The 71,879-nt window shown below is 43.8% G+C and overlaps 1 protein-coding gene and 1 long non-coding RNA gene across 25 annotated transcripts; one reads left to right on the top strand and one right to left on the bottom strand.

Moving 5' to 3' along the window:
- Nucleotides 1-18,197: 18,197 nt before the first annotated feature.
- Nucleotides 18,198-42,654, bottom strand: RNF19B (ring finger protein 19B). 5 transcript variants are annotated; one of them, XM_072974842.1, is made up of 10 exons: nt 41,885-42,654; nt 31,859-32,064; nt 30,521-30,665; nt 28,834-28,996; nt 28,267-28,381; nt 27,186-27,326; nt 26,061-26,268; nt 23,419-23,550; nt 22,120-22,621; nt 18,198-20,813 (listed from the first exon to the last, which is right to left on the bottom strand). In XM_072974842.1, the coding sequence occupies exons 1-9, from the start codon at nt 42,514-42,516 to the stop codon at nt 22,156-22,158; spliced, it is 2,208 nt and encodes a 735-aa protein (XP_072830943.1). In that variant the 5' UTR covers nt 42,517-42,654; the 3' UTR covers nt 18,198-20,813; nt 22,120-22,155. The 5 variants fall into 5 exon arrangements, with proteins under 5 accessions (XP_072830943.1, XP_072830945.1, XP_072830947.1 ...); XM_072974844.1 differs by having other exon boundaries at nt 22,561-22,621; XM_072974846.1 differs by lacking the exon at nt 18,198-20,813 and having other exon boundaries at nt 21,804-22,671; nt 30,521-30,662.
- A 61-nt stretch (nt 42,655-42,715) lies between these two features.
- On the top strand, nt 42,716-71,593 carry LOC116282966 (uncharacterized). 20 transcript variants are annotated; one of them, XR_012079314.1, is made up of 12 exons: nt 42,716-42,990; nt 49,910-50,071; nt 51,323-51,390; nt 52,083-52,158; nt 53,028-53,117; nt 60,952-61,045; nt 64,182-64,341; nt 64,667-66,486; nt 67,002-67,075; nt 68,750-68,829; nt 68,919-69,167; nt 70,243-71,593. It is a non-coding gene; the product is annotated as an uncharacterized lncRNA (long non-coding RNA). The 20 variants fall into 20 exon arrangements; XR_012079319.1 differs by having other exon boundaries at nt 51,302-51,390; XR_012079320.1 differs by lacking the exon at nt 51,323-51,390.
- The last annotated feature ends 286 nt before the right edge of the window (nt 71,594-71,879 follow it).

Genomic DNA, 71,879 nt, shown 5'->3' with positions numbered 1-71,879 from the left:
CCCTGCCCTGGCCTGGAGGTCATCTGTCCCCCACACTGAGCAAGGCATGTGTGCCCGCATGGGTGTGTGTGTCAGGGTAGGAGTGGGGTGGCTTTGGGGGTTAGGAGGTCTCTGTTCCTTTATCAGGAAACCAAGGGTAATAATTCCTGTCTCCTAAGGTCGTGGTGAGACAAAATGAGATATAAAAATCAGATAAGAAAAAGCATTGAAAACCCTCTAGAGAATCTTTAAAGACAAAGAGCACATAATAGGAACCTTACTACTCCTGGCTGTTGGTTACCGTGGCCCTTTAAGTGCCAGGATGACCCGAGTCCTACTTTGTCTCATCCTCAGCATCTAGAAAAAGACTCACCCAAGAGCGTCCAGACAGAAGTGGTGGAGTAAGTGGGTCTTGGTGGCCACGTTCTCCAGTGTGGCTAGGCTGTGGCTGCCTGCCCGGGCTCTCTTGGCCCCCAGAGCAGTCCTTTAGGGGGCACTTATGTGATATCTGGGCATCATTAGTTCACAGTCTGCATCCCCTACCTCATTGGTCAGTGGCTTTGAGGGCAGGGGCTGGCTTGACACAGCTAACATGAGATGTCCACTGAATGCGTGTGCCTTGTATATTAGGCATACACAGTTTACTAATGACCAAGTCCATCTCCCAGGGGCTGCCCTGGAGAGCATGTCTGGCCACTGCAAAGCCAATGTCAAACCTCCCATGTGTGTGTACATGAAGCTTCTCTATCAGTCAGTGTTAGGCAGTCCCCTTGATACTGAGCCCATCTGGGGCCATCTGGAATTAGGCTGGGGACCCAGACCTTCTAAATGACTTTGCTTTCAGATGCATAAATGAGGGTTCTTTTTATATCCTTGGAACAAGACTGAGAGTTAAAGATTATTGCTCCATTTTACAGAGGAGGAAATTGAGGCCCAGAAGGATGAAGGGGCTTTTCAAAGAGCACACAGCATATCCCAATGGTTGAGCTGAAACTTGAAATCAGATCTATTTAACTGGGAAGGCTGCTCCTGAGTGTGGGAGGTGGACAGGGAAGACATACCTTCCAGGGAGTGGGCCTGCTCTCTGGGGGCTCTGAGGAGGGAGCTGCCCACTTGTTTCCTGGCCATGGTCCAGCCTTGGTGGCCTGAAATTATTGCTATTTCCCTTCCTTATTGTCAAGCAGCCAAAGTCCATTAGTTGAGCCGCCAAGTGTCCCCTGCCTCCGCCCCACCCGTCTGCACACTGGCTTTGGGTTCTGGGGTTCTGGGCAGAACCCCAGGCCAGAGCACTAGTCCCTTGTCCTCCACCAACTCACTGTGACACCCTGACAGCTCACTACTGTTCCCCGGGGCCTCAGTTTCCCCATATGTCGAATGGAAATAGTGATTGCCTCCCCAGATTTCTGAGGGATAAAAAGACTTGAGAGATAACAGAGTGGGTTGAAACCTAGCCAGAGAAATACAAATAGTAATTCTCTCTCTTCCTGGAGCACTTAACAATCAGGTGTGGTCCAGTACACTTAAACTGGAGGCTGGGCTGCTCAGCTGGGAAGGGGGTTCAGGCTTCTAATCCCTGTGCAAGTCCTCCTTGTCTTATAAAGGCTTTTTCCTCCCTGATTGTTAGAACAGTTCCTCCCTGTAAGTCGAACAATCACACACAAACTCTACCAGATTCTATTTTGTATATGTATATACATGTATATAAAATGAAAAGCCAAGCGATCATGCTTGTCTGAGAAGAGAAGGTGGTTAAATGGGACTTATGCATGTTTACAGTGACAAATTCTACATGATATGAATGGGGGCTTTTGTTATTCTTTGTATTTTTAGTTTCTTTCTTTCTTTCTTTTTATTTTTTAAAGCTTATTGTAGAAAACTTGGAGGACAAAACAAGAAAGTGTAAGGAAGAAATCAGAATTACTTGTAATCCTCCCCACCCCCACGGACAACCATCATTCACATTTTGGAGGGTCTTTTTCCTATGTACATATGTAATTTTCTCCTTCTCTGAGACTCCTAAAACCTGGCTTTACTCTGCCCTTTCTCATCACTTTGCTCTGTTGCCGTCCCTGTCACCCTCTTCATCTATCAAGGAGTTGAGTTTCCAGACCTTAGTTAGGCTGGTCCTAATGTCCGGCTCATCCATGTGACAGACCTTCCAATGCCCTTCCTGGATCTTTTCAGTGGCCTTCATCATGGCCTCAGCCATCTTCTCTGGGTTCACACCTTGAACCGCCTCTTCTGAAATCCCCCACCCTTGAGCATCCCACACAGGCCTCTCTTGCCCTCTGCCCATCTTCTGAGTTCCCCAAGGCCGCTGGCCTGGGCTACTTTCTTGTGTTCAGTTAGCCCCATCCTGGCCTCTTCACCACCGAGCCTACATCCCAATGTTGAGCATCTCAAGTTCAGCTCAGGTGTTCAGAGGGAGAAATGAGACATGCAGGGGACTTGGACTTGGACCAGGATGGTGGCTGGGAAGATGGAGAGAGGAGGGGAGACGTGAGATACGGGGTTTGTATGCAGGTTAAAATTTGAGAAGCGCTGTTCTGAATCCACTCACCTCCTTGCTCCTTCTCTCAGTGGCTCCTCCAGCTCCACATGGACCACACTCTATTCCTCATCCTCCCCCTTTCTGCCAAGTCCTTCCAATCAGCCTATAAACATACCCAAGTCTCTTCTATCCTAAAAAAGCACAGCCTCCCCTTGACTCCCTTTACATTTTTGTTACTGCTTTTTCACTTCCTTTCCCTTCTCCTCCAAACTTCTAGAGTGAATTATCTTTACATGCCGTCCCCATCTTCTCAGCTACCGCCTCCTCCTCAATCCACAGCAATAAGGTTCAGCCCTCCACTGGGAGAGCCCTGGTCTAGGTCTCCAGTGAATTTTTTTTATTTTTTTTATTTTTTGTTGAAGTGTAGTTGATTACAAGAATTCAAAAAAATTTTTTGAACACACTTTATTTTTTAGAGCAGTTTTAGGATTACAGGTTCTTATTTTTCATACAGTCTCCTGCTAGCTTCTCTTCTCTTCTTTCCCTCTCAACTGAGCATTAGAAAGGAATTTTTATTCTGTCCTATTATCTGAATGCAGCTTCATACTCCTGTTCTGAAGTTTGGATTTCTTTAAGTTATTATAAACAGTGGTCCCTTGCTACTAAGCGTTTTAACTCTGTAGCTGACTTTTAAATGTTGGATATTGCTGCTACAGGGGAAAATGGGCCATGAGAGGATGGTCATGTCTCAGGTCCCAGGCGAGTCCCTGGGATGTGCCCCATCAAGTGAAGGTCCTTGGCTTCGTGCAGGAAAGAATTCAAGGGTGAGCCATAGTTAAGTAAAAGTAGATTTATTCAGAGAGATGCACCCTCCATAGACTGAATGTAGGTTGTCTCAGAAGGCCAGAGAGGCCATGAGGCATATGTGTGTGCGTGTGTGTGTGTGTTTGTGTGTATATGTAGAAGGGGTGGAGGGGTGGGGGTGGGATGGTTAAAGTAAAAGTAGATATACACTCCATAGACAGAGTACGGGCCCACTCGGAAGGTGAGGGAGTGAGAGGCCATGAGGAGCAGTGTTGCTAGTTTTTATGGGCTCAGTTATTTCATATTCTAACAAGTGGGAGGATCATTCCAACTACTCTGGGGAAGGGGCAGGGAGTCCCCAGAATTGGGCCACAATTGGTCACCAGTGACTTCTAACTGCACTGAATCCAATGGAAGCATTTCAGCCCTTAACTTATTATTACTGGCCACTCTCTCTGTATTCCTATAGCTCTTCCTTCCTGATTTTTCCTTCTACTTCTCTGGTAGTTCCTTCTCAGTCTCCTTTGTGGAATTTTTGTCATCAGCTCAGCCTTTAAATATTGGTATTCCTTTATGGATCCCATTGGTTAATTCATGTCATCTCATGTCTCCCCTGTTATATGATGATTCTCCCAGACTAGACAGTTCCCCTGAGGATCAGACAAGTATTCAGTTATCTTATCTCTCCTCTTAGGGGTGCAGTAACCTCAAGCTCAACATGTACCGACTGATCATTTCGTCTTTCCCCCTGAAACTGCTTCTTGAGTATTTTCTCCCTCAGTTGGTGGCATTACGATGCACCCAAGCCAAAAACCTGGGAGTCGTTCCTTACTCTTCCCTCCGTTTCTACATAAAGTCAGTCATCAAGTCCTGCTGATTTACATCATACTATTTCTGTAACTAGCACTTTCCTCTTTGTCTCTGCTGCTGTTGCCCTTGTTCAAGCAGCATCCCTTTTCCTCCAATTGTTTTTTCATTCTACTGAGTAATCTTCTTAAAGTATAAATTAGATCACATAACTCGTCTGCTTAAAATCAGTAACACAAAAGAAATTAAAGAAGACATAAATAAATTGGACGCCATCCCGGGCTTGTGGATTGTAAGCTTTAATATTGTTAGGATGGCAATTCTCCCCAAACTGATTGATGGATTCACTGTAGTCCCTATCAAAATCCAAGCTGCCTTTAAAATAAAAAAAAGAAATTGACAACCTGACCCCAAAATTCATATGGAAGTGCAGAAGGTCCAGAATAAGCCAAAACAATCTTGAAAAAGAAACAAATTGGAGGAATCACACGTTCTAAATTCAAAATCTACTACAAAGCTACAGTAATGTAGTGCTGGCATTAAACATAATAGTTCAACGGAATAGAATTGACAGTCCAAAAATAAAGAAACCAGAAATAAACCAGAAATAAAAATACACACATGGTCAGTTGATTTTTGACAAGGGCACCAAGATGATTCAAGGGAGAAAAAAAAATTGTTTCCAACAAATGCATCTGCAACCACTGGTATCCACATGTAAAAGGATGTAATTGGACTCCTACCTTGTACCACATATAACAATTAACTCAAAATGGATCAAAGATCTATGTATAAGCACTAAAACTATAAAATTCTTAGAAGAAAACATAGGTGTAAGTCTTTGTGACCATGGAATAGGCAATGGTTTCTTAGACATGACACCAAAGGCACAAAGAAAAGATGGTAAGTTTGGCTTCATCAAAATTTAAAACTTTTGAATTTCAAAGACATTATCAAGAAGGTGAAAAGACAACACACTGACTGAGGGAAAATATTTGCAAAGCATATATCTGATGAGGATCTAGCATCCAGAATACAAAAAGAACTATTACAACTCAATGGTAAAAATAGGCAGCCAAAAAGTAGGTAAGGGATTTGAATAGACATTTCTCCAAAGTTATACAGATGGCCAATAAGCATATGAAGATGCTGAACATCATTAGTCAGAAGGCGAATGCAAATAAAAGCTACAATAAGATACCAGTTCATCCCCACTAGGATGGCTATAACCAAAAGACAGATGATAAGCGTCGAGGATGTGGAGAAATTGGAACCCTCACACACTGCTGGTGGGAATGTAAAATGGTGCAGCTATTTTGGAAAACAGTTTGGCAGTTCCTCTGAAAGTTAAACATAAAGTTACTATATGATCCAGTAATTCCAATCCTAGGTATGTACCCAAGACAACTGAAGACATAAATTCACACAGAAATTTGTAGTTGAATGTTTGGGGCAGCTTTTCTCATAGTTATATCACCACATCCAGAATAGGAACCCATGGACCTAGAGATTATCATACTAAATGAAGTAAGCCTGAAAGAGAAAGACTAATACCACATGATTATAAGTGGAATCTAAAAAACATGACACAAATGAACTTATTTACAAAACAGAAACAGACTCACAGACATAGAAAATAAACTTATAGTTACCAGAGGGGAAGTGGGGAGATGGAGGGATCAATTGGGTGTTCAGGATTTGCAGATACTAATTACTATATATAAAACAGATAAACAACAGGTCCTACTTTATAGCACAGGGAACTATATTCATTATCTTGTAATAACTTATATTGAAAAAGAATATGAAAAAGAATATATATGTATAAATATATATACATAAAACTGAATCACTATGCTGTACACCAGAGACTAACACAACATTATACATCGACTAAACTTCAATTAAAAAAAATAGGAACCCACACTTTCTGCCTTCTTCCCTATTACCATAAATGAAGTGCTTTCACTCCTTTCTAAGGCTAAACTCCCTCATCAAGGGCGTTTTGCTTCTGCAAATATTATCCTTTCTCTTCTGCAACATAGAGGGCTTCCTCTCCAATTGATCATTCCAATCGGCAAAACAAAACTTCCCTGGACTCCACCTGCCCTCTAGTAGGTGGCACCCTTTCCCACTTTTTCAAATCTCACTCTTCAACCCACTCGCTCTCTTTTGGGCTTGTGGCCTCACCACTCCACAAAAACTGCTCTTGCCAGGGACACCAACATCTTCCATGTTGCCAAATCCAGTGGTCACATTTCTGTTGTTACCGTAAACCTCTCAGCAATAGTCAGTCAAGGTCACTACTCCATCCTGCTTAAAGCATGCTTCTCTTGTTTCTGTGACCCTGCACCCTTCAGATTTCCATCCTACCTCTTGTAAGTGCTCATTTTTGGTCTCCTTAGTTGATTTCCCCCTCCTGGACTCAGACTTCTAAGTTTAGTCCTTAACTCCCCATTCTAAGGTCAAATCTCTGACTTTGCCATCTTTAATAGCTATACCACCTCTAAGACTATGTTTCAGACCAGGATTTCTAAGACCCTACTCCTTTACACCCACCTCCTGTCTTTCCAGTCTACTTACTCTATTACCTCCTCAGCAATTCTTCACCTTTAGACCCTCCACTCTCTTGATCCTTCATGATGGCATGCCTGAAAATTTGGGCAAAAGCCTTTTCTTTTCTCCATATGCACTCTCTTTTTCTGTAATCTTATCCAGTCTCTTGGCTTTCATACTATCAACATGTCAATGACTGCTATATCTCCAGCTCTGACCTCTCACTAACAGCCAAACCTGTGTACCCCAATGCTTACTTGTCATCTAACGGCCATCTAAATTGAATATACCTCCAAAAAGCTCTTAGTTGCACTTGCCTGAATTTATTCTTCCTCCAGTCTTTGCCATCTCATCATATGGCACTGTTGTCTACCTAGTTGCTCAAGCCAAAAATGTAAATCCCATTCCTGATTCCTCCCTTTTTCTCATTCTGCGTATTCTATCCATCTACAAGTCCTGTCGTCCTGTCTCCAAAATACATCTTCAACAGCCTCTCTCCATCTCCGCAGTCACTACCTTTATCTACTCGTCTCCTAACTGGACCTCTACTTCCTTAAAATCCATTTTCTACACAGCAACCAGTGTGATCTTTCCAAAACATAAATCAGGTCATATCAACACCTGCCTTTAATGGCCTACGTAAGGCTTCACCAGGCTTACAAAGTCCAACATGCTGTGGCTCCCACCCACCTCTCTGGCACCACATCCTACGATCCATCTATCCCTGCACTTCAGCCACCTGTTTTTCTTTCTTTCCTTTCAAGGCACCAAAGCAGTTTCTATCTTAGGATGTTTGCTCTTTCTGGTCCCTCTGCCTTCTATACTCTGTCCTCAAATCTGGGAGTTTTCTGTCACACTGTCTAAATCAGTGCTGTCTGATAGAGCTTTCTGTAATCATGGAAATGTTCTATATCTATACTGTCCAATATGGTAGCCACTAGCCACATGTATTTACTGACACTTAAAATGTGGTTAGTGTGACTGAGAAACTGAATTATTTAATTTAAGTAATTTGAATTTAAATAAGTAGGGGGAGGGTATAGCACTGTGCTAGAGTGGGCGATTAGCATGCGTGAGGTCCTGGGTTCAAGCTCCAGTATCTCCATTAAAAAGAATAAACAAACAAACAAACAAACAAACAAACCTAATTGCCTCCCCACCCCCTCCAAAAAAAGATTAAAAAAATTTTTAAATAGGCACAGGAGGTTTAGTGGATATTGAACCACGAAGGTAAATTATCTCCAAGCTTCTCCCTATATTTTTTTTCTGTTTAAGCTTCTCCCTATTAAATTATCCTGTTTTCTTTTCCTTTCTTCCCCTACTTTTATTGAGAAATAACTGACATCCATCACTGTACAAGGTTTAAGGAGCACAGAGGTTCCTTTTCTCCAAGGCACTGTTCTCTAGGTGAAATAACCTTGTTCATATATTTATTAACTTTCTGCTCTATCTACAGGAATGCTGGCCCTATGAGAGCAGAGGACTTGAGTATCTCATATAAAGCACACCACTCAAAACTCAGGGCCTGGAATGGCGTCAGGGACAAGGAAGGTGAGTGACACATTTGTTAACTGACGAGTAAAGCATTAAATAAGTGGTTCTCAAAATGTGGTCTGCAAACCTCTGAGGGTCCCCCAGAACTTTTCAGAGGTCTGTGAAGTCAAAACTATTTTCATAATAATACTAAGATGTTATCTCGTCTTTTTGATGGTGGAAAGGCATTGGCGGGTCAAACAGCTGGTGCCTTAGCACGAAGCAAGGCAGTGGCTGCAGCTCCGCTTGTAGTTCCTGTATCTGTCAGTGCCGTGCCTATACAGCAAGAGAAATACATACACCAGGTTCACTTCAGAATGACTGATGAAACAGTGAATATTAACTTTATTAACTCTCTACCCTTGAGTATACTTCTTTTAAATATTTTGACAGAATGGGAAGAATCCTGCTGTCTACCTGAGTACCATGGTTGTCTCCAGGAAAAGCTTGTGCGATTGTTTGAGTTGCAAGCTGAACTAGCTGCTTTTTTTTTTTCATGAACACCATTTCCACTTGAAAGCAGGATTGAAAGACATATTATGGTTACACAAATGTCGTTTTTTTGCAGACATTTTCTCTAAAATGAAAGAAGTGAGCCTGTCAATTCACGTGGAAAAAATTGACAATATTTGCTGCCAAAGATAAAATTTGAGCTTTTGAGTGAAAATTAGAGTTTTGGAAAATTTGTATCCACTGCTGTGAGCTTAGCAGCTTCCCAGTACTTAAAGACTTTCTGATAAGATTAGTAGTGAAATTAATGTAGATATTTTTTATATTGTAAAATGAAATGTATCAACATTTGGAAGATCTGTGTTTAGCTCAGTGAACCAATACTTTCCAAGTGACCAATACATGATGTTACAAAATCATCACAGGTAGAGGATAAATTCAAAGTGCAAGATAGACTAATGAGTCTGTTTTGTAAATAAATTTATTTGTGTCATTTTTTTTTAGATTCCACATGTAAGTGATATCATGTGGTATCTGTCTTTCTCTTTTGGGCTTACTTCACTTAGGATCATAATCTTTATGCCCATCCATGTTGCTGCAAAAATATATATATAATATATATAAAATCTGTAGATTGCTTTGGGTAGTATGGCCTTTTTTTTGGCAGGGGAGGTAATTAGTTTCACTTATTTATTTATTTTTTCAATAGCGGTTCTGGGGATTGAACCCAGGACATGTGCATGCTAAGCATGAGTTCTACCACTGACCTATAACCCTCCCCCGACTATGGCCATTTTAACAATATTAATTCTTCCAATCCAAGAGCATGAGATACCTTTCCATTTGTTTAAATTACCTTTAATTTCCTTAATCAATGTTTTATAGTTTTCCACGTATAAATCTTTCACCTCCTTGGTCAGGTTTATTCCTAAGAATTTTATTTTTCTCATGTGATTTTAAAAGGGTTTTTTCTTTTTTCACTTTTCTTTTCTGATATTTCATTGTTACTGTAAAGAAATGCAAGAGATTTCTGTATGTTAATCTTGTATCCTGCTACTTTGCTGAATTCGTTTATCAGCTCCAGTAGTTTTTATGTGGAGTCTAGGGTTTTCTATATATAGTATCATGTAATCTGCATATAGTGACAATTTTACCTCTTCTCTTCCAATTTGGATCCTTTTTATTTCTTTTTCTTGTCTGATTGCTGTGGCTAGGACTTCTAATACTACTTTGAGTAGAAATGGTGAAAGTAGGCATCCTTAGAAAGATTTTGAGGATTTCCTATTGGTATTGTTTGGAGCCAAGACATTGCCTCAGAGATTGATCAGTTGCAGGCTTCTGTGTGCAAGGATTGGGGTTTCTTTTGCAAAACCACTCCCTTAAAAGATGTGTAAGTTTTCTGGCTAGTCACATTTGGGTAACTCCGTGGGTTAATAAGCAAATCAGAAGAACGATGAATTATGGTCCTTGAAAGTAGACCTTGTTAGTGGTATGCAGGGTCTTAGCAACAGGATCTTCCAGTCCTCAGCTCAAGGCTTCCATCTTCACCTCTGCCTTGGAGCAACTGTGAACACCAGGCACGAGGGGAAGGCACAGCTGGCTGCCCCTGACCACTAGGCTGCATCCCAGTGGAAGGCTCTTTACATAGGGTAACTGTCCTGTTAGTTGGGGACAAGTAGGAAGGACTTGGTAGGGGCTGTTTCCTGCCTCTCTGCCTTTGTTCCCACTCACTTTAGCTTTGACATGAATAGATGAGCCTTTTCAGTTCTGCAAAGCATGTGACCATCAGACTCTGCATCAGCTTGGACTGCTGGTGACATCCTGTCTCTCTTAGCAAAGCTGTAGGCACATAAACTCAGGGACCAGGCTGCCTGGATTCAAGTTATAGCTCTGGGCCTGTCTGGCTTTGTGGTCTTGAGCAAATTATTCTGTCTCAATTCCTCCAGTATAAAATGGGGAATAACAATGGTACCCATTTCTTTGTGTTACTGTGAAGATTAAATGAATTAATATGTGCAAAGCACTTAGAGCCTGGCACAAGACAAATGCCTCAGAAGTATTAGCTTTTATTCTTCATTATTCTTTCTGCAAAATTTATCTTTTTGATTTTGAACTGAGGGCTTCGGAAAATAGCCAACATACACACAACCTCCTGACGTATTTTTACCAAGTCCCCTAAAGCTCCCACCTAGGTTAGGTACTTGGTCTGAGCTTCAGGAGACCCTGGTCTTGCAGCTGCACTGCAGGGAATGCCAACTTCCCAGCCTCCTGGGAATGGAAAATCCTCACCATTCAGTACTCCACCTCAACTCAGCCAATTCCACGTGTTAAGGACATCACCAACAATACCCCACTTTCCATATTAGTCAGAATTTCTTCAGTTGCAGGTGGCAGAATCCAAACAGAAATGGGCTTTGGGGAGTGGGAAGGTATTTGTTGGATTATGTTCTGGGAAAGTTCAGGGAATTTAGGTGTGGTAGTTCCTGGCATTAAAACAAGGTCAGCTGGTGTGCGCAAATGTGCCTTTGTCTCTTGCCCTCTGTCCATTTCTCAGCTCTGCCCTCCTCTGTATTGGTTTCTGTATCAGGCAGTCTCTGTCCACGTATTGGAAGTCTTACAACTTCTCAGCTTTGGAACCTCAGGAGAAAGCAGCCTCCACTCCCCTGGAATTCCAGAAAAGCTTGGGATGCCTTTCATTTCTCCGGCTCTAGCTGTGTTCCGTACGTAGCCTTGTAACATCCCAGAGTGACGTCACATGCGGCCTCAGAGGACTGAAACTGCACAGCCAGGAAAGGAAGGAAAGGACTGATATTTATCAACCATCTGTTCTGTTGAGGCATTTTATATCTTCTCATGGTGAAGATTATCCTTTTTGGGGAAGGCAACTAACTCGCGGTGGTCTCTGCCTTGCTCCAAGCTGAGAACAGAGGGGCCCCTTCTTGTGTCCACAGCCAACCTCTCTGCCTGTGACCTTGGTCCCATCCCTCTATCTTCCTAAAGACAAAACACCATCAGATAGCTTCCTCTCTTATATTGTCACTCTCACCATTTCCACCCCATTACCTCCTGAGCCTCCAAACATGCTTGAGTCTCTTCTACCTAAAAAAACAAAACAAAACTCCTCTCCTTTTTAAGAGAGAGTTGTCTACCATCTCGACCTCACCTTTCACTCACATCTAGACTAAATGAAACCGCTTTTCTTTGCTGCCATCTTCTGAAGTTGCTCTCTCCAAAGTTACCAGTTACTTCCCAAATGACAAATCCAGCCCTCGGCCAGCTTGACCTGTCTCAACACATCAGCTGACCCTGCTTTCCTTCCTGAAATCCTCACCTGACTTGGCTTCCATTATTTTCTCCATTCCTAGCTCTCCTCCCTTTTTTTCTGGTTGCTCCTTTCCTTGCACTCAGTGGTTAAAAGTTTATGGGTAGAGAAAGCCAATTCCCCTTTCATTCACATCCATGATTTCATGGGCCGTTTTTTCACTGGTGATTTCCCATCTCCAGGGCCTGGGTCTGTCTCTGGGTGTCAACTTCTGTGCTCCAGCAAAGAGTCTGAACAGAGCAGCTGTCTACAGATAGTGAGCAATGGATGGATGTCCTCAAAAGCCGGTGCCTAAGGAATGACAAAGCAATATCCAGAGCTGGAGCTCTATCCCAAGACACTCAAAAGGCAGACACACAAAAGTGAAGTCAAGCAACGCTGGTTAAGAGGAGGGGTGGTTATCTTGCCCTTGCTGGATCCTTCTGATGACAACGCAGACCTCAGAATTCAGCCACACAGCACCAGCAGTCTTTTCTCCTTGTCTCCCTCCACACACGAAGCCCTCTCCCTCGTGTTTGCACGTGGGACAGCCATGTCAGAGTGGGAAGAGCACAAGATCTGAATTTCCAGACCTGGGTCTGTGGCCTGCTTCTTTTCCGATCTGGCTGTGAGCTCCAAAAATCAGTGGTTGTGGTTGGATACATTCCTGAGCTTCTTCAGGGGCTCAGATAACTTTCAGGACTGGGTTGCCATGGTAAAGACTCAGAGAAAGTGGGGTATTAGAGGAAGCTGTCTCACAGCCCCAAGCAGGTCCCTGGAGAATGGAAGCAATGCTCTGGGACATGCTCTGGGTGTGCCCTAGCATTTATATCTCCCACAGCAGTTTCACACAGGCGCGTGGCCTCCGTCACATCCATGTTGTTCACAGCAGCACTTGGCTTGGGCTCAAATCCTGTGTCCAGTCAGCTGCAGTAAGGTTGGCAGGACTGGCCTCATTGGATTTACATGACCTAGATCACAGTGATTTCATGAAGTGAGATCAGCTCAGGTCTGCTGGCCTTGGGAGGCGGTGGAGGGAGTTGTGGGCCCTCAGCTTCATGGTTTTTGTGTCTTCCTCATTATATCTCTATTCCCTTCCTTCATTTGACAAATGTAGGGATTGGACCAGTTGATCTTCAAAGATGCTTCCAAATTTGACATTCCAGGAATTTATTATTATTATAGTTTGGCTGCATATCAGCTCTAGAAAAATGACACCTCACATTCCTGCTCAGAGGTTTTAAGTTGTGCTATTTATTAGTCAGGGATCAGCTGCAGGAAACACAAACCACTCTAATTATTTTAAGCAGGAAAGGATTTAATACAGTGAATCAGATGTTTAAAAAAATAATTGGAAGGGCTGGAGGAGTGGGCTCCAGGAATGACTCCCAGGACAAGACCCCAGAATAGCTGCAAACTTGGCATAATCATGAAGGGGATGAGTCAGGAGGTCGATACTACAATTCTTGCATTTAAGAGCACACCAAGTGAAAAGACATCTCACAGAATGAGAGGAAGTATTTGCAAATATTACATCTGTTAAGGGACTTATAACCGGAATATATAGAGAAGTCTTATAACTCAACAATAAAAAAGACAACCCAATTTAAAAATAAGCAAAGGATTTGAATAGATCTTTTTCCAAAGAAGACACACAAATAGCCAAAGAGTACATGAAAAGATGCTCGACATCATTAATCATTAGGGAAATGTAAATCAAAACCACAATGAGGTACCACTTTCATGCCCTGTAGGATGGCTATAAGGCAAAAAACAGACAATAACAAGTGTTGACAAGGATGTGGAGAAATTGGTACCCTTGTGTATTGCTGGTGAGTAAAATGGTATAGCCTTTGTGGAAACAGGATGGTGGTTCCTCAAAAAATTAAACATAGAATTTCCATATGCTCTAGTAATTCCACTTCTGGGGGATATATCCAAAAGAACTGAAAGCGGGGACTTGAACAGATATCTGTATGCCAATATTCATACCATACTTAGTCACAGTAGCCCAAAAGTGGAAACAACCTAAATGTCTATCAGTTGATAAGTGGATAAATAAAATGTAGTATATATTCATACAAAATCCATACAATATCCAATGGACTGTTATTAGCCAAAAAAAGGAATGAAGTACTGATACATGCTACAATATAGATGAACCTTGAAAATCTTACACCAGGTGAAAGAAGTCAGACACAGAAGGCTACGTGTTGTATGATTCCACTTATACAAAATGTCCAGAATAGGGAAATTCATAGCAACAGAAAGTAGATTAGTGGTTGCCAGGGCTGGGGGGAGGAGGGAAGTGGGAAAGACTGATAATAGGTTTCTTTGGGGGTGGTGGCAATGATCTGGAATTAGATAGTGGTGATAGTTGCACAACTTTGTGAATATATTTTAAATCTACTGAGTTGCACAGTTTAAAATGGTGTATTTTATATTATGTGAGTTATAGCTCCATAAAGAAATTGGATGGTTAACACACACACACACACACACACACACACACACCAGTGTGGCTGCAATCTAAGGATCAAAAAGCTGCCTCTGCTGCTGCCACCACTGCTTTTCAACCTCGTGAAGCTAGTGCTTGGACACCGGAATGCTGCTGGAGTAACTCAAGGTTGCCACAATCATGAAGCAAAAGCCACGCTGCTGGGAGATGGCCTTCGCCTTACTTTCTCCTCCCAATTCTTACATAAGTAGATGCAATTTATAGAACCTAATTTGCATGCAGAATGATAACAGAAGAGGATTCTGGGAAGTGCAGCGTTTAACTCTGTGGCCTTGGCAGTATGAGAAAGAGATTGGAATGGAGGCGGACAGCCAATTCCCCATCTCTACACCAATTCACCCTTTGGCCTTTTAGGGGTCTAAGCACCCTCCCTAAAAGGAGAGGTCCAAAATCCCGTTAGCCATGTATCCAGCAGTGGGTGATATTTGTTCCAGTTCAGTCACAATCCTCCGACAACAACCTGTAAGCTAAGGACCAGCTGATCAAATTTCCAAAACACCCTATGACACTGGGGAAAATTTAAGGGGGTGGGGGAAGAAATGGGTTGACATGTATAAATATATACACACCAGACCAAGGGAAAAAATGAAACGCTAATGTAGTTCTCATTTCTCAACCTTTCATGAATTATTTATACTCATAAATATCTTTCTCCACTACTTTTTATGTTCCTTTTCCCACAGCCAGTACCTCAGCTGGATGAGGCTCTTTATCTGATGTGGTGACCTAAATCCTCATTCCTAAAGGAATTAAGCCCTTACTGGAATAGCCTTTTAACCTTGACTTCTAAACAGGGCAGTACCAGAAGTAACCCTGTGGGTCCTTTAGGCTTCAGACCTACCCCTTCCTGTCCCCACTGAACAATGACAAACGTATCTTCCTGGATAATCAGGATCAATCACTTCACCTAACACAATTGCCCCCTTTTTAGGCTATTGGTTCAATGGATGAGGAGCCCAAATGGTCCAGAATATTTCCAGTTCAATGGACTCACTGTTGAGTGCCCTGGTGGACGTGTTTCTCCTCTGGGTATTGAGACTTCTAAACTAACAAAGACCAAAGTCACAGGGGCAAGAAACAAATTGTTTGTGAGTGGGTTATATATAAGTCACTGTTCTAGAACATATACCTCATCCTATAGGACAGAACTTCCACTTCACAAGATGTTGTCTTCCAGTAGCGCCATAAACGAGTCTTTAGTAAACCATTTGACTGTTGTGTGAGGCCAGCTGCTTTGGGATGAGCCCATGGATCTTGGCCCACGGCCTCAATTGATGAGAGGCAGTGCTGCATGGAATATCACATGGCGAAGAGGCATTCAGCAAGTTCGTGGAGAGGAATAATGACGATGACGATGAGCCTGATAAAAATTAATGAAAATGATGATACTGACTGATACCTACAGCATTTACTACAGGCCAGGCACTGTCACATGTTCAAATTTAAACCTCACAGTCCTAAATGAAGAAACGAAGATAGGTTAAATCATTTGCCCACAGTCACAAGCTACTTAAATAAAGGGTGAGGTTACAGATTCCTACCCAGGCATTCTGGCTCTGGAGTCTATCCTCTCAACCACTATGCTTCTCAAAATGAACAGATAAATTTAGAATAATTTGGATGGGGGAGGGGATGTCTTTGGTTTTATAATAATTGGCATTTTTCTCATTTAAAATTTATTCTTTATGAATATTTTAGGCTTGGCATACATGGAAATAATTCATACCTTGAGTGTCTTTTCCAGTGAGGAAAAATCCCTGCCTTCTCTCTGATGGGAGGGATCTGATCTGATATTAAGTGCCCAGCTGGTCCCTCCAGAGTGTGGATCAGGGCTCAGTTGTAAGCCAACAGCAGCTTCTCAAAAGGAGAATAGCCATTGCCGAAAATAGCCTGGCTTGACTCCAAAATCTGAAGGCCCTGTGTTGTTTTTCTCTTGTGGATGTTTGCCACAGTGTAGATACAGTAGCCTCATTTGCCAAGGGACTTTGCATACCACTGGATCTGCTAGGTCATAAAATTCAAACCGCTTACATTGCAGGCCGTACCAACTGATGACCATTCTCTCTGAGCCCATCGAAGCTAATAGCCCTTACGGGTAGCTCAGAAAACAGGTTAGTGCAGCATAACCAAACATGGTATATTACTTCCAAAATTAAGAGATCCACCAAATGCCTGAGATTTTTCTTAGTGGTGGGGGGTGTACAGTGCAACAGCTCATCTTTCACTTTAGATAAACTGCCATGTTCCAGACTCTACTCTGGATCCCTACAAACTTCATGGAGGTGGAAGTCCCCTTAAATTTCCACAGGGATGATCTCCAGTACACATGTGTTTTACCACGGCATTTAGATACCTGCTACTTCTTGCTTATTAGATCCAATAACATGATGTTATCATATGTAGAATGATGTTCTAGGAAACGTGAGATGACTCAATGGCCTGCACATTAGATTTCAAAGCTGGAGCCGGAGAGCTGATACAACCCAGATCTAAGACCCCAACAGGTAAAAGTAATCTGCTTTTCATGTTTTCCTCAATTTGGGCTGGAGGAAAAAGCATATTTCAGGTCGGTAGTTGCATGGCTGCAGGTGTTGATATGCTTCAAAAAGACTACACTGAAAGAGCAGCTACAAGTCAAGTCCCGTACAGGGCAAATAATTTAAATGCAGATGAGACAGGGATATCACTTTGGAATTTCTCAGTCTTTGATGGTGGTGGCAGTATTTATCATGCCCTCAGGGATGCACTATTTCTTTTGGCTTATGATTCTGGTGGAGGACACTTCCAGGGGTTTTTCTTTGCTCTTCTTACCGTAATAGCTTTCACTCTACTGGTCAATATGAAGATTCTGCCAGTTGCCAAATATGTCTATTATAACTATGCTTACAGGAACTGGGAAATAACCACAGGTGAATATGTAAGATAGATCCAGGACAAGATTACTTTTAGGGGGAGGGGATAGCTCAAGCTTAGCATGCATGAGATCCTGAGTTCAGTTCCAAGTACCTCCCTCCAAATATAAAGAAATAAACCCAATTACCTCTCCCATAAAAAAAAAAATGAAAAAAAAGAGAAGAAAAGATTCCTTTAAATTACATGATCCCTGTGTTTGCTAGGTATGCCATAACAAAGTCCCACAAACTGGGTGGCTTAAGCAATACAAATTTATCGTCTTACAGTCCTGGAGGTTTGAAGTCCAAGATCAAGGTGTTGACAGGGTTGGTTCCTTCCCAGGCTGTAAGGGAATATCTGTTCCATGCCCCCCCGCCCCGCCAGCTTCTGGTGGTCTGCTGGCTATCTTTGGCATTCATTGGCTGCATGATCCCGATCTCTGCCTTCATCTTCATATGGTGTTCCCCTTGTATGAGTGACTCTGTCCAAAATTCCCCCCTTTATATGGCACCAATCATATTGGATCGGAGCCTACCCTATTTCAAGATAACCACATCTTAATTACATCTGCAGCAACTCAATTTCTAAATAAGGTAACATTCTGAGGTATTGGGGTTTAAGACTCCCAACGTATGAATTTTCAACTCATAGCACCCCATAAACTTCTATTTTTAACTAGTTGTGCACAAAGACCTTTTAGGTCCCTTGAGATTAGTACTGGTTTGGGGTCAGTTTCCAAGTATTCCCTAAAGTCCTGGGTTTTTCCATTTCCCTAAGCACAGGAACGTAGTTAATTGACTCAAGATTCCTTTGGGGAAGAGTAGATGATTTACAATTCATTTATAGTAATATTGCTGGGAGCTTCCTTCAGGGTACAACATTCCTTTATTCAAGGGCTTTGGGTCTTAGAATTCAGTGAGTGTCCATAACTTGCCATTCTGGTGACTTAAAATAGGCCTCTTTTTGCCAGACCTGGAGTTTTGCTTTGTGTTTTACAAACCAAGTAGGGCCTTAGTAGGTTATATTTCATCATTCCTGCTCTGTTGCCTTGGTACTGCCCCTTGGTCCCTGCCAGCCCAGGATCCCACCATCTCTACTGATATCAGGGGTTCCATTTCAATGGCCGCATCTCTCAGCTTCACTCCCAGTCAATGGAAGATATACACTACAGAACTTTCAAGATAAGGTGTTCTTTTAAATTCTTTTGTGAAAGGAATGTTCTCTGAGCAGTTTTGTAGGGCAAAGTTAGGAGATGAGTAGATCGCGCATATGATAAATCTATACCAACATTTCTATCTTCACATGTTTTTGGATTCATCTTCTAATGCTATACTAAGGAATTTTTAGCATTTCAGTTTAAATGTAGACTGCTACTAAGCCCAGGTTTCACCCAACCAACCAGCTGAGAGCCACTCAACCCAACCACTCAACAGCACAACTGAGAGCCACTCTTAGCTACTAAAGCCAATATACTGAATCTGGAATCTCTAGAATGCACGTATTAATAAGTTCAACTAAATGAAAATACAATTATGTTCTTTTCTTCCTGATCTAATACGTTTAGAATCCAGTCCACACACATTCCCCAGGTTTCTGCTGATTCAAATTAGCAAAATCTTACAATTCTTCTGTAAGCCTTCTCTCAGGTCAGATTTTATGATTGCCATCTGAAGCATATTGGGATCTGACTCTAGTCATAGATCTGGTAGCAATAAGGGGTAGTGGATGGGACATCAGAAGTACTGGCATTCCATTTCAAGGCAACTACCCCAGGATCTCCAAGTAAGATAAGAAGTCATTCAACATCCACACAACTATTGATGGATACTGGAATACCACTGGAGGGAAACCTAAGGGCTCCATCCATATCCTTGCAGGAGAAACAAAGTTGCTGAGAATGACCCCTTAATCACTTCTTCCTTCCACGTCCTTGTTTGTGCATCTAATTGGCAAAACTTAAATTACATTCAGAACTGTGGTTTCAAGGAAGTGTATGCAGTTTTAACTTTCCAGCCTCGGGACTACAAGAAAGCACATTAGAAAGAGGTCGGAATGAAAATAAATACCCATTTACCATACCCACAAATTTCTTTCCATTGGCCCAAGTACGTCTGATGACCAGACAAGCCCTCTCCCAGTTTTAGCCCCTTTGACAGTTGACCACAAGTACATCATCTGTCTGGCTTTGAAGATTACCTCTCTTCCTGATCTCAGAGGAACCTAAAATGTCCTTCTCTTCAGAGTTGTTTTGATAATTACACAATCTTGTCCTCAGCCACCTCTTCAACCTAATCTACTACTCTTCTCTTTGGTCCACTCTGTTCCAGCTGTTCGTTCGTTTTAAACAGACTAAGGATGTTCCACCAAAAGGCCTTTGTACTTTATTCTTCATGTCTGGTAAGTTCTTCCCCTAGACATCCACATGGTTCTTTCTCACTCCATTCAGGACTCTGATAAATTAATGTACCTTTATCAAAGAGGCTTACAATACCCATCTACAGCAGCAACATCTACCACTCTTTTTACTTTCCCTGCTTTGTTTTCTTCATCACACTTATCCTCATCCAGAGTATATATCTGATCATCTTTTCCCACTAGAGTGTGAGTTCCATAAGGACAGGAATTTTGTGTTTTCCTTATTACTGCACCCTATATGTTGTAGTAGGTACTTCAGAATGTAGAGATTTGTTGTAGTAAGTATTTCAGAATGAATGGATGCTGTACAAAGAGGAAATTAAACTTTCCCCATTTTCCTAGCTGATAATCAACTTTCCCCATCAATTACTCATATTCTCCTCCAGGTGGTGCTGATGGACCTTTTCAACTGCTAATGTCTAGGAGATACAACAGTAAGTAGTGTTGTAAAGGATTAGAATAAGCTGTTTTTCATAGCCTCTGGTCTGGAGTTCTGGGCTTTTTTTAGATGACACCTATAATCTCCCTTAACTTATTTCTTACTACTGCAGGAGAAAAAAAACATGGGCCTTTACCAAAAGCATTTCAGTACGCCATCTCAATCTTTACAACTCCATAATTAGGATTACCCCCATTTCGGCTATGTGAAAACAAGTTCAGAGTAAGCAGCCCAAGTCTCACAGCAGTAAAAAGTGGAGACTCGATGAGAATACAGGTTTGGCTGTAAACTCCCGCCCCTCCTACAGACTTCTTTTGATTTTATCCACGTTAACTGCTCTCTTGATGAGGCTTCAAGAGAACCACAAGTCTTCCTGAGTTGATAATTTATATTTCAGAGATTTCCATACTTTCTGCCCCTTTAGCAACAGGTTCCCTTTTTCACTCTAGGGCACTTTCTTCCAGAGACTCAAAGTCCACTAACAGCATTTCCTGTCCCAGGTGCAGGGCAATGTGCTAAGTCTGGCTGCAGTGCCCAAGAGATAAGAATCTTCCAAGTTGGCTGTTGTCCAGACTCATCATCCTCAGTGTAGTAAAGCACAGGCCAGGAAGACAAAGAGCAGGTGCATCTGTGAAAGGAAACAGAAAGCCATCTGGTCCTCAGGGAAAGGATGTTTTCAATTCTTCCTCTGGGCCCAGAGCTAAGGTGATACGGAAGTTTGGCACTGGAAGTTCCTTACATACTGTCTGAGAGCTGGAGAAATTAGGGGCATGAGAGAATAACTGACTCACACAGCCACAAAGAAAATTACTGCCAGATTTGGAATCTCACATCAGGTCTCATGAATCTTTTAATTTTTCTGCTATACTATGTATGAGCTTTCATTTCTAAGGCCATTATTCTAGATGGAGCCAAAACCTCAAGTAGTACTAACTTAGCTCAGTTCTGACAAATTTATGAGATCAGATAAAATTAAATATGTTGTGATTCTGATGGAATGTCTCCTCTCTCCTTTCATTACAAATTCTCATCAGATTCTTAGTCCCTCTTTCTTAAACAAGATTGGTACAACTAGAAAGCTTTTTGGAATTGGGAATGTGTATCTGAGAGCATAAGAAACACCTAGGTTATTGCTTGGTGATTATGCAGAATAGGTACACTTCTTCCTCCAGTAATACTCTGTTCCCCAACTTACAACCCTGCGACATTCACTGGGATTTCTGAAGAACCACTGGAACTGCCCCCTCCTCCCCACTTCCCTCCTGTGAAGCACACTTCTACTAGTGACTGAAATGCAGAAAAGGGTAAATGAAGCTTTAACAGGAAAATTGCACAGCTGCCTATAGAGGGCAAACAAGGCTCATTTTAATCTACAGCTTCTCTATCTGGCTGACTCAGCTAATTCTTCAGTCTGACTACACAGTTCAAACAAGCCTGGCTTTGCTTCCTGTCATGCTAGGAGTCATTGGTTTATGGATGACTCCAGCGCCGTCTGGTTAAAATACCATTCTTCTCTGGGATTAAGAAAACTCAGATCTAGAGACTGTTAAAGGCGTAGTTCTCTTTCAATCAAACACTTGGCTCTGGAGGACTATCCAAGCCAAGGAAAATGAGATGATTTGAATTATGACAGAAATCTTTATTAAAATGTGTCCTTCAATAATATGTTAGCATACATACAATATACACACATACATCTGTACAGTCTTTGACACACCTCACAGATTGCCACCTCAGTTTAACCAATAAATTAAAACTAAAAAGGGGTGAGGGAGGAAATGGGGGTAAGATTAAGGGCAAAGTTTCCATGTTTCATCTCGTAAGAAACTGCAAATTTCTCAGAATTTCCCTGGGGAAAACCTGACCAGAAAATCTTTGAAATGAAATACATAAATCCCTGTCCCCCCAAAAAAGATTCTAAAAGATGCAGTTACAAGTGTGCTTCTCAGAACAGGAGCATTCTTTCCACTTCATACTCTGGCTTCTGCATCTTCTGGCTTCAAGACAGTCTTCCCCTCAGCTGGGGCAGAGAGGTTCCTATGGGCACTTGGGCTCGGTGCACCTTGGGCTCTGGGTGTTGAGGGGCAGGCTGCGGCCTGGGACTGAGGGGAGCCACACTCATCTGAGGTGATGTCTGGCACATCGTCTGACTGTGTATCAGAGCTCTCCAGGTCACTGCGGATGCTTTCCGGCTGGGCCAGGCTGATGTCCCAAGGTTTGCTGGCCAGACAGTCCCTCTGTTCACAGCTTTGGTGTTTGCAGGGGGGATCCTCTTCATTGCTCCCACCACCACCACCACTGCCACCACCTTCTTCTTCATTTTCCGCCATTTGAGCGTGAACATGGAGTGAGTCCTCCGTGCTGCTTCCACTCACCAGCTGATAGTGGCTTGGTTTGGCTTCAATGTCCACTTGGATTTCCATATTGTTGCATTCTCTGTGGAAACAAAATCCACTTTGCTGAGTCATGCAAGGGTCATGCTACACCTGTTGGTAAAAGCAGTTTGTGGGTTCAGGATTAGAAAGTCCAAAATGTAGGTAAATAGTAGCTCACTTATAGAGAAAATAAAATTTAACCTAACACTCAAATAAGATGGAGAAGAACAATTAGATTTTTTTTGTTGATTTAAAACACATACACATACTTCTGCCAATTTCTTTGAACAACTAAAAATGAGCTTCTAAAATTCAGCTAAGGGTTAGAGCCTCACACTATCTTACTCAAAACATGGAAGTGAATGGAGAGTCACAGCTTTTCACTTCTGTGCCACAATTAGAAGAAACCAGAGTCTCTCCAGTAGGGAGTGCTGCAATCACACCATACCAGACACACTAGCTTCTCAAAAATAAAGAGAAGTAGGCTGCAGGAGCCACATCAAGCAAAAAGCAACATGAGAGCAGAAACCATAATCCCACAGACATCAATGAATACCAATCCAGCTCATTAAGGATCATGTGAATAATTACACTGTTGCAATAGCCAAAGGTGGAGAGGAGAAAGAAAGAAAAGGGAGAAAGAAATAAACCTCTAAAAATCAAGTGCTAACAAGAAGAATCAATCAAGAGATGCCAGACACTCCCATACCAAGAGCTTGCTCGATGAATTCACAGGGTACACACACTATGTATCCTGCTAGATGGTATACAGGGCCCTAACATGAGGCATTGAGCTTTCGAAAGCCAAAGCCAAACCAAAAAATGCAATCTCTCCTAGGCATCTGACTGTTCACATACCTGTCCTGTGGGTTGTAGGAACTGATTATGGAACCGGCCATAGCACGAGTGCTTGCGTTGTCACTAATTGCACCAAGACTGGCTGTGTCTTTGGGGAAAATTTCCTTTTGGACATCGGCTTGGACTTCTAACCTGTGTAAAGAGGGGACGTTTAAGTTAATATGAGACCTGGGTATTCCAAGACAGTCTGCTTCCTGGCACATACCTCTTCCATTATTCTCTTGCATACTGAGTTGATCTGATCTTCTCCAATTGTCAAATAGTTCAAATAGATGCCCATACATATCTCTCTTTCTCTTAAACAACTATTGAAATCGTCCCCTCCTTTCTAACCCCACTGCTACTGCTTAACTTCAGGCCCTCAACATCTCCTGCCTGTGTAATTGCAATTGTGCTCCCTTTTCAGTAGCCCTAAGTCCAAGTCAAACAACTTTCAGATCAGTGGCAACGTGGACAAAGACCTGATTGCTCAAACAGCCCTCTCTTGGCTCTCTTGCTAACTGGCATTTAATGTCTGCCTGACCTGCCTCCAAGCTCTCTCCAGTTCCATCTCTCACCATAGGTCCTACATCATAATCACACTGAATTTTTTCTTTCTTTTCACACTTATACACGTTTATACCTCCATGACTTTACACATGCTAGTCCCTCTCTCTGGAAGTTTTCTTTCTCTACATGACAAACTCATACTCAGTCCTTAACAACAAAGGAAGTATCAACTCCCCTCACTCTCCCAACAAACCCTTACTTCCTGCTAAGTGCTCCCACAACATCTACCTATTTATAAAATCAGTTTACGCATCTCCCTTCCACTCATCTGTGAGCTCCAAAAAAGGAGAGACCACATCTCATTCACACTTTACCCTCCATGTCTTACACATACTAGGTACTTAAATTTTAGCAATCAAATTACCCCCAGGCTATGAGACTGAAGGACATACAGGAGCCAATCTCCTACAAGAGTAGCAAACTTTCCCAATGGTGTCTCAGAGCTGAGAACCCATCGCTTTTCCTTTCTTGGCTCTAACACCATTTGGTTGCATGCTTAAGTGTTTCCTCATAATGGGTTTCACAGTCAAACCCATCTGACTGATTCACTTCCTATAAAAGGCTTTCACAGAACTGGAACAGCTGGACTGGTGGCTAAGTTGCAGTTTCAGCAAGCCAGTCTCCAATTATGTCTGTCTGCTTATTTACAGGGGTGTTGGTTTTAAGAGAGCACAGCAGTGAATTCTCCAGCATGTGGGGGTGGGATCTCCTAACAAGAGACAACCAGAGTCATGAGACGCAGACAGGTCAGCAGTTGCCTGCAGCTACACATTCAGTCAACCTCCATCCTGCTGCCTGTGTCTTTGCTCTGCTAATCCAGCCTCAAATGCCCTTCAACTATGTGCCATGGCCCAGGAAAATGAGGCAGTGCAACGGAAAGGGCATTCAGCTCTGTCACAGAATCACTCTCAGTTGGAAGAGGCCTTTCACAAAGGCCATCTCCTTAGGTGGTTCCCAGAGGCTAGTCCGTGCAACGGCTATGTTAGAATCATCTGGGGAGCCTTTTCAAGAAAACAGACCTCTAGGTGCCACTCTGGGAGATTCTAATTTATTAATTCTGGGATAGGGCAGTAAAATCTATTTTTAAAAGGCTCCCAGGTGATTGACAGGTAGTCAGGTGTAGGATCTAGTCCATCTGCCATCTGTTGCTTGACTCCTTCTAAGAGCCAAATGGCCATCTGTTCTCACTTTAAACACTTCCAGGGATATGCAGCTCAGCATCTACTAAGGCATTCTATTTCTTCTTTGGACTTTTACATAGATTTTTCCTGTATTCTCTATAATGAAACAAAATTAGTTTCCCTCTAGCTTCTGCCAAATTGTCTTAATCTATCTCTTAGCATGAGGCAGAAGTCTAATCCTTTTTTCCAGTTCAACACCCTTGAGATATCTGAAGCAAGCATCTCCTCTCCTTCTCCTACTTTGTTTTACACCACCTTTACCCCTCCCCAGGCCTCTGTTCTCCAGTGCATTCAGATAACCACTTCTCATGTAACATCTGTTATGCACCTCTGAATATGTCCTGGTTTATCTAACTGGTGGAATGACCAAGCAAGTCACAACCTTTTTAGTCTTAAAGCTTTACATATACTCAACACAAGTTCATTGAATTGATTTCCCTTATGTATCAAATGGGCATCAGAATTGGAAGGTTATAAGTATCACAGCACCAATAAGCCAAAAAGATACAGCATAAATGCTGTTCAACTGAAAGCCAGTGAGGAGCCTAATGGAGAGCACAACCTTGGGAATTCTACCAAAATGCATGCTTTCCCTTCCTGCTGGAGGTAGCCGAATCTAGTAGAGGGAGGATCTGAAGTCAAGATTATTCTTTATATGGAGCTGCTATGGTGCAGTGGGAAGAAACACTGAAACTTACGTTAAGTCACTCAACCTTTCCAGCCTGTCTTCTATTTGTAAAAGTTAAAAAAACAAAACAAAACAAAAACCCACAAAAAAAAACACACCATTGATGATTAAGTGACAAAATGAGATGATATATGGGGCATGCCTTACACAGAGAAATGGCTCAATACGGTATGTTACTTCTTATAATTACAGCTGGTTCTGTCAGAAATTATCTATTTGCTTACCTGCTGTATTTTCCCTTGCCACTGGAAAGAATGCCACCACTCAGTGTGCCTCCTGAGAGGGCTGCAAAGCTGGCTGTTTCGCTGTATGGACCCTGCACAACACTGAGTCCATCTGTAGGGCTTCCACTGGTGCTCAGTACACTAGTTAGACCTTCAATGCTACTTTCCCCAATGCTGGGATTCTTGAGGGCTCGCCAGGCATCTGCCACTGGGGATGGAACCAAACATCTCAACTGAAGATAGCATAGCATCAAAACAGAGTCTGGCACTTCCAGCAGTGACTCTTCAGAGTGGAGAATATTCATGTAGAAAAATACTCATTTATTCACTTAATGAATGATAAACTACAAGCAACCACCACATATCAAGTGTTTTAACATATGTTCACATTTAATCTTCCCAGTAACTAGGGACTGATAGCCCCAATTTTAGATGAGGAAATAAAAGCTTATAACTAAATGATTAGTCACACAAAACTACAATCTGATTCCAAGTCCACTATTCTTTTCATTACACCATAGATGCCATCCAAACAAACATGAAGATTTCAAAATATATTTTGGTCATGTGCTGATTCTAGTAGGAAGCTTCAAAAACCTTTGGGGATCTCTGTGCCCCAGGTGAGTTAATGGTAAAGTGGAAACAACATCAAAGTATAAGTCAGAAGACTTGCTATAGTTTCAGCTCTGCAGAAGCTCTTAAACCCATTTAACAGATGTTGACACAAAGGCTTGAAGAAGTTCCCATTAAACGAGGATAATAACAGCCCTGGTCCTCACTCTTTAGAGCTGTTGTAAAAACCAAGTGAGATAATAACTATGTAAAGTCCTCTGAAAATTATAAAGTACTGTGAAGATATAAGACTTTATTATAATCACTACTATTACCAGCATACTTGGAGTTACTTGGAATCCTACTAGTTTGTACCTGCCACACAGAGGCAAGTACCAGATGAATTAACCTAATAACTCTGGAACAAAGAAATGAACAAGCTAAAAATACTTTACCCCTTATAAAGCTCATTATCCAAAGTAATCCAGTGACTCTCTGCACAAAGTGCTAAATTTTACCGATTTTTATCTTCGGTCTTATAAATTCAAAGGGAAACTAAGGTTGCCCTTTTACCTGTGATTGGACCATCATCTTCATCAAACTCTATTTTCACTCCCTTTCCATTGGCTGTGCTAACTCCACAGCCACCTCCACGACAGAGAGAAATGGGCACAACCCCATAGACGTAAGCCAGCATAATAGGGACACCAATACCTGTGAAGGGAAAGAAACATGTTAGCAGTCCATCAGGTTGCAGCTGCCCTGAATTCTCCTTTCCAGCCCAAGATAGACAAACTTTACGAAGGGCCAAGGAAAGACAGAAGATGGGTATGCTAAAAAGGTGGCTAGCCATATGACCTTGGTCATACCTTTCTAGGGTTGCCAACAATCAATGTATATATAGTGCCCAGTAAAGTTTATGTTGCCTTTATTTTCCCCCTTACATTCACTGCTGAAATGCTCATCCAAGAACCAATCAATAATAAAACATTAAATAAGTCACTCCTAGGGTTTAGGATCCCCCCAGAGTATTAATTCCAAAATCTTACTGCTGTGGAAGGCAGAATGGCTTAGTTGTGAAGAGACCAGACTCTGAAGTTAGACTGCCCTGATTCATGTCCCAGCTAAGTGACCTCAGGCAAATTACTGCATCTTTCTGTTACAACTGTGCTGCTGTGAGGATTAAGTGAATTAATACAGGTAAAACATCAGACCTGGTCCTGGCGAGTCTCAATAAATGTTAAGTTATACTAAAATTATCTTAAAACAAACCCTCATGCCTCCCAAAATACTGTGAAGCATTAAGCAAGTCAAAAGTAATTTTCTTTTGTGGGTTCCATGGCAGGTGGAGAAGGAAAAGGAAAGGTAAAAAACAAGGCCTTAAAGTAATATTCTTTAATTCAACCCTTTTTATATGCCAGATGGAATTCTAGGCACTAACTTAAGAATGAAATATCCCAAACTCTGATAATTTAGTTTGGCTGATAATTACAATAATAGTGCCTAATAAAGTTAACTCCCAAGGTGTGTTTGACATAAAATGTAGGAGCTTCCAGGGTGAAACATCTGGCCAGTTGGCTAAACTGTGACTTCAGAAAGCGAATGGGAATGGGGTGGGATTGGGGAGGAGTCATGGTCCTGGCTAGCCTCTTACCAACACTAACTGCAGCAATAACTGGGGATGCAATGACTGACAAAGTCACTCCTCCCGTGATAGCCAAATTCCTCTTGTGCTTGGAGGTTTTCCTACCTTCATATCTGCTATGAATCTAAGAATAAGAAAGAAAATCCAGGTCAGCTGGTTAGGACACCAATCTTTTTGCTGAAGAGAAAAAGGACAAGTGAATGTTCCCCTTATAAGTTATCTACATATAACATATTCCCCCATCTCAAAGAGGCATCTTTCTCAAATTTCAACCTAACTCAGACCAGAATAATATAAAATAATACAGAAAAAGTTAATACAAGAAGAGACAAAATAACTCAGGGGAGTAAAGTAAGCATTTCACCTTTAAGTCAGTGAGAAAAACCAGGCCCAGGATATTAATAATTTCAGATCTCTTGGGGGTATATGAAAATCCATTTAAGAAATTAATGTTATTTTTATCCAACAACCAGCTGATTTTCAGGTGGCTCTGAAATATAAGTTTCTCCCTATCTCCTTCAAACCATTACCAACAAACCTGAAGATAGAACATGCATAGGACTCAGCATATCTTACCTTCCTGCCAACATAAACAGGAATGCCAATGACCATGGCAGGAATGGCAATGCCGGCAATGAGGGAAATCCCCACTGGAGCACCAATCAACGTGCCCAGCTGCCAAAGAATTTTCTTCTTACGGCTCCATGGCTTCTTGCCCCAGAATGTGCAGCCAGAGGGGCTGCAGAGGAAACATGCCAAAGTTAACATCAATATTAGAAATGCAGCTATTGGGGGGAGGGATAGCTCAGTGGTAGAGTGACTGCTTAGCATGCACGAGGTCCTGGGTTCAATCCCCAGTACCTCCATGAGTAAATAAAAAAATAAACCTAATTACCACCCCCCACCAAAAAGAACCAAAAAAAAAAAAAAGGAAAAAAGAAATGCAGCTATTATCACCAGAGGGCTTGATAAGAGCAAGAGCCTTCTTTTCAAAAGGAGCAATTAACAGTTACAAAAAGTTACAAGAAATGAGTATTATAAGAGGGGAAGCAAAGGCCAAGTCCAGACTATTAGAATTCTAGCTCTTTACTCTTATTCTTTTGGAAGGCAGGCCTCTAAACTTAAAACCTCTTTTCCATTCTTTTCTGCTGAACTCTGTCGTCCCTAATCCTTCACCACCACTAATCCTACTTCCTTGACTGATACTACTCGGGATCCTGCACAGTCTATGCACTTGATATCTCACTCAAACTCATCACGTCCTGCAGCTAATGAGCTCTCTCTGATTATTGCATAATTTTCTTGGCATGTGTCCTACTACATCCATTAGATACTACAAAATCATGTTCCTGAGATAGGATATAAAAAAGACTTTATCATACTCTTTATGTCAGTTTCATACTCCGAGTTTGGCTACTTTAACACTCAGCCCTCCTGAGGCTGTTTTTGCTCACTCCCTTTGTGGGATGGGATAAGCAATTTTGAAATTAGGGATCCTATCTTATGAACCCCTGTGTCCCCAGTAATTAGTACACTGTAAGTACTCAATTTGCTAAATTGGAAATAAAAGTGTTTTATCCACACAGTGAATGTTAAGTTTATAAATATTAACTCATTCAGGACAATATTTTAATGACTACTACTACATCCAAGAAGCTATAAAAAGGTAACTAGAGCCTTAAGAAACTTACATAATTTAACAAAATTAGACATATAAATAAAGTAAAAGTCATGATGATGGTTTATAAAGGAACATTTAAAGAATGTCAGTAAAGAAGAATGAGGCAGCAAAAGCTGAGGGAAGGCATCACAGAAGAAATGGCATTTAAAGTGGCCCTTGAAGGGTGGGTAAGAACAGAACAGGCTGAGATAAAAGGGGGCTGCTACAAGGGTGAGGTATTTAGAAAGCATTTCAGGCAAAGGAAAGAACATGAACAAGTATCGAGGTAAGATAGCACAGAAGAGACACAGATAATCTGGGCTATAGCATTTATAAAAGCAAAATGGAAAAGCCAGAAAGCAGATTGGGGCCAGACTGGAAACCTTAAAAGTCATGCCAAGGAAACTGAACTCTATCAATGAAAAACAGTCACTGAAAGTTGCTGAGCTGGAGAAAACATGGTAAGAGGAGTGCTTCAGAGGAATTTTTTACAGCTTTCTTATGCTATAATGAGGACAGACAACTATGTCTCTTTGACATCCTTTTCCCTAAATCAGTAAGAGAACAAGACTATAAAAACAATGGACATATTTCTCATCTCACCTGAGGTAATGCAAGTCCGAAATCTCTTTCATACAAAGCCAACAGAATTCACAGCCACACACTGCACAGGTCATATGATTACAGCTTCCATCATTCATCTTGATAATGTAAGCACTGCATCGTGGGCATGGCTTTATGTCATCTGCTAAGGAGGGTGGAAGAATGGGTAGAAAAATATCCCTAGTTAAACCTAGTTTGATTTTATTATTCCTAGGAATATGCATAAGAAATGAGGAGGCAGTCAAGAATTCTTGACTAAGGATCCAAATTGTGTAACCCACTTCACTGGAAGGCTGGCTATACATCTAGACCTCAGGAAATTTCATAAAATGGATCTTGTCTTGTATTGAGCTGCCCATCCCCTAAACAGGCATCTTACATAGCATTTGAGCCACACTGAGCAAAGAGACTTCCCTAAAGAGAAAGGTAGTTCCAAGGAAAACGGAATTTCACCAACCAATAGGCTGGCAGAATCAAAAGCACAGTCCTACAGGAAGAATAGTCTGCAGCCTGGAATTGACTTTGAGTTTTGAAAAACTTTAGTTCAGGAAACTCATTTCTCAGGCTCAACAAGTATTGTGATTTGCTGTTAACACAATCCACAGTCCCTTCCCATGATACTTTCAAATTCAAAACCTAAAAACAACTGAGTATGCTATGTAGCTACACCTGGTAATTTTCACAGCAAGTTAGGAACTATCTTATTAAAATGACAATAATTTAGGAGATTATGCTGTGCCAGGAAAAAGTGAACGGTAAAATCTTTCCTGCTAGTTCTCCCAAATGACATCAGTGAAATAAAGCACATTTATCAAAGGCAATAAACCCACTGACGTTTTTAAATAGGTTTACTCTGACATGTCAAGGCTGGAAATGGATGTGCGATATTCCACATTTTAGGGTTAATCATTAATCTATAGTAATATTATTTCCTTTCCTTAAATCTGTACCCTACTTCAAAAGCCATGATGCACTTAAAGCTAGCAGGAAAATAGTACAGGTTTAACACTAATTAAATGTCTTTCTGCTCACAGTAAAAGTTTTGAAAAAGCCCCTTGCAAAAGGACCTAATTGCTCTCCAATTTGAGACATATTATTAAGAAGGCAGAAACTAGAGAATTCAGTTCTGCTTTATTCCAGTTTTACTAGGTTGGATAAACTATCAATGATCAGAGAGAAGCTATATATCAAATACAATTTTGAAAGTATTACCAAATATTTTCTGCTCTCTAATCCGAGAAAACGCTTCAGTTAGACAATAAGGTAATCTCTCCCAGTTTGGGGTTCACATAATGAAATACCAAATAAAGACACAAATGAGATAATACCGACTTATACCTGGTCCAGATTCTTGCCCATAACTAAGACCTGAAGTGTGCTTGGTCCGAACTCGCAATGTCTGTGCCCTCTGTTGACGGGCCATATCGCATGTCTGATTTGGATGCCATATTTGCTTGCAGTGGTAGCAGAATTCAGTCTGGCAGCCTTCCCTCTCACAGGTCAGCTTTGGGCAGCTGGCACAGCCATAGGCAATAACAGCATAACTGTGTAAGGAAATAGGAAGAGATATCAGTAAGGTAAGACATTATTCATCAGTTCCAGTGAGGTAACACTGTTTGGCACCCCTCTACAACTTCATACGAGGTAAAGAACACACATAACACACATGCACAAGCATGCCTAACAAACTGTGAACGTATTCTGCATGAGGAAATAAATTTCTTCTTGAGATTCTAAAACCACAAATCATTTATTTCCTGAAAAAACAGGGGAAAATATCATATTTATCCTGAATTTCTATCATTTGGTCATAGTTTAAGTTGCTTTAGGAGCAGTTTGTCACATCAAATTTCATTAAAAAAGGGTACAAAACCAGTTCCTTTTGATGATTTGCTGTATTTACAGAAATTAAAATTTGTTTAAAGAACAGAATTTGTAAAATGCAGCGCTATAGCAAAAACTAAAGCAAGTATACTTCTCCTTTTTTATTGAGGTTTAGTTGATGTACATTATATAAGTTTCAGGTGTACAACAACTTTTAAAGGCTATATTCCATTTATAAGTATTATAAAATATTGGCTACATTACCTGTGTTGTACTATATATCCTTGTAACTTATTTATTTTATACATAGTAGTTTGTACCTCTTAATCCCCTATCCCTATCTTGCTATCCTGCCCCACCCCTCTTCCCTTGCTCCATTGGTAACCACTAGTTTGTTCTCTATATCTGTGAGTCTGTTTCTTTTTTATTATATCCACTAGTTTGTCTTATTATTTATTTATTTTTGTTTGGAAAGGGATTCTTTTATTGTGGCAAAAGACACACAATGTAAAATTTACCATTTTAACTATTTTTAAGTGTACAATTCAGTAGCATTATATTCACATGGTTGTACAACTTGTTTTATGTTTTTAGATTCCACATATAAGTGATATCATCTAATATTTTTCTTTCTTTGACTTATTTCACTTAGCATAATACCCTCCAGTACATCCATGTTGTTGCAAATGGCAAAATTCCATTTTTATGGCTGAGTAGTATTCCATTGTGCATATATGTCTGTGTATGTACACCACATCATTTTTATCCGCTCATCTGTTGATGGACACAGACTACTTCCATATCTTGGCAACTGTAAATAATACTGCTATGAACACTGGGGTGCATGCATCTTTTCAAATTATTTTTTTCTTTCTTTTTTCTTCTCTTTTTTTTCTTTTTTCTTTTGATAAATACCCAGGAGTGGAATTGCTGGGTCATATGGTAGTTCTATTTTTAGTTTTTGGAAAACCCTCCATACTGTTTTCCATAGTGGCTGCACCAATTTACATGGCCACCAACAGTGTATGAGGGTGCCCTTTTTTCCACACCCTCACGAACATTTGTTATTTGTAGTCTTTTTGATGATAGCCATTTTGACAGGTGTGAGGTGATACCTCACTGTGGGTTTAATTTTCATTTCTCTGATGATTAATGACAATGAGCATCTTTTTATGTGCCTGTTGGAAAAATGTCTATTCAGGTCTTCTGCCCATTTTCCAATTAGGTCATTTGTTTCCTTGATGGTGAGTTGTATGAGCTGTTTATATATTTTGGATATTAACCCCTTGTCATTAGCAAATATTTTCTCCCATTCAGTAGGTTGTCTTTTCATTTTTGTTGGTGGTTTTCTTTGCTGTATAAAGGCTTTGGAAGTTTAATTAGGTCCCATTTATTTATTTTTGGTTTTATCTCCTTTGCTTTAGGAAACAGATCCAAAAAAAAATTTGCTATGATGTATGCCTAAGAGTGTTCCACCTATGTTTTCTTTCAGGAGTTTTATGGTTTTAGTATTTTCATTTTTAAGCTTCACAGTGAAGTTGGTCTGACCACAGACTGAGACACAATAGACAGAGATGGATTTGTGATCAACTTCTATTGAAAGCTCATTTTGTCTTTTCATAATTTTTTTCCAATTCAAATATATACCTTGAAATAGCTTCTTTCTTGAAAGGTTCTAGAATACAAGAATACCACTCATCTATCTTATTAATTAACATCGAATATGGCCATATCTCCCCTCAATCCCTTCTGACACACATTCTTAGTAAAGATGGGCAATTCAGAATCTACCAGCACCAGCATCAATTGTTTCTTATAATTCATGTTTCATTACCAAGAATTCCTTTCCTGCAAACAATCCAATATTAGCCTTTCTGACTAATTCTAAATATGTCAACTAAATGATCAGATTACCCTAACAAGTGGACATTTGTTTAAATAAAAACAATTTTTTAAGTAATTTAAACAAACAAATGAAGAAGGGAAGACAGCAGTTGTTGAAAGTTCAAACAATTTTTAGATACATCAATGATTGCAGGCTTAGGTGTTGCCATCTGGGCTTTGTTAACCCCTATTCCATATTCCATCCCCTCCTGCAATAGCCAAAGACCTCAAACAACTTAAACAAAAGACTAACACAATTTTCTTGGATTTAATCTAGTTACTTTGCTTATTCAATTGTACATTAGATATTCATAATAGCAACTCAAGTTTTCAGGTTTATCATAGATTCTACAAGTCAATTTGAGAATGACATTGAAAATACCAATGACAAGGTATCATCTATGTTACATAATACAGGCTGTATTAAAACTCTTCTCAGAAAGACCAAAGTGAGAAGAGGTCAATGTATGAATGCAAATGATTCATATCCTGTAGGAGTTCTGAGCAAATTTATTCCACCTAGCTGCAAAATAACTACTAAAGATAAACTACGTTTCTCCTTAAGAAAATGACTTGCTTGCTATTTTGTGTTACATGAGAAAGGTACTGGATGATCTCAGAAAAGTATGAAGGGAACTTCTGACAATACACAATTTAGATAAACTTCCAAGTCAGAAAGCCTTGAACATTTCATGATCCATTCCAACCTCACATGGTGAGAGTAAATATTTATTAACAGATTCTTTTTTTTTTCTCCAAAGAACATTTGATAGGATTGACAATGTCAATTTTGATTGTGGAGTTTGGTTCCAAGGAAGTAAAATAATCCCAAATACTCATGAACCCACAACAACCTATTACTATGACACAGAATTACTCAGGGCACGAGACTTGACATTCCTGTTTTTGGGTGCTTGGTCTGGGCTCATTGCCCTGACTCATACTGCATGACACTGGGCTAATTAAAATTTCCAAACCTTAGATTCTATCCCTAAAATGGAAGTACAGGTGCGTGCCACCTTCAAGTGTAACTGAACATGCTTTAAAACTGCATTTGAGATATTGCCCTGAAAGGTATGGTATAAATACACAGCATATTTTGTCCTACTTCTTGGCCTTTGCATACTCTATTCCTTTTGCCTAGGAATGTCCTTTCCTTACTTCTTGCCCTGGCAAATACTTATCCATTTAATAACCAGCTCAAATGCCGTCTTCTCTATAAAATCCACTTAACCTCTCCAGGCATCTGGTTGCCTACTTCGTGTCTCTGAATAATTACTTTTTAATACTTATCACATTATATTGTAATTATCTGTTTATATGTATGCTTTCCCAACCAGACAAGGAAAAGCGTCATTCATTTTTAACCTCCAAGGTCTAGCACACTGATTCATGCTTAAAATACCTGTGTTGAATGAATGACAGAGACCCTCTCCTGTCTGGGTTTTTTACCTTTCCCAGGTCAACAATCTGGGCTAACTCTTTTCCTGGATGATTACTCTCCCCTAAAGCAGTCTTTAAAACTTATCCACATATCTATTGGCTTTCTATATGCCAGGTACTTTAACTTAACTCAAAAATTTTGTATAAGCCCATCTGAGGGCTAAACATGTAAGTTCTGAACAGGGCAATCTTCTACCCTAGGTAGTTGAAAAAAACTTCATCCTTGAGACCAAATCTGCCTTGACCATCTTGTTTCTTCTCTTCCATGTCCTACATCAAGCCTCTTTCATATCCTGCTTTCTTGGCTGAACAGAGCATTCAGGTTTTCTAATTAGAAGCTAAATGGAAGGTATAGGGAATTAGATGTTGCTAAGAATACAGAAGCATCCTCCCCCGACACCCCCACCTTAAGTTCATAAAACTTTAATTCATTTTGTTAATATTCTATCTTCAGAAACATCATAATGTGTGCCAAGCTAGACCACATCATTAACTTGCTCTAGCCCTGGGGAAAAAAATCCCATTAGTATGAATTTGATTATGCTCCAACAGACCCTGGTAGTCAAAGAAATGTGTTCCTATATTATGTCTGTACTTCTCAGCTCCAGCCTATATAACTTCATTTATAAATGGACCTTAAGCATGTATAAGGGTGGAACACATTGGCCAAGTTGTCACAATGAGCCATATTCTTACTATATTCCTTTTTACTGCCCTAGTTCAAATCCATGTCACCTCTTGGCCAGACAACTGCAAGAAGACTATTTTCTGGTCTCCTTATTCCATACTCAAATCCAAATTCAAATTCCAGAAGTTTATCTATCATGATGTTACTCTTCTGCTTAAGATCCTTCAATAAAAAAGAAAAAAGTCCTTCAAATCTAAACTTCTTTGCACAGCAGAGATAGACCTATCAACTTGAATCCAGTCTACCTTTTCAGATCAATCTTGAGTCACTTCCCAGATCATACTCCCGTATCATATCTCCAGAGGCTAACCAAACTAGACTCCAGCCTTAGTCTTGTACTTTTATATCTCCATGCATTTGCTCATAACACTCTGGTGTTTAAAGTGTTTGAGAAAGATGCCTTTTTCTCTACCCTAATCCTTGTCCAACTGGTATGAATTTCTACTCATATTCTTCAAGTCCTGATCAAATATCAACTCCTCTGTAAAGTATTTATTGACACCATAATGCAAAATCTTTTCATCTATCCTCTAAGAGCACTTGTATTTTCTTTAGTATTTATTACATTCCATTTGTAATTATCTACCTATCTACCTACCTACCTATCTCCTTTACCAGGGTTTGGCCTCCCTGTCAAGAGGACAATGTCTAAGCTCTTTTTGTAATATCCAGTGCTCCCCTAACGTTCTACACCATGTAATTCTCAAAAGTGTCTGCTGAATGATCACCTGTCTGTCCTCTTCTTGCTCACACTCCTCATATCTGTTTCTCTTCCAGAAACTATGTTATTCATATTCTTTATCTCCCTTATCAAAAATTCAACTATTCATAACATTCTTCTGGGATCTAACTGAAAGATTAGAGGGTTGTAGAAATAGTTGGAATATAGATATCCTAGTCTCAAGCAGCTCCCAATTTACTCAGAGCACAAGATTCAGTGTTAAATGAGGACATTAACAGAGGGCAGACCACAATAACTGTTAAAGGAGTTTAGAAAATTGAAAATAGGCAAAGTTTCAGGTAAACCTTAAAGATGTCATCAAAAAAACAAAAACATGTTTCCTGGTGAAGTTTGGGGAAATTATTCTAGACTGAAGATTTACACTGCATATTAGCATTAACAAGATTTACAGGGTATATTAGTATTGTTTAAAGGGTCTAAGGAGTTCAGAAATAGATCTGCTATATTTTGTTCAATCCAGTATCTCCCAAGCCTTGATCATAAAACATTTTTCTTTTCAACAGTGTCTATACTGGTACATATTGATGTAGGTGAAAATAGAAAATAAGATCAAAAGATGGCTGGAGACCATAAAGGGGCTTAAATCATAAGGACAGATCATATAAATAATACATTCTTAAAGAAATAAGATGATTTCTTATAGGTCAGGTATGAACAGTTTTAAGAAGGGGAGTGATATAAAGTGTTCCACTTTAGAATGAGTACTTTGGCAAATATGAGAAAGAGGTACTGGGCTAGAGGATGATGCAGATGGCAGTAGGGTGCAGTGGGGTTGGAGAATAAAGAGTTGTGAAATAGAAGGTACTAAGCTAAATTAAGAGAAGAGGTCCAGGAAGGCTTTAGAGAGGAAAAATCCTCCTTCACTGACTGAGAAATCTGTCTTGCTCAGGGAGCTTGCTCTTCCCTCATACATGTGCTAGAGATGAACAGAAGCTTCCTGTTTATGGGATAATCCAGTCCAGTTGTCCAGTAAGGTCAATAGTTGATGCTGGCTTCTGGGATCAGGTGGGAGAGGGGACTCTGCAGGAGACAGAGGCACCAATGAGAGACTGGAGTGGTGGACCTACGCAAAGAATTTAGGTCAAGACAGCCTTATCTCTCATTCATCTGTACAGAAGATCTGTCCCTATATGACAGGAAATATTCTGTTACCTTCTTTGCTCACCCTTCAGCCCTCTAGAGATTCTGAAAGGGCTTAAAGTTTGATAACAGGGCTCTTGAGAGGAAAACATTACATGTGTACATGATTTGGAGGATTCTAAAAAGACCTATGCTTAAGCAGAGACTCTAAGGGATAGCAGATCAACAGTATCATTTTATTAGCTATGAGACATTGGGCAGCACATATAAACTTCACTGAACTGGTTTCTCCTTTATTTTTTATTTATTTTTTTCACAATCTTTTTTGTTTTGTTTTAGCTTTTTTTGTTTTTAGTTTTTATTTATTTATTTTTAATTCTTTTTTTGAGGGAGCGATTATTAGGTTTATTTATTTATCTTTTTAGTGGAGGTATGGGGATTGAACCCAGGATCTTGTGCATGCTAGGCATGCACTCTACCACTGAGCTATACCTTCCCCTCTTGTTCTGTTTGTTTGTTTGTTTGTTAATGGAGGCTCTAGGGAATTGAACCTAGGACCTGGCGCAGGCTAAGCATGGGCTCTATCAAGGAGCTATACCCCCATCCCTAAAGGTTTCTCCTTTATACAATGAGTTTACCACCATCTACCTGTATGAAACTACAATGAAATTATTTCTGAATGAAGTTGTACTCTGAAGATTATAAAGAACTATAAAAATGTCAGTTATCTATATTGAGTTACTTTTATCTTATCTGAAAATGTGTTTTAAAGATTATACTTGGTAATACTATACTTAACGTGAATGTTTTCCCACAGAAATTGGTTACCTTATTTATGAATAAAATAAAATCATATTCAAGTATGGGAAAAGAAAAATTCAAGACTCTTTTCTCTGTTCGACAAATATTCTGTGAACAAAAAATGAATCTTTTAATATACAGTGTTCTCATTATCATGAGTAATCACAATGAAATTGATGATCAGAACTCTGTAAGATTACTTATATGCTCCCTTCACCCTGCCAAATACACATACACACACACACACACACACACACACACACACACACACACACAGAGCAAAGAAGGACTTGACAAATTTGGCTGGCAGGAATTTGATTTGTGGGCAGTGAAGATGGTCAGGTACGAGAAGAGATAACTGGGGTCTTAGGCTTCTCCTCAAGTTCTCATCGGTGATTTTTACCCGACCCAGAAGAACAGAATAGTTTGATTAAAACAAAACAAAACAAAACAAGCTATTTTTCTCATGACATTAAAAACAGGCAGCAAAACCACTGGCCACATTCTCACCTATTTGGGAAGTGACAGAAACTTAAAGTTACTCCCTATTTATCTAACATCTTCAACTGAAGTCTCCAAACACTTTGAAAATATTAATTAAGCCTCTCAAGTCAGGAAAGGATTAGGCCCATTTCAGATAAGAAAAAGTAGGTAAGAGGCTGTTAACAATAAGAAAAAACTAGATTCTAGTATCCTTGGCTCTCTCAATGATGTCCTTAGGCCACACTTGATGAAACAACCCAAACAATAGCATCCCCAATAATGCTAACAAGCCTATGCTTTTTAAAGTTTTGAGAGGAAAGAATACTGACCTTGGTTGGAGGTAAGACCAGTGTTCCAAGCCTGGTTTCACCACCAACTAGTTATGTGACCCTGAAGAATTCACTTAATTTAAATTTCAGTTTCCTCCTCTATAAAACTAGATCAAATCTACCTTACAATATTGTAAGTATCAAATTATGTATGTCTGGCACATATATACTCAGATGCCACCTTACTCGCTTCTCCCATACTTCACCTTCTTTAAACCTGCAGATAACACATTTAAAAATTACATTAAAATCGTTATAATTTTTAAACTAATTTAAAAAATAAACTCTGAATGACAGTAGTCCAATGCTTGATTAAATAAGGAATGGCCCAATTCTTTTATAAATTTCAAATCAGCCACGGCTTAGAGTTGTTATCATCAAGACTGTAAATTAATTCCTGTCCATTTTTATCGATGTGAGCAAAGACCGAGACTGACTTCAGAGAAATAAAAAACAAAAAAAGAGAACTTTTCTAGAAGAATCAGTGATGCCTCATGTCTCAGTAAAATTCAGGGAAACTCACATTTCAAAAAGGAATTAATATACTATTCCAAAATTAACCAAGCAGTGTTCTCTTCAGTAAACACCCCTTTGGTTCAGAGAACAGATGAATAATGTCTGTAAAACTTGAATATCATATAAATCAACCTCTTAAGGCCACAAAAATCACCAGGTCACCAAATACAAGCAAACTTTTCCAAGAGTCTACAAGGTTCTTTCTGATATTAACTGAAAGTGAAAGTGACCTACCATAGACAAACACCCCAACCTTTGACCACAACACTTCAAAGTAATTTAGAAACCCCATCTCAGTGAGTTTAAGTAACACACTTATCTCTAAACAAGTTTGGCAGAATAGAAAAATAGAAAAAATTAACTCTTCTTACTCCCCTAGACACTCTAAGACAGCTTCTTTTGAAGAAGACAAATAGCATCATGGAAATTTTAAAACAGCCTTGATACATGGGCTATAATTAAAATCCCTTCTTAACTCCTTTGAAGGAAAGGAATATCCAGCTTTTTACTAGGAGTCCCTAGCATCTTTTTGTCCCCAAAACATGACACACAAGAATAAAATGATCTGTCCAAGGTCACAGAGCAGGTAATGGCACAGTCTGATACCCCTCTTTGCTGCATATAACCATTCATGTGATGTATTAACAATTACACACAGATTTTAAAAAATGGGGTCCGGGGGGGTGGTCTCCACTGAATGCTCCAGATAGCGAAATCTGGTGGTTTTGCCTCTGCAACTACTGCATATTTTCTTACCGATCTTAAATATTCAGCACAAGCGGTGCATCATCAAGAACTCTAGATCACAGGGGCTGGAAAACACATTTTCTCCTTCCATAGCAACCTCTGGGCACTCTTCTCAGTGCTCCATTGCTTCTCTGGACAAAGAAAGGTCTATCCACTCCTCACCATGCCCATGGCATGAGTGTAAGAACTACAGGGGGCCTCCCAACAGCTTGGCAAAGAAGACACACAATACACAATGCCCCCAGAGCTTGGCAGTGAGCTGTCCTTCCCCTCTAGTGCCATTTCAGTCACCTGCATCCCAACTTTCAGCAGTGGTGGTCAGGAAGAACATAGCTTCTCCTGCAACGGTGCTAATAAGTCCCTAGCCAAATGGACACACCCCTCCAAAGCGCTGCCCACTCGGAATGATATTCCCATTCCGTTCTTTGCCATCTAGCCCCTCCCCACCCTCATTAAGAGATAGCCCCTACCTCTGACCAGAGGGGCAGTCACCCGACCAAAAACTGCCTCTCCCTGCCTCCTGACTTGATGGACAGCTCCCTTCCCTTCATCAACGGCTCAGCCCCCACCTCAATCCCTTGGGCAGGGGTGGGGTATTGGATGCGCTCACTCCACTTGTCTGGGCTTGCCGATGGTTACTAGTTACCACCTCGCCGCAGTTGCCTTCTTGCCCTCGCTCCACGCTGGGACACATATACACATACGCGCGCGCACGCACACACACGCAGCGCGGAGGACCGCCCCTCGGGGCCGGCCACACACGGGGTCCAGCCTCAGGCCACAGGTCCCCTCCGCCGTGGCCCCCCAGGCCACGTCCCCGCGCTCACCCGCAGTCCGGGGCCGGGCACCAGCGGCAGTCGGGGTCCGAGGCCAGGTAGCGGCGCAGCATGAACTCCTCGTATTTGTGCATGAGCGGCGGGTCGGCTAGCAGCAGGCGGATGTCGTGCGGGTTGAGTCGCTCGCTGCACTCGGGGCAGCTGATGGGGACCCGACTCTCGCTGATCTCCAGGCGCAGGTAGTGGCGGAGGCAGTCCCGGCACGAACGGTGAGGGCAGCTAAGGAGGCGCGGGGCCCGCTCCGGAGGCAGCCGCACCAGGCACAGCGGGCACTCCACCTCCTCCGGGCCCGAGCCGCCGCCCTCCGCCGCCTCCTCATCGTCGAACCCGGGCCCCGCCACCGCCGCGGCCTCCACCTCGGCTTCCGCGGTGGCTTCGGTGGGCAGCGCCTCGGGCGGCGGGGCCTGGGCCGCGGCTGGGGCTGGGGCGGGCGGCGGCGGCGCGGCTGGGGGCGGTGGCTCGGCCTGCGGCTTGGCCCGGGCGCGGCGACCGCGGGCCGAGGCGGAGAAGACGCTGTGGAAGGTGAGGCGCCGGCGCCGGCCGCCGCTGCGGCACTTGGGGTCGGGCGCAGCAGCGTGTAGGGATGTAGAGCGCGGCGACTCGGAGTCTTTCTCGGAGCCCATGTTCCCCAGAGGCTGAGGGGCGAGGGGTGACCAGCGCCGCCACAGCTGCCGCCTCAGCGACCCCTCAGCCGGCGCCTCGGCCGCCGACGCCTCAGCCGCCCTCCCCGAGATGAAAACCGAGCGGCAGCGACTAAGTGGTTATAAAGCCTCCGCCCCGCGCGGCGCTGCCCAGTGCGCAGGCGCTCCGCTGAGACACCTCACAACCCGCGCCGCCCCGGCCGGAGGGGGGACGCTCGGCGGGGCCTAGCGGGGTGGGGCCCGGCGTGCTGGGGCGGAGCTCCGCCTCCTCGCGGTCAGGTGATTCCAGGGCAGCCATCTTGAGTAGACGTTAAGCCAACTGCTTTTCTTGGCCTCCTCCCCCAGTTCCATCGCCCCTTCGCCCATCACCCTCAGGGCGGCTTGCCTTTCCTCAAGTATAGGCTGATTGCCACTTCCAACAAATGATGCTTCAGTTATTTCATCTGTAAAAAGCAGGTAAGGGTAAATCAGATGGTGATTCCTAACTGGTCCACCTTCCAACATTTCTTTTGTTGTTGTTTAAGCAAACGGCATTAATTAATAAAGAATATGTCACTCACTGAGCATCTATTAAGTGGAGGCATTACTAGATAAAACAGGCAGGATCGCCCTATCTGCAAGAGACTTACAAAGTCCAAATCCCTTAATCTAGCATTCCATGCTCTCTGTGAGCTAATAAACTCTTCCTAGACCCACCTTCTATTCTGTCCTCCAGGTAGCTTGGTAACTTACAATTTGTGGGAAGAGGGCCAGCATTTTTTTTTTTTTTTTTTGCCTGGAAGTGCCTTTCTTCTGCTGGTTCCCCACTGCTCTGGCTAGGGGAAGATCTGGACTTAAGCTTCCAGATGGGAAGCAAGCAAGCTGCTTCAACAGCAATGGGAATGTTATCAACTAGGATTAGATTCAGCTGCAAACAACAAAAGAAAAAAAAATGGCTTACAATAGAAATTTATTTACCTTTCATGCACATTAAGATGAAAAGTAGGCAGTTCAAGCCTTCTCCATCATCCTCAGCAGCTGGTTTCTAATCTGAAGGTCATTTTATTATGGTCCACATTCCAGACAGTGGGGAGGGAAAAGGGAAGAAAAATACACTCTTTTTCTTTTAAGAAGACTGCCTTGAAAGTCCTGCGCATTTCTGTTTACATCTCATTAGCCAAAAGATAGTCACATAGCCATACTGGGACATGTAATTTTTTAACTGGGCACAACTTGCCCCTGAAAATAGGTGCTCTGATTAATAAGGGATGCTGGAATGAGTGCTGAAAGGTAACCAGCTGTCTTTTTCATGAATGGTATTTCAAACCATAAGATAGGTCCCCAGGAATAAACCCTGAGAAACTTCAAACTTTTGAGGTAAAACAGTGGAAAAGGGGCCAGCAAAAGAAACTGAGAAGCAGGGGCTGTGAGACAGGAGAAAACTCAAGGCTGGCACTAGATGAAATGATTCTAGGGAGGCGTGGTCAATTGTGACAGATGCTGCTGAGAAATCAAAGATAAGAACCGAGAAATGACCACTGGATTTGGCAATACCAAAGAGTCCCATAAGGAGGAGAAATGTTTCTCCTCAAAGAGGAAGGAGGTTTGATGCTAGATGGCTAAAACAACAATTTCTGTATATTGGTCAGAGTTCTATATATTGGTCAGAGGCCAGACTCTGCTGTGGTAACAACCCAAAGATCTCAATGACTTAACACAACAATGGTATATTTCTCCCCCTCATCCAAAGCCTGCTTTGGGTCAAGGCAGTCCCCAAGGTAGCTCTCCTCCACTCCACTGGGTCATTCAGAGACCCAGGCTACTTTCATCTTGGGCTCCACCATCTCAACCCAAGGTTTTCAGGATTGCCTCAATATGAGAAAGAGAGCTGGAGGGTTGTGCACCAGCAATTAAATACTTTAGCCTGGAAATGACAGATGTTACTTCCACTTACAGACTATTAGCTGGAACTTGTCACGCAGACCCAATTTAACTGCAAAAGAAGTTGGGAAATGTAGGCGGGGAGTCATGGACTATTTAGTAAGTGATATCATCTCAGCCACAGTTCCCTGTAATCATTGTTGACTCTGTTCTCAGTGCCCAGTGTCCTGAGTAGTTGCACAGACCCCTTCGAGCAGGTGTGTGCCTATGGTAAAGATTAAAGATGGGGGTGAGATCTGCCTTATTCCTTGGGTCAGATTGTGCTGAAGGAGATGGGGACCCCCAATCCCAGGCAGACCCAGCTGGCTTTGAGATGCTTCTTTCTGTGCAGCTGACAGAAACAGCTATCAGAATCTTAGCTTACTGAATAGCTCAACGTACCAAATGTTTGCTAGTCTTGGCTCTGGTTCCCAAACAAACTCTGCCTCAGCTCCAAGCTGCCACCATCAGTGCTTTGACAGAAAACTGACCTGTCATAAATGCCATTGGACTTTGCTATGGCTCCATTTCTATTGGGTTTTCTGGTCTCCTGAATCCAGCATCCTTGAATCAAAGGACAAAAGCCATTCCTCCCACTTTTTCTCTGAGTCTCCACTTTATACGAGATGCACAGTGACTCAAGGAGATGCCATGAGAGAGAAGGATTCTTAGTCATCTTTTCACTCATTCAGTAAACACTTATTATATTTACTTTGTGGAAGGCTCTTGGCCAGGCACTAGGGGCATGGAGATGAAGAACAGTCTAATGGGGGTTGCAGACAAAAAGCAGGTCATTGGGATACTGGGTGATGAGGATGTGTTCAAAAAGCTGTGACAGGCCAGAGGAGGGCATGGTAAGCCTTGCTCAGGGTGGTGAGGGATGACTCTTTCCTGAGAAAGAGTCTGGGTCTCAAAGGATGAGTAAGAGTTGATAAGTTGTAAGAAGGGGAAAGGGAGCCTGAAAGAAAGGCGTAGGGCTACAGAGGCACGATCAGTCTGAGGAAGTGTGAGCAACAGGGCATGACAGGAGTAGAGAATGTTTGAAAGGATATATGAGGGAAGAGAGAACAGAAAGGTTCTGTATTATGAACAGATGCAAGGAAAAAAAGCCCCACATGTACTAGCCTAGACCAAAAAAGTGATTTGGGGCTCATGTAACCCTTTGAGACAAGTCATGATGTAGATAACTCCCGTGTTACATCTATTACTAGGATGACTACATGATTTACTGTCCAAACCCAGGACGCTTATGAAAACGAAAGGGAATGCTACTATTAATTGCTCTGGTACAACAGATGTCAATCAGTCTGTTCTGGGCAAACTAAAAGGTATAGTCCATCCACCTACATCCAACGTTGTCATAAAACCTGGCACTTGGTGCTTTTGTGTATCTCATTCATATCTCTCAGCCCTTGGAGATGATCTTGTTATCCCCATTTTTAAGATGAGGAGATGGAGCCTCAGAGAGAAGAGACTTGTGGTCACACAAGTGAGAAGGCAGCAAAGCTGGCTTGGGAAATCAGGTCATAGCAGATTCCAAACCCTGGACGCTTTTGACTCTAGAGTTTGGTATGTACCACCACACCTGCCCACCCCCACAATGTCACAGAGTCTTACTGTCTAGGTGACTCATGTCTCGTTCCCCCAGGTGAAGGGGGATGGTAGAAATACAGTCTTATCTTGTGCACTGGCCTCCCCCCAGCAGCTGGTGTAGAGAAGGCCTCAGGACACGTTTGTTGGATAGATGACTTCTTGAGAATAGAGGTGTGTGTTTCATCTTAAAATCTGAGCCTTTTTCCCACCCCTAGAACCTAGCATAGGACTTGCTATGCATCTATTCATTCAGTTAACACTTAAACATCTCCTGTATGCCTGGTGCTATGCTGGTGATACTGCAATGAGCAAAATAGACAAGGTTCTGTTCTCATGGAATTTACAGTCTAGTGGGAAAAATCGTACAAAAACAAGCACAAATAAACATAGTTACAAATCAAGATAAATGCCAAGGAAAAATACTGGGTACCCAGTTTTAAAAAATATTTTGGAGGTAAATTTAATAGGCTTTTGTCGTAGATTTAATGGGGGACAGCGAGATGGAGATGGCTTTTGGGCTTCTGCCTGAAATAGAGATGGAGACAAAAAGAAGGAGCAGTTTGGGGAGATAAAAAGATAAGTTTGGATGTGTGGGGCTGGAAGTGTGTGGGATTTCTGTTTTAATCCTCCCTACCTCTAGCCAAGTTAACTGATTTGCCCCAAACTGCAAAATTGTGGCAAGTAACAGAAACCTGCTTCAGCCAGCCCAAACAAAGCTGTCCTTCAGGCAGCACGGTAGTTAAGACGGGCAGGTGGGGAGAAGGCGGGAGAGAAGCAGCGAAGGGATGTGTTCACGGATACAATAATTAGACTGCCCAAGTTGCAGTGAAGACCGCGGCGAGCAGCTAGGCTGCGTTACACCCTGTGGAGAGAGCAGGATCCCCACCCCACCTCCCTCCTCTCTAAACTGGCGCACCCATGGGCGCCCGAACGAGGAAAGGGGGCTGTTCCATGTCTGGAAACCCAAGCAGCCCTCGCTGACTCGGTTGCAGGCCCCACCAATCGGGCTGTGCCTGGTGGCAATGCCACGTGATGGGCCTCCCCTCTCCTCCCCTCCCCGCCTTCCAGGGAAGACGGGCATCCCCGCCATCCCGCCACCGCTCGCCATCCCGCCCCCGCCCTCGCGTGCCGCAGCGGCGCGGGAGTGAGCCAGCGGCTGGGATTCCGCCGCAGTCCGCTGCGGCGTGGGGGAGGGGAGGGAAGGGGAGGCTAGCGAGCTGCATCCGCAGCGCACGAAATGTTTTCCCTCAAGGTCAAGCAAACCCACTCCCCGGCAAGGCTGCCTCCAGAATCCCTCCTTTGCTGTCCTCTACCCATTCTTGCCGCCGCTGCCACGCAGTCCGGCCGCAGCATCCCTGGCTCTCCTGGACCACTGTCCCAGCCTCTGACTAGGTGGGGGACGAGAGGGTTTCAATGTATCCCTCCCCGTGAGCTTCTCAGCCACTTTTCTCTTGGGACACACCTCTTGCTGTGTCGCTTTACTTTAAACCCCACACTGGCTCCCAATAGCTCATAAGAGATCATTAAGGCACTTCATAACCAAGCCCCAGCTTAATCCTTTCCAGCCCCTCTTCCCCCTTGCAATAGAGTCCCTCTGGACCACTTTCCCTGCCAGGAACAGCCATCACTTGCGTACTTAAGCGACTACTCTTGCTGTACTTTCTGCTTAGGGTGCCCTTTGTGAAGCTAGCACATTCATAGACCCAACTTTATTATAATAATACAATGGGTCCGGGGTGGTGGGGTGGTGGATGGAAACATGCTGAAATGCCTCTTAGCAAAGGTCACAAAGTTCAAAGACTACAGCTGACAAGCAGGAGAAATAAGTAAGACCACTGGGCAGGGACCCTGCTCTCCATTGAGGCCAACATGCTCCTTGGGGGCGAATGTGGGTCCTATGATGCCAGAGGTTATGAAATTACAAGAAAGACCACAATTCCAGATTTTTATATGTAATAGCTCACTTTTAAAATACTGATTTGATTTTTTAAAACATTCTGTGGACCACATGCAGCTCAAGGACCCTCAGTGCGTGACCTCCTCTCTTTAGGAGGAGGATGGCTTTCACTGGTAAAATACTCTGCAAAACCGTTTATGGTGAAGGTATGATCTCAAAGCTCCCAGAGGCAATAAAGACGAGGACTTCGATTTGAATGTGTTCCTAAAATGACTCTGGATGTTTTAAGCTACCGAGGACTCGGATAATCTACCAGAAACTGGAGGACTGGGTTCAGGACATGGGCAGGAATCAAGGAGGGGGATGTGCAGAGGGGAGGCAGCAGGAAGCCAGCCAGGGTCACCCACCCACCAGCATCAGCCGCTATGAATGATGGCAGACACTTCCATCCTCACTGGGGCTACACAAAGTCCAGAGAGGAGTCCCTGTACCCTGTAGTGCTTGAACTTGCAGGGGGTGAGGGTGAGGGGATGACCAGGAGACAGGAGGGGAAGCCAACCCCTCAACCTCTGAGGCGTCACACAGTGGGATAATCCCTGAAAGGGAAATTGGAGAGTTCCTTAGGAAGAGAGAGTGGAGACAAGAGCCAAATAGCAGGTATCCATTACTAGGAAACAGGAGGTGGCCCACAGCTGAGGGGCCAGGGACAGTGTAGAGGCTAAGGCTGTCTTAGGAGCCAGGGTATTTTTAGTTTACCCTGAGGTCTTTTGTAGCTGCAATGAGATCTCATCTATCTCCCATCCCTGGAAATCTTAAAAAAAGTCTCCTGTACTCACCGAGTGATGGGTGTTTGTGAAAATGGCTGAGGGGGCCAAGTTTTACCTCTGTTTTGGTATCGTGCTGATCAAAGACAGTCCAGGCTGACTCAGGAGCTGGACCAGGAGCAATAAAATCTCTCAGGAATTTGCAGTAATCTTGGAGAGGGTTTTGGAATGGCTGCTGGGGCTCATCCCATGATCTTAAGGGGTCAGGAGGTCCCTGGCTGACATCCAGGTAATAGTAAGAAGAATCAGCTATAATTTATTAACTGTTTACTTGTGCCAGATGCCATGCACATATATACATTATTGCTCTTATCCCCACAGTGACTGTATGAGAGTGATACTCTTATCATAATCCCCATTATATTAATGAAAAAATTAAAGCCTGGAGAGGTGAAGTGAGTTGCCCAAAGCCACAGAGATAAATAGTGGAGTGGACCTGCTCTCCAGCTGATTACCCCTGGCAGAAGAAATTATCATCTTATCTGGAGTCTTCCTGGACAGCACTTACCATGCAGAGTTATAAGTATTGTTTTAACTTGCCTGTTTGTCCTTCCTACTCATGTATAAGGGGACAGGAGCTGAGGACATGTTAAATCAATTCGTTTAAGGGAGACCAAAAGCAGCACCCTTGTTTCAGCTCTTTGTGCCCTTGGGCAAGTCATTCGCCCTCAGTTTTCTGTCTGTGGACGGGTAATTACAATACAGACCTCACAGAATTATTGTGAGATTTAAATGAGACCAGGTCTTGGAATTTCTGTAAATTGCCAGCTGTTGTTGCTGCTGCTATGAAGATGATGATGATGATGACGACTGAGAAAGGAGGACGGAAGGAAACAAGGATCCAGATATTCCAGAACTGTATCAGTTCAAACAGGGAATTCTCAGGAGGTCCAATCAGTGTGCAGAGTTTCCCAGACTACTGTGTCTTCATTCATTCCTCATTTTGGAACACCTACTATGTGCCACTGCTTGAGCTCATTTCATTCGAAACTCTGCAGAACAGATACTCAAATTATCCTCATTTTACCAGTGGAAAAAATGAGGTTAAAGATATGATATGACTTCCCCCGGGGGAACACAGCCACAAAATGGCAGAGGCAGGATTTGAATTCAGATCTGTGTGGTTCTAAAATCCTTGTTCTTTCTGCTTTCGATTCCACAGCTCCTTCAGTCTTCTCTTCAATCACCAGAATATTTATCAAGCATCAACTAAGTGCTGAGCCTTCTGCAGGGGCAGGGGAAACAAGGCCCAAACTGTCTGAAAGCCATGTCCAGGTCAAGCTGGGGAGGAAGACAACCCAATGGACATTTACAATTCAGCATGGTAAGCTCTGTGCTGGGTGAAGTGCATATGAGAGAAGAGTGTGTCATTGCCTTAGACTTGTCTTTCTCCTTGGTCTTCAGACCCCAAGGCACATCTCAAACGGGCCAAGTGGTTCCCTACAAGCCCCCTTACCCTAAAGTGACAAAATGACACACCCTCACCCCTCCTCTCTGGGGGTGAAGGGGGTGTTGCTGTGGGGACCAAACAATAACCAACAATCCTTTTCAAAAGAAATCCCTCCAAACAGCCTCTCCTCTCTTTTCATCTCTGTCTCTACCTCTGTCTCTGTCTTTCTCTCAAATACACACACACACACACACACACACATGCTCCAAAATGAGCAGACCAGAGGTGGGTGATGGGGTAATGGCTGTAGAACCGGTTTTTCCATCTTTGGGCATGCCCTGCCTGGGTGGTCCATGACCCATGGTCCATGACTTTTGTTACCTCTGCCAAAATGACAGGAAACTTGCGTCTAACATCCTGTTACACATTCATTAAAAAGAAATCAGGAAGAAAATTCACCCAATCAATAGCAATTATCCCTGGGTGGTGAAGTTATGTGTAGTCTCTATTTTCTTCTTTTTACTTATTTGATTAATTTTTTTCTATCATGAATTTGTTATTTTGTAATCAGTAAAATTATTTTAACAATTATTTGTGGCCTCACAAGGTCTATTAGTAGCAACCTCAGAAGGAGATTTGTCCTGAGCACAGCAGGGACTGGGCAGGACAGCACATGGGAGAGGTGAGGAAGTGAGAGGTCATCGAGGATTAAAAACAAGAGCCACCATTTCTGAGGGCTTGCTCTGAGCCTAGGTCCTTCCTAGCCTTAGCGTACATTTCTCAGTTAACCCTCAAGACCATTTTAGAAGATAAGCTATTATTTCACAGCTGAGGAAACCCAAGGGTCAATTTTATAGAAAAAGAAACCGAGACTCAGAGAGGTTCCATTATATGCCTAGGAACACACAGCTAGAAAGTGATGGAGGCAGGATTTGAATCCAGATCTGGGTATTTTTTAACTTCTAGACTTAGCAGCCATTCCAAGTCCTCCTGGTTGCATGTTGCTTACGTATTCCTAGCTCTTCACATACGCTCATGGATACTAATACAATACAGAGGAGCAGATGAGGTGAAGATCATTGTCCCATTTTCCAAATGAGAAAATTAAGACCCGACAGGGGACTTGCTCAGTGTAGAGCTGAGAAGTGGTAGCACTCCTTCTAGAATCCTCTTTTCTTCCCTCAGGCAGCCTTCCTCCTTCCGCTACCTTCTGCCAACTGCAGGGGCTTCCTTCTTGAAATAAATGACTCAAGGTAAATTGCTGACTGGACTTCCCCTTTCTCAAAACACAGGAAGTCTGTGTTGTTTGCAATTGTGAGAGAACAATTTCAGGTCACTTACCATGTAGGCGGGGCTGCTAGAGGATTGGTTCCTGCTAAGGGCAGTGGTTCCTGCTAGGGGCAGGGCTTCCTGCAACTTGGGCTGTCCTGAAACACTTGTATTCCCTTTCTGAGGGTCCTGTCAGTGTGTCAGCCCAGGCTTGAGAGCTGACTGAACTATTATGGAATTTAGAAAAAAGAGCCCAGGAGGAGAGAAAGGGGGGGCCCTCAATAATAATAATAATAATAGTAATAATAGGGGGGAGGGTATAGCTTGAGTGATAGTAGCGTGCACGAGGTCCTGGGTTCAATCCTCAGTACTTACTTTTAAAAAAACACAATAAGTAAAGCTAATTAACCCCTAATAGCAATAATAATGATGATGATGATAGCCAATGTTTATGGTACATTAACTTTTGTAGCAGTTACTGTGCTAAGTGGCTAACACACGTGAACTTATTCGAGCCTCATAACAGCCCTAGGAAGAAGATTTTATAGCTTTGGGGCCACATCAAATTGAATTCTAATCACAGCCATGCTGCTTCCCGGGTATGTCATCAGGGATGTTATTTACATTCATTCAACAAGTACTTTTGAGCACTGACTATGTGCCATACTTTGGCCAGTGAACAGAACAAGGATCCCTGCTCTCATGGTGCTTACATCCTACAAGGGAAAGCAGACAACCGGTAAACATAATAAGTAAGTTATATCGGAAGGTGATAAGGGCTAAGCAGGGTAAGGAGGACAGGGAGTGCTGATGGGGTGGAGGAGGAGAGAGATGCAATGTGAAATAGTGGTGTCAGGGACGTGAGCCTGCAGAGCATCCCTGGTGCCTGCTGCCCTGTCTGTGCTATGTGCTTGCCTCCTGGGGATGTTGTTTTTTGCTGTATAGCTTCCTGGCCTGATTCTCTGGTCCTTTTCTGCTAAATGACCTAGAGTGGGCTCATTTATAATTGAGAAGGGTAACTGATACAGATTTCAACACTGAGTACCCACTTCTATGCCTTGTCCTATACATTCATTATTTCATTTGCTCCTTATCCAGACCTGAGAGGTAGATATGATGAACCCCATTTTACAGATGAAGGAACCAACTCAGAGAGGTGGTGTGACTTGTCTAAGGTCTCATAGTCAGTGAGTGGCAGAGCCAGGGTTCAGGCCTTGGTGTGACTCCAGATTGCTCCTTTAAGGTGCCTCCCAGTGGTGATGAAAAAGCCCTGGCAGTATTTTCCCCTCCAGCACTTGCTGCTGTGTGTGCTGACAACTCATACAGCTCAGCTCTGCCTAGAGAGAAGGAATCACGGGAGTCTGTCCGTAAGCTGGAAAGAGAGACAGGTCTGGGCTACCCGGGAGGACCTTCAGGACGCAGAGGGGAACTGACTGCCTTGTCTGGGTCAGTGTTTCAACGCGAGAAGCTGTCCTCTCTACTGCCCTGTAAAACAGAGACATCTCTTTGAGGTCTTAGCCCAATTGTCACTGGGTGGCCTGATTCCCATGGAAATGTGGAAATAGAAAACATCTGGGACTAGAGTTGCCAGGCAACAACCAGCTACTCACTCACTTGGCAGAGTCAAGGAGGCTGCCTGATGCTGTCAGAGATTCTTGGATAGGAGACCTGGAGACTTCAGTTCTGCTTCTGATTTGCTGTGTGATCTTGGGTAAGTCCCTGCCCCTTTCTAGGACTCAGTTTCCCATTCCTTGTATAAAGAGCAGTCAGACTATCTAAGCTGCAATATACATAGATACCAGATGGTCAGAATTAAAGAAGGGCAGGGCCAGAAGCCCAGGGACTGGTCATAGGTGAGGGAAGACTCAGTCTTTCTCCTGTCCATCCTGACCAGCCTGTCCTGGCCCTGGTTACCAGCTGAGGGCGAGACCATTTCCTTTCGCGCCCTGAGCTAATTCGGGCCACCCAGACTCCACCCCAGGCCCTCTCCTGCGGCTCAGTCTGGGAATCATCTTTGTACTCACAAGTTAGTGCAGCCACCGCCTACCCGTCAGAACTTTCCCCGTGGGGAGTTTCCTCAGTTCCTGCCAAATGCAGCTACCCAGTTCTGGGTGTTTCCCTGAACACCCATTAGAGGACCTTCTGACGCTGTTTGCCAGATTGCGCTGATGGTAAACCCTGAGGGTGGTGCGTTTTGTAGTTATCAGCAGAGTTAAACTCGTTCCATTTCGCAACCATAACAAAAAAAAAGACCGCAGCTGCAACGGCAACAAATGCTTTATGTCCCTGATCTCATTTAATCCTCGTATGATCTAGAGGGATGGAAACAAAGGCCCCTGTTTTACAGATGAGGAAATGGAGCCTCAGGGAGGTGAAATGACTTGCCCCAGGTCCCAGTAAGTGGTGGAGTCGGGACTCCCACTCAGAGCTGGTGTCACAGCTGGGGATTTCAAACCACACATAGGGCGCTATTTCTTCACAGTCCTGGAGGGACTCTGTCAGAGCTAGAAGAGCTCAACCCACTTTACAGATGGGCAAATCAAGGCCCAGAGAGAAATGACTGGCTCTCTGGGTCACACAGCAAGTCAAAGACACCACAGATTCTAGGACCACTCCCTGCAGAGCCTCGTCACATGATTCCAGAACACAAAAAGTGCCCCAGGCATGAACAACAAATCCCAGGTCTTCAGAAATCCCCAGCAATTCCTAGGAAGTGGAACAGTGCCTTCACAGACAAGGAGCTCCTGAAGGTCTCAGGCTTAGGGCAGAGAGTCCCAGGGTTCCTTTTGCCAGCAAGGGGGCTGTGGGTGTCACTTTCTTGGGTCTGCAGAGGAGGCTTCAACTCTGGCCACTTGCTGAGGTGGTTGGTGTGCCCAGAATATTCTCCTGGTCAGTTGGTCAGTCGTCTTGCTTGGTTAATGCTCACCTGTCCACCTGTCCTGCAGGTATCTATTTAATGTCACTTTCTCTAGGAAGGCTTCTGTGGGATCCTATGTTCCCCCAGCCATAGATTCTCATGAGTCCAGCTTTTTTCCATAGTCGTACTGACTGCAGTTTGCCCTATGGATTCCTATCCAAGGCACATTTAAATAGCACCAATTTATCCTCCAACCACTGACCTCCAAAGATACAACTCCAGAATTTGTATTATCTTTACAAAAACAAACTAATCTTTTAACATGCACTAAGATGGTAGATGTTTAATGTAAAAGCAGATTGGAATCACCCTGCAGCTGCCAGGAGCCCTCCCAAATTCTCTGCCCAACCTCAGTTCACCCCTAGAGATGGGATATTTTACTTAAAGACAGAGCGGCTTCAATGTGCAGATACCTCAGGACAGCCTTTCCTTTAGTTACTCCCTTCAGCCTAATCCTCAGACCTAAGAGTGCAAAAGAATTATTATGCATTATAGGTAATGTTAGTGCTTTCCAATGTAATTCTGCATGATATACCCTTTCCACCTAAGTGCTGACTTTAGAACTGAATCTCCTTCAGAAACACCCTCTCTGTAATTATGAATGTGAAAGAAACCAGAATTTGTCTATGTGGGTCTAGGTGGCTACAGGTACGCTTACTCTTTGAGGCTCAAAGCCACTGAGGCACCTGTATGCACCTGCTCCCTGGCATGCACAAGGCAGAAGCAGTGTGAATGTGAATGTAGATACGTGCGTAGTTATTGGCTCACACATTTATGTGACAACCAGAGGCAGTTGTCTATTTTTGGCACTTACAGTCATCAGTTTTCTATAGCTTCTGTAATTAATTACCATCAATTTAGTGGCTTAAAACAGGACAATTTTATTATCTTATAGTTGGAAGTCAGAAGTCCAAAATAAGTCCTGCAGGGGCTAAAATCAAGGTGTTGACAAGACTTGCATTTCTTCTGGAGGCTTTAGGGAGAATCTGTTTCTTGTCTTTTCAGCTTCTAGAGCTGCATTCCTTGGCTTGTGGCCATTCCTCTATCTTCAAAGCCAGCAGCATAGCATCTTCCAATCTCTCTCTCTTTGTGCTTGCCTTCTTTCTTATGAGGATTCATGATTATATCAGGCCCACACTGATGATCCAGGATGATCTACCCATTTTAAGATTTTGATATAATCACATCAGCAAAATCCCTTTTGCCATCTCCAGTAACATTCACAGGTTCTGGGAATTAGGACCTGATATCATTGGGTGGCCATTAGTCAGCCTACCCTGCTCTGTTGAATTTGATGCTCAGCACATGTCTGGTGAATTGCAGTCAAAGAGAGGGAAGAGCCACTGCCCTGGCAGAGAGTCCACAAAACCAGATTCTGGAGCTGGGCAATTTAACCCCAAACCCCTCCCACATGGAGGGAGGGGCTGAATCATCACTCCCTCCTCCCCCAATGCACTGCTATTTCTCTGCCTCTGGAATACTGGTAACTCCTGCCCAGCCTCTTCCCGGGATCAAAGTTTTTATTTTTCTGTAATTTGAAGAAACAATTTATCAAGGTTTGTTACCAAACAATAGAATCATTTTTTGGTTTTGTTTTGTTTTTTGTTTTTTATTGAAGTGTAGTTGATTTACAATGTTAGTTTCGGTTGTATAGGAAAGCGATTCAGTATATACTTATACATACATTTTTTTTTTAGATTCTTTTCCGTTATTCGTTATCACAAGAAATTGAATGTAGTTCCCTGTGCTATATAGTAGGTCCTTGTTGTCTATCTATTTTGTATATAATAATGTGAATCTTTAATCCCAAACTCCTGATTTATCCCTCCCCCGCCCTTTCCCCTTTGGTAACCATAGTTTGTTTTCTATGTCCATGAGTCTATTACCAAACAATAGGATCTTGATTTCTACTTATCAATTAATTGAAAAAAAGAACTGATTGTTTTGGTTAAGCATGAACTTTGGAGTCAGAAACACCTGGATGGATTCAAACCTAGGCTCTGATACTTACTAGCTTTAAACAGTAATTTTGCCTCTGTGAGGAGCCTCAGATGAGGTGTTTTGTTTGTTTTTTGATCTGTAAAATGGGAATAATAACAGAAACTATTGTGGTTCTCAGTGTGGTTCCCATACCAGCTGCATTTAATCACCTGTGAATTAGCCTCATCCCTGACATATTGAATCAGAGATTCTTGGGGGTGGGGTCCAGCAATCTGTTATAAGAAGCCTTCCAGAGGGTTCTAGTGTAGCTCAAATTTGAAAGCACTGGTATGTATACTACTGGGCTCTTTATGCCTAACTAACTATATATATATACATATACATATAAAATGATAATATATATAAAATGTTAATATATAATTATATAACACACCAAATACTATATATATTTAACATAATTAATATTGTATATAATATATGTACTACAATATGTATTCCATATAATGTGCTAGGCATAAAAAGCTTGGCACACAATAAGCACTCAACAAACAATTCTCATTATTGTTATCACTATTGTTTACTATTGATAGTTCTAGCACATTCTGTCTGATATTGAGTTGGGAATGTATCTCTCCCCCCCTCATATCCTACAAACACTGTACATATTAGGGAGGTCCCCTAATGCCATCTATCACTGACACAGCTGCCCTTTAATGAGATGGTCTTCCATCCTCTCCTTGCTCACTATTTCTCCATGCAGTTTAAACCCCCTGGTCTCCCTGCCCATACCTGCATGCCAATTGGGTTTGTATTGTGAAAACCTCTCCCCAGTTGCCTCTTCTCCAGGGTCCATCAACCGTGCTTAGGTCTCTCCCCAGCTGCAGGGCAGCTCTCCAATTTGCCTGAGCCTCGGATGAGGTCTGACCAGCCCTGAGGTGCAGGGAAGGTTTCCTTCTCTAATCTGGGACCTGCGTTTCTACTTGTCTGCCTAGCGTTTGGCAGCTGCTTCACCCAGATGACTCACTATGGTCTGAGGTCAACCAAAACCCCCAAGCCTTCTTCTCAGGAACTGCCTGAGCTCTGTTGTTTGGGTCACTCAGTCCTTGATGTGTGCAATTCATTTTTTAAAAATAGCATTTACTTTCGGATTACAAAAATAATATAGGCTTGATGCAATAAGTTAGGAAAAAACGGGGAAAATAATCACTGGAAGTAGTTATTTTTAAATGGACTGATTTCAAAAGATGAGCCTATATTTTTGTAATCAAGAGAAAAAAAAAACCACCCCACAGTCAAGCAATTTCTGTTTCTGGGAGAAGAAAGAGAATTGGAGAAAACAATACTAATCTACCATAGGGAAACTGTGAATTCTAACATGTATAGCTATCTTGTGTCATACATAAGTCAGTATATGTCAATTTATAACACTATAAACTCACTTCTCGGAGACTGTCATTGCTAATATTTTGGGTATAGCCCCCAGGCCTTTACAATTAACATTTTAACATTTTTAAACTTAAATCTAGGTCTAAACTTGGAGGTAGACCTGGTTGAAATCCTGACTTTTGTATTTATTGGTTGCATCACCTTGGATTATTTATTTAAACTCTTTCAGGAGGCTTCAGCCTCAGTTTCCTCATCTGTAGAATGAGAATTATAATAACTACTTCCCGAGATTGAAGTAAAGACGAAAATTAATAGAAATAAAGTGCACAGTGAGAGCCTGCAAACAGCTTATATTTGGGTTGTTACTATTATTAACTTCACCTGACCAACTGTTGCTCCCTTCCTGATCCAGGTCAGATGCCACTCCCCTTTGTACCTTGCCTGGCTGCTGTCAACACTTGACCTCCCTCTTGGTCTTGTTACTGTCCAGTGCCCTTCCTTCTGTGATAGCATTGGACACAGGCTGCTGCCTCCTATACTCTTAAACTCCTCCAGAGCAGAGACCATGTCCACGTTGTTCATTTCTGTGTCCCCAGGGTCCAGCAGAAGGTGTGACCCAGTGTGGCTGTCAGGAAGTGTCTAGTGAGAGCAGGTTAGAAGGTTAGAAGATTAGAAGTTTCTGGGATCAGAATTTGTTGAGGGAGTGCATGAATAAACTTCAGAGAGGTTGAATGCATGAATAGATGAGAGTATGAACGAAGTCAGCAGCAGCAGGTGTCGCCCACCTGCCGGACCCTCCTTCTCCTAAGGTGAGTGAACCTTCTACTTCCCTTGGTGGGCCTGGTCAGGGAGGGGGGCGAGGCTCCTGCCTGGCCCAACCTGGGATAGAGGCCCGTCTCTCACACCTGGCATCACAGGTGGAAGTGCCTTTCAAGTCCTCCGTGTGCTGGGTGTGTAGTGGGTAGGGCAGGGTGGAGGCGGGGATGGAGGGTCAGGGAGGCCAGCCTAGGCTGGAGGAGCAGCCTCTGCCAAAGGGGAAGGGGCCGGAATCTAGGCACCCACACAGCCGAACCGGTTTCCACAAAGGTGGCCCCCAATATCTGTGGTCCCAGCCCAGATGTGAGCTCTGGAAGGGTCCCTGGCTGTCCTAGAGAGCTGAGAAACCGAGGCCTTAGGGACAGGAGGTGGCAGCCCAGGTGTCAAGGTCCAAGCCTGGTGGTGCTTCCTGCCACCAGGTCTGACCCCAGCCAGTTAGTGACCTCCTGCGTGACCTTCGCCAAGACAGGTCTCCTTTCCTGTTCCAGATTCCCCATCCTGGGGGCCCCTCTCTGCTTTGGTACGATTGCATATCTTAACTCTTTCCCAATCTCCACAAAATCTCCAAAAGCGAAACAGAAACTCAAACCTGATATTTGCCACTACTGAGCAGACCCTCAGAAGGAACAGATTGCTCAGTCAGACAGTAAAGTCATTACTCTGGGAGCCTTTCCTGCTTTCAGTTTCCTTACCTGTAAAAGGGCCATTGATAATAACTGCTGCCACCCACGGGACGGCTGTGAGAGTTAAGTGAGCGGGTGTATGTGAGATGCCTACAGGCAGTGGGAGCATGTTACTCCTGCTCTCAGGGCTGCTGGTTTCAGGCCTGGCCCAGCCTGAGGCCACCCCCCCCCCCCACTCAGTTGTGGCAGCGGAGGAGGCAAGAGGGCCTCCTGGGACATTCCTGAGCCTGGTGTGGCTACAGCTAGATAAGCTAGTTTGGGTCCTCTGTGCTGGGAGCCTGGCTGGTCTCAGGGCCTGTGGGGAACGGAGTTTTTAGAGAAGGAAATGGTTGTGGTGAGACAGAGTGATGGAGCAACTTCTCTTGGGGATCTGGGTGGAAAGCCCCTCACTCCTGGTGTGTTCTCAGGGTGGGTTGTGGGGCAGGCACTGGGGCGGGGCCCATCCTCCATCACTGTCAGAAAGTACCTGGTGTTCACCAAGTGCTGTGATAAAGGCAGCAACAGGTGTCAGCTCATGGAGCCTCAGGCCAGCCCCTTGTCATCTCTGGACCTCAGAACCTCCCTCTTCCCAGAGAAGTTTCCCACGGTCACCCAGAGGCTGGTCCCAACAGTCCAGCCCCTATTCTGCCACTCCCAGGGACAGCCCAGGGAGATAGGAATTAGATTCTGATTTTCTGGGAGACGTGGGAGGTTGTTTCTCCTCCCTGGATCTCACTACTGAGAGTCAACTTACATTTGGTTTGGCAATGGTATTATCTTGGACCCAAGAGACAGTGGCCAAGACAAGTATTTTGTAAACTCTGGGCTTGGGGACAGTAGAAAGGCCCAGACCTGTGGAGAGATGAAAAACACCGGGACAGTTGGAGGGCTTGATCACTATTCACTGAATAGCCTGGAGAGGACCCAACCTTCCTGTGTTTCTACTTCCTCATGGGCAAAATGGGGACATTCCTCTCTGGGCCTCTCATTGCGTCTCTGTAAAATAGAAGGGGGAAGGGCTCCAAGTGATTCTCCTTCTGGCTGTGACCCCAGGCACACGCTTCACCTCTCTACATCTGAGTTCCTCCATCTGCCCAATGGCCATTTACCCCTCCCCACTCTCAGTGTTGCTGAGCTCAAATAAGGTGAACAGGGAAGAAAGTGGACAGTGCTGCAGGCACAGCCTGGCTTCACCTCCCCCTACTCCCTGAGGAATCTGGAGGTGCTATTTTCATGGTGCTGGAAGTGACCTTTAGAGTCATCTCTCTGAGGATCTGCTTCCAGACCTTCAGTGGCTCTCCAATGCCCAAAAGGGATCAAGGACCAAGCTCAGCCTCCTTTCAAAACCCTCTACCACTCACACCTAATTCTTACCACTCTCCAAGACACACCAACAGCCTTCTTCAAACAAGCCTTTTACTTTTCCTCCTCCAGATCTTTACTCTTTTTTTAGGGGGGTGGTGGAAGGGAAAAGGTGGTAATTAGGTTTACTTACATGTATATTTTTTGGTGGAGGTACCGGGGATTGAACCCAGGACCTTGTACATGGTAGGCAGGCACTCTACCACTAAGCTATACCCTCTCCCCTAGACCTTTACTTTTGATTTCAAAGTCCCAGCTGCACTTGTCATCTTCCTTCTAGATCTGCTCTTCCTCCAACTGTTCTCAAAATCAGAGAGGGCTATCCCCATGTACCCAGGAGCTGAAGCCTGGAAACTGGGATGTATTATTCTCAACTCTTTTTCTCTCACCCTCCATGTTTAACTAGCCCCAGGTCATGAAAATTCTATTCTCTGAAAATTCATCCTCTGTATCTCTCATAGGTACTCCAGGACCTTGTGGAACATGTGGGGACATTGTTGAATAGCCACACACCTTCTCCATGCTAGGCCCTGTGCTGATAGTGGAGGCACAGAGGTGGGTCCATCTTTATTCCTTAGAGGCCTCAGGCTGGTGGGCAGAGGGTCCCGTCACCACACTCCTGAACTTGCCTATTCAATCCTTTTACAGTTTAAGCCCCTACACAGTAGAACACAGTAAGACCTATAAACATGGGTTGACAAGAACTGGACTGGCTGAGTGGGAAAGCCCTTTCCCTCTCTGGACCTCTGTTTTACCACCTGCATAATGGTGTGGAATTGACTTGAAGAAGTTGGGGGCTTTTTCAGTTCCAACAATCTTGAAAGCAGTGACTCTCCAGGCCACGGAGCAGGGGAAGAACGGAGACAGAGGCATAGCTGTTAGGATGCCTGGCTAGGGAGGAGGCGCTCCTGCTCCTGCTGAGAGTTCCTTTGGATTCCCAACCCTCTTGCCCTCACCTCTTCTCCCAGGAGGATGTAAAACCCTTTGTAAAGCCTTGCTGAAACAGAGAGGCTGCTGTTTAGTCCTTCCCCAAGCCCTGCTGGGTTATCTGACTGGCCCAGGGCCTAACCTGGCTGGTGACTGGCTGCTCCTTTCCAGCTGGCATGGAACTGGAGTCCAGGCTAGGAAAAGAGAGTCCTGGATCTCTGCCCAGAGGCTGCTGCAGCAATGGGTTTTCGAGTCAGATAGTCCTGGGATCAAACCCCAGCTCTGCCACTTCTTAGCTGTGAGGCTGTGATAATTTTATGTGTCAACTTGACTGGCTCACAGGGTGCCCAGATAGCTTCAGACTTGGACTGGAACTGAACCACCAGTTTTCCTGGGTCTCCATCTTGCTAAGTCACCCTGCAGGTCTTGGGACTTGCTGGCTTTCATAATTGCAGAGGCCAATTCTTTTTTAAAAAATTTTTATATATATATTCTCTTATAGACAAAGTAGAAATTTAAACATAAGTGCATATATAGATATAAGCATGGATATATATGATACATATGAATATATATGGATAGATATGATATATGTGAATATCCTATTGGTTCTGTTTCTCTGACTGATATGAATGCTCTGGGCAATTTGCTTGCTTACTCTGAGCTCTTATTTTGAAATTTGTTAAAAAATGGAAATAATAATTTATACTTCCCTGCTTTAGAATTCCCATTATTTACTGAAAAGAACTCCAAATCTTCTTTGCAAGTATTTCAATGCTTTTCTCTGCCTGCCCTGGACTGCTTTTCTGAAACTCATTTGACCCCATCCCTAACTGGATGCTCCAGCTCTAGCTGGACACCGTTCCCTTTCCAGCCCCTATGCCTTGCACCAGCTGTTCCCTCCTTTGAAATGCACGTCTTCTCTTTTGTCTACCTGGTAAACTCTCACACATCCCTCAGGGTCCATCTCCAAGGTGTCCTCGTGTCGGACCTTCTCTCTTTCCCTGAGGAGTTGCCCGTGTCCTCACAGTGCCAGGCACACCCCTTGTCTGTCACATTAATCATGCCATGTTGGGGTTGGGGGTCTGTGTGTCTGTCTGCCCAGACTGTGAGCCCCTCAAAGGCGTGACTCCAAACCACTCATCTCTGTGCAGAACAGAGTGATGGTTTCCCCTTTGTGTTGGATCAATGTTTTTCAGTTTATGAAGCACTTTCAGATCTAGGAGTTCATTTAAACTCACAGCAACCCAGGGAAGGATGCAGAGTCAGGATTAAGGTCCCCAGTTCATCCCACCTCCCCGGACAGGGCTTTTTCAGAAAGGAGAACTCAAGTGGGGAGAGGGAGTTGGTTCTTTGGCTTCTAAGGCCTGCAGCTCAGCAGGGTCTTGAAGGGCAAGGCCCGCTGGGTTGGGGGAGGGTGGGTCCCAGGCTGGCAGAAGGTGCAAGGGCAGATGGAGGCCACAGGAGAGGGTTGGGGCTGGTTCTAGATGTGCCCCTCTCCATGGAGAATTGTCAACATTTCTCCATCTTCAATCTCTTCAGCTCCAGAAAATGTAGCTCTGAGGGCCAATGTGGAACACGTAAGATAATCAAGGAGTGAGTGCTCTGGGAATGAAAGGGACTGAAGAAACTCCATACATACAACAAATGTATGCACGGAAATATATTTGAACCCTTCAACTGTTCCCATCTTTCTTACATGTGATCTGTTATTGTTAGAATCCCCTCCCCAAGGTCCACAGTATCCAAAGACCCCCTCCTTAGAACCCCTAAAAGATCCTCTTCATAGGGCCCTAGAGACCTTTCCTTTAGGACCCAGAGGCCCCTGAATGGAGTCGAGACCCCCTTAGGGTCCAGAGATACCTATCCCACTTCAGGGCTTGAAGGCCCAATGCTCAAGGGCTTGCAGTTCCCAGGTCTTTCTGATGGTGGTGCCCACATCCCCGAGAGGCCTGTCCAGCCCTTGCGTAAGGCTTATTATGCTCCATTCATTCAAAAGCCGTTCTGTTTGCAACATGAAGGGCAGAAAGAATCAGTCTGCTCTGAGCTCTGGGCTACCAGTAAGGGGTTCCTGGGCATCCTCCAGCTCATCATGGGGCTGTCCCCAAGTCGAAAAGTTCTCTTGAGTAGCTCTCATGTCCCTCACGGAAGTTGTTTCCCAGAGAAGTCCCTTGGGTGTCTGTCATCCCAGAGATGGTCTGGCCCAACCAAAGCTGGGAAAGACAGCAGCGATTTTCCTCCATGATCTCATGGGTATCTCAGAGCCCAGACATGTGCGTTCTTGTCCGAGTTCTGACTCGCTGTGCGGACGTGAGTGAGTCATTTGGACTTCCTAGGTTTCAGTTTGCCTCTGGATGGGCAGGTGAGCTCTACCTCAGGGAGGATCTGGCAATATCAAAGGTCTGGAAAGTCTCTGCTGTTGACATTTGAATAATGGGAGAAAAATACTGATGGGAGGGGCCTGTGAGGCAGTGGGCCTGAGTCAGTTCCCCTTTATGGCCAGATGACCCTTGGACAAGCCACCTTGGACTTGGTAACACTCTTCCCCCTGCTGCTTCGTTGAGTAACTCTGCATCCTCAGGTTTGAACTGCAACATTGCTTCCTTAGGAATACCTCCTCTGTCAGCCCAGAGAGCTCAGCTCCCTGTTAGAAAGTTCTCCAGCTACATGTATTTTTCTAAACAACCAAAACGATAGTAAGTAATTCTCGGCGTGCTCCCTGTTTAGCATTTGTCCTCTCAGCTAGAATCTGGGCTCCTTGCAGGAATTCTGTCTGGCCTGTTCTCCAGAGGTCATCATGGAGACTGACTCACGGGAGCTCAAGAACTGTTTCTGCATCACCTGGTGGGTTCTTTGCATCTCAGCCGCCTCACTGGGCTGCTGGAGAAACCCAGAAGATAGAGGATGAGGCCCACAAGGGTGAGGTGTGCTCTGTGTGAGGCTTTGTCTGAGATTGGAGGGGATGTAGCGCTGTGAACAGGAAGGCAGGATGGCCTGTGGCCTCAGGAAGGGAGGAGGTGGTGTGGGCCACCTGGGACCCCAGGGGCTCCATCCCTTCCAGCTGCCCGTGAGGCCCGTGTGTGGGCCCTGCTCTTTCTGTCTGAGGAGCCTTCAGCTGTGCCTCCGCTATTTGGTGCTCAGTTCAGCTCCTTGCCGCCTCCCACCTGCCCGTTCAGCCCCATTGCCTCCAACACTGACACACTCCCCTCCCCACTATCTGCCACATGGTACTCACGTTTTTCTCCACAGAGCGTCTTTTCTGCCTCCAGGCCTTGGCACAGGTTGTTCCCTCAACAGGAACGCACACCCTCCTCCTCTACCTGGAAGATGCAAGACACGATCCAGATCCGTGTTTTTCCTGTTCGGACACCTTCCAGGCCACTGCTGGCAGAGTCAGCTGCTCCCTCCTGGGAGCCCACAGACCCCGTCCTTGGGTGTCCTGCTCTCTGGGCAGTACAGTACCTACTACACTGGGCTGTGATTGGTTTCCCTGTCTGTTTCCCAGCCCTACACCTGACTGGGAGCAACCTGGAGGCAGGGGTCAGCTCAGCCCTGCTCTGTGGTCCCAGTACACAGCCCAGGGCCTAGTGCCAAGGAGAGATCCTAAATAACCTGGGGCCTGGGTTTCCTGACAGAAGAGACTACTTTTTGGTAGTCTCTTTTTTTTTGGTGCCCTGCCCACCTTAGGCCATATGAGGAAGGAACGTCAAGGACAGGAGCCATCTTATTCATTCACCGTCCAGGAAACTGAGGCCCATGGAGGGGTAGGGATGTGCCCCAAATCCCACAGCACATTAGTGACCAAGCTGGGCCCAAACCCAGGGGTCCTGGTACTTGGTCCCCACTCAGCTCTGGGCTGTAGCAGCCTTGCATAGTGTCTGGCACTGAGCCAGGGTGGCTGGAGGCCCCTGGGGCCCAGGCCCTGCAACAGCCCACTGTCTCAGCCCTTCTGGCTGGGCTCGCAGCCAACTGCATCACACGGCTCTGGATGGCCCTGCCAAAGGTCGCTGTCAGCAATTTGGGGAGGTGGCCAGGCCACTTCCCTCTGGGTGGCTCAAAAAACAGCAAGGCCTAGAGCAGTGTCTCTATTGGACTATGGGCTCTGGGCATGGCTTTCCAGCTGGACAGTGTCCTCCTTGCCAACCTGATTAGAACTTGATTAAGCCTGAGGTAACAGTCCAAAGTATACAGAGCAGAACCCGGCATTGAATATGCACTCAACAAACACTCACTAGTATAGCATCCTTATTATCACTATGATGATGGCTGAGAACCCATAGAGCACACAAACTAAAAGCACAGGCCCTGAAGTGTGCCAGCCGAGGTGCTAATCCAGGCTCCACCACTTACCGAGTAAAGCAAAGTACGTAACTTTTGTTTTTTAGTTTTATCTTTTTACTTATTTATTTTTGTTGGTGGCGAGGTAATTCGGTTTATTTACTTATTTTTTAATGGCTGTACTGGGGATCAAACCCAGGACCTTCTGCATGCTAGGCATTCACTCTACCACTGAGCTATACCCTCCCCACCCATGTAACTTCTTTATGCCTCAGTTTTTCAATCTTTAAAACAGGGTTGTGGAAGAATTAAGTCAGTTGATATGTATAAGGTAATTAGAATGGAGCCCATACAAAATGATCACTAGTGTTAACTTGTTATTAAGTGGCCCAAATCCCTGGACTAACACAGCAGCCTCCTCCCTGGCCTCTCGATCCCATTTCCTCTACATTAAAACTCAAACTGACCCCATCACTCCTTCTCTGTTTGAAAGTCTTCAGTAACTGGCTCTAGGACAGGTTTATGTCCAAACCCCTTGGCCTGAGGGTAAGTTCTGCTCCTCTTCGGCCCCTGCCCGGTTTCCTAGGTTCATCTTCCCGCTCCCTGCCATTCCTCCCATGCTCCAGCCGTAACAAATCCTTGCTGTCCCTGGAGTGTGCTGTGCTTTTTCATGCCTCCGTGCCTTGTATAAGTTTTTCTTCTTTCACCACCCAGCAAGTTCCTGCTCCACTTTCAAGGCCCAGTTCGATGTTGGCTCCTGCAAGTCTTCCCCAGTGCACCCATAGTTACAGGTATCCCCCGCTTTTCAAAAGTTTGCTTTACACCACTTTGCTTTTACAAAAGACCTACATATTAGTATCTGCTTTTGCTAACCAAGAGAAATCCGAAGGGGATTTTCACTTTTACATAAAACAAGGCAAAATGTGAAAATAGTGTTCAGCATTTGTTACACAGCCTGTGTTATACAGAGGCAGCGTGCACCTGGACTGGAGCAGTGAGAGTGGCACGGCCACGCTCCTTCCCTGGGAACTACACTCAGCATCTCAGCATCGAGCTGCCATAGTTTTGAACTGTGTCTGTGAGCACCTCTGCTTTATCTTGGTTTACTTTGTGCATCTGTGTGTCCTAAGGTAATTGCTTCTTCACCTTACATCATTTTGGCTTACGAGAGGTTTCAATGGAATGCTTTGCTTTCAGATAGCAGGAGAAACCTGTAGTTGCTCTCTCGTGTTTCCACCATCTCACCCAACACTGCAATTACCTATTAACATGTTTCTTCCTGGACTGTAACCTGTGCTTCTTGCAGGCCAGAGGCAGAAGCCTGACATTTGCTGAAGAAATGAAGGACTTTGAACCCTCCTTCCAGAAATGTAGCTCTGGGTCAGTACCCATGCTAGGTACTGGGGGACCCTGGGCACTCAGAAGAGACTGAGACCTACACTTTGTCCTTGAAGGAACCCCAGTCATTTGGGAAGTCAGGATAAGTCCATGTATTTACAAATAAAAAGGCACCCAGTCACGTTTCCAGGAGATGAACTGGAAGCTGTCAGGTGGGTTTGGACAGGGAGGAGACTCAGGGAGGTACTGACTTCAGGGACCTCCAAGTGGTTCTGTTAGGTCAGAGTGTAAAATACAAGTGGGAGATGAAGCTGGATGGGCCTCTGTGTGGCAGGCTGGTGAGTCTAGACTTCACCCTGCAGGTGATGTCCCTCCCCTGCGCCTTGTTCTAGGAACTCTTGGCCTGGGGATGAGTTCCTAGGGCATTTCCTTCTTTTCCTTGGGAGCAAAGTAGGTTCAGGTTGGAGCTAACAGGGAAAGGCAGCCCAATTTATAAAACACATTTATTTGATACAAAAACTCTGCCCCTGATGGCTGCCTGGCAAATTTCTGCTTGTCTTTCAAGGTGTGGCTCTGATGTCCCCTCTGAAGCCTTCAACCTACCTGAGCTAAGCTGGTCATGTCCCACTGTGTTCTTACTGCTCTCCCCACGTGTCTCTGATTTTTGCATCTTTCTCCCCTACTAGACTGAGAGGTCCTTGAGGGCAGGCAGTCTCCTTCATCTTTATTTCTTGGTCCCGAGGGCCCAGTATAGATAAGAATACATTTGCTGAATCAGTAAATGTGTCTATTTTGCAGATGAGGAAACTGAGGCTCATAGAATGTAAGTGATTGCAGAAGGCCGCCTAGTAAGGGGCAGAACCAGGACCAAGCTCAGGTTTGGGGAGTCCATCTGGTAGGGATGGAAGGCATGACTTCAAATGGCTATGGTCAGAGCTTGCAAACTTTCAAAGGAATCATGTCTCAGTTCTGATCACTGCTGCCCTGGCAATGGCACAGCTGAGAGAGGAGGGAAGAAACATATTGAGCACCTGCTGTATGAAGACCTAGCATGGGGCACTCTTACATATAGGACTCTATTTAATTTGAAAGAAGGTGTCATTATGGCCACAGCACAGGGGAGGAAGCTGAAGTTCATAGGAGTGAAATGACTTGTCTACTATCCCCCAGACAAGGAGAAGCAGAACCTGGGGGGTCAGGGGCTCATATGAGCAGGAGCAGGGGCTGGGTGGGGAATCTCAAAAGGGATGACCTGATATGTCTTTTGGATTGGAGTTGGGGGACCAGTTCCAGGATTGTGCCCTCTGGCCCTGGGAGCACCTCCACCCCAGAGACAAAGGACGTTGCCTTCTGGGTGTCTGCCCACTGCTGTCTGTCTTTCCTGCTGCTCTCCTGGTCTGGTGAAGAGCATGTGAGGGACTGCATGCTGCTGCTGCAGGCTGCGACTCTGGCCCAGCTCCAGCCCGAGCCTGTGCAGGTCTGCCACTTCCCCACACCTGTGCCAGCCTGAGGCCGAAGCAGGGGAGGCTCAGTGCCTGGCCTTGGTGGCCTCAGGCCAGTGGAGCAGCAAGGATGTGTTGGTGGGGCGGGGGTCGGGAGGAGAACTCTGACCTACAAGGGAGTCATATTAGCCAGAGCCAGCACCCCAAGGGAGGGGACTAACACACCCCACCCCAAAGCCACAGCGGTTTCCTTTTTATCTCTGCTGCTCTGAAGGGAAGGCATGTGGCCTGGGATGTGGAAGAGGAGAGGACTCCAAAGGCCCTGCTGGGTGGGGCCGGCGACACGTCTCACAGGTGGTAACTCTGATAACAAAAGCCCTCGACCCCACCATGTGCCGGGTTCTGTGCTGGAAGCTCTATTAGGACTAATTTCTTTCTCACAGCAGCCCTGGGAGAGCCTCACTCCATTACAACCCCACTACACAGCTGAGGAACATGAAGCTCAGGGAAGTTCAGTGACTTGTTCAGGTCACACAGCCGGGGCACGGAGAACCTGGGATTTGAGCTCAGTCTGGCTCCAGAGCTAACAATGTCCTTCTCACATCATTTGGGAGCCCAGACTCCTGGGTTCTAGGTCAACTGCTTCCTTGGCCAAGTCCCAACCTCGCTGGACCTGATTTTCTTCCTATAAGGTGAGAGGATTAGATAAGGTAAATCTGAAGGCTCTCACATTCTGTGTCTATGGTGGCCCTGCGGCCCTCGAGGAGGTCACCACGGCAACTGTAAAGGGAAGGTCACTGTGTCAAGCCCTTCAAACACAAAGATGAAGTGCAGTTTTGTGAGGTGCTCACAGAAGTCTAGTGGAAAGACACTCAAGTAGTTCAGTACTGCCAAGTATTTAATGTATTATGGGGCTCAGGCCTTGAACTGGGCCATGAAGAGGTAGGATTTAGACAAGTAGGTGGAGAAAGAATTACAAATTCCGGGTAGAGGGGACAGCAGGAACACAGGCTGGGAGCTGAGAATCTGGAACCGAGCTTCACACTTTTCATTACCTCTATGATGACCTTTGAGATCAGGCCACTCCACTAGAGCACACTTCCCAGGTGACCTGGGCCCTCTTCACTAATTAGCATCATGGCTCGGAGCCAGACAGGCTGAGTTGAAGTCCCAACTTCAACACTTAACTGTGTGTCCCCCGGGTTTCAGTTTCTCACCTGTAAAATGGAGATGATGAAGGTACTAACAGGTTGCTGTGAGGATTAATTGAGATGTTGCATACAGAGGGTGCAGCATGAACTGTGACACACGGACTTGCTGAAAACATCTTTGCAGGAGGTCCTTCCCTCTTCTTCACCCACCCTACTAGTCCCCTTGCCTAAATCTTTCATCTCCTCAGGGTTTAGTTCAGTCTCTTCTCCTCTGGGAAGCCTCCCTTCTCTGGCTGCTGCAACACTCACTGCCTTCTCTTAACTCCTACAGCCCTTGTCTATGCCACAAAATTCATTACCTCCCCAGGATCTAGACTGCTTCCCCCTTCTCCAAGGTCTCAATTCCATTGGGAATTCACATGTTTTCAGGGAAGCTGATTCTATTCCCTCCTGCCCCCATTCTAAGGGTAAGATACATGATTTAAGCTAAGCCAGTAAATAACCCCTGCCCCTGATGGCCAATTAACAGGTGGGCAGATGACCTTAATCAGTCCCACAGTGAATCTTGCTGGGAATTCTCGGATACAGATTCTCACCATTTTCTCTTTGGCTCCAGATGGTATAGAGTGCAGATGTGAGGTCCGGAACTGCTGCAGCCATTTTGCTGCCATGAGAGAAGCCAGCCTGAGGAGATGATAGAGTACAGAGCTATGGACTAGCAGAGAAATTGAGTCCTGATCAAATCATCCCTGACTGTCAGGCTCCACTAGACTTTTCAATTGCATGAGCCAACATATTTCCTTTAAGCCAGTTTTCTGTTATTTGCAATGAAAATCATTCAAACACCATCTAGTTCAATTATTTTGTTTACCACAAGATGTATTTATTCACTTACACCTTGATTAGGCCCCTACTACATGCTATAGTAGGTGTCAGGGATTTAATAATGAACAATATTGATGTGGACCTATCCTCAAGTTTATAGTCTGGTGGAAAGAATCAGGGATTAAAATGATTGCTTTGGAAGCTGATTCTGATGTTGTATTTAACCTGCTCCATCCCCCTCCTTTGGACAACAGAATTCTGACTTTTCTTTGGACACTGTATAAAGGGCTGACCAACTGAGCTAGGCCTGGCTGACTGGCATATTCCATGCCCCTGGCCACAGCGACTAATTCAGTGATGGGCATCAGAGTCAGCTCTGGGACTGCAGACTTTAAACACTGGTCCAGTACTTCTGCCAGGGGTCACTAAACTGGAAAAATGTAAGCCTGGGATTTCCTTGGGTTGAGAGAGTGCTAAGACTAGTTGTGAGCTGGCAGCAATAAACTTCTCTGGCTTCACCCATTAGTTCAAACAGATATCAGTGCTCCACCTGGGCTGTGAGACGAGGAGAGGGGGATAAAACAGACATGGCCCCTCCTTTTGAGGGCAGTCTAAAGAGAAGGACAAATGAATAAATAATCACAACACAGCATAGCCATACTAGGAGTAATCTGAGAGGGCACCAGCTCAGCCCAAAGGCATTAGTTTTTTGTTTTTGTTAATTATGTGATACATTAAACAGAAAAATTAGAAGACCCAATAAAAACTTTAAACCCTTAGTGCCAACACTCGACTACGATCACAGTTAAAAATATTTTCATCTGTAACCTTCCAGTAGTTTTCCTATGTGTATAAACTTAAAAAAAAAAACAAACCCTAAATGCAATGTGGTATATTGGGTTGACTCCTGTAAGAGAAAAAAAAAAAGACATTAGTGGAAGAACTGGTGAAAACTAAATAGTCGAAGTCTAATAACGTGCTAGTATTAATCTCTTAGCTTTGACAAACGTACCAGCGTTATGTAAGATGTTAACATTAGGGGAAGCTAGCTGAAGTGTATGCAGAAACTCTGTACTATCTTTGGAACTTTTCTGTAAACTTAAAAGTTATTCCAAAATAAAATGTTTACTTTAAAAAATGGACCCATTCTCTATTGTTTAAGAACTTTTGTTTATTCACTCAGTAGTTTATCATGAAATTCTTCTGTCTTGTAATGATTTATTTTCATGATCACATACCATTTCATTCCATGAATGAATCACTGTCTACCTCCCCCATAGCTGGAAACTTAGGTTTTTTCCAACTCACTCTGTTATACAAATGCTGCACATTCTTAGTCATTTCCTTAGGATATTTAACAAAGCGGAATTGCTGAGCTGGAGCTGCTAGCTCGGGAACACACTGAGCACCAGAGGCTGTCACTGTTCT

This window comes from Vicugna pacos, chromosome 13 (assembly GCF_048564905.1).
Source record: "Vicugna pacos chromosome 13, VicPac4, whole genome shotgun sequence".
In the NCBI taxonomy this organism is placed as follows: domain Eukaryota; kingdom Metazoa; phylum Chordata; class Mammalia; order Artiodactyla; family Camelidae; genus Vicugna; species Vicugna pacos.
The sequence above is the reverse complement of the archived record's forward strand: the minus strand, read 5'-3'. Positions and strand labels throughout refer to the sequence as shown.

Excerpts from the sequence above, each read along its gene's own strand:
- RNF19B (XM_072974842.1), bottom strand. The coding sequence starts at position 42,516 with ATGGGCTCCGAGAAAGACTCCGAGTCGCCGCGCTCTACATCCCTACAC. Across the intron at positions 26,269-27,185 it reads AGATGATGGTCCAATCACAG|TGGCAGATGCCTGGCGAGCC; the intron begins GTAAAAGGGCAA and ends TTCCATCCCCAG. Across the intron at positions 23,551-26,060 it reads GGCAAGGGAAAATACAGCAG|GTTAGAAGTCCAAGCCGATG; the intron begins GTAAGCAAATAG and ends CTCTTTACACAG.